Source organism: Ruditapes philippinarum, unplaced genomic scaffold (genome assembly GCF_026571515.1).
Source record: "Ruditapes philippinarum isolate M1 unplaced genomic scaffold, ASM2657151v2 ctg534_1_1_1_1, whole genome shotgun sequence".
NCBI classification, from domain to species: Eukaryota; Metazoa; Mollusca; class Bivalvia; order Venerida; family Veneridae; genus Ruditapes; species Ruditapes philippinarum.
In genome coordinates, this window is record NW_026860492.1 from 104,344 (window position 1) to 176,432 (window position 72,089).

Here is a 72,089-nt window from a genome sequence, read left to right on the forward strand (position 1 = left end):
AAAAAAACATTTTGATGGTATATTTAATGCCAGAGACTATATTCGTTCTTATATTCAATGACAACTTTTGTAATTTAAATGTGACGCATTATGGTAGTAGAACCACCGACGTTCCGTAAGCTAGCTGGATAGCTTCATTACATGAAATAATCCAAAGTCTCTGTCGGGATTCGAACCCATAGTGGTGAGGGGCTAGTGGTAGCTCTTTTTGTTGTCACAGACATGATACAGGAAAAGAACAGCAATAAGGCGAAATGTTTTTTTTTGATGAAAATTGATTATAAGGTTGATCAAATTCTTTTCGTCTTCTGCAATGTATAGTGATGGCAACAAACATTTCGTTGAATTTAATTGAACATGCGTTTTTAATGACATTTTTGTTACTTGCTATTCTTATTGACCCTACTTGAAACAGATAAAGTAAATTTTAATTCTAATTTTGACGACGAGTGTTTAAAGAATTTGCTAATGCACAACACAGCCAATTAATTTGTTTTGTCTCTAACGAAATGTTTGAACAACGAAAAACAGCCAAAAGAAAATGTGAATTAAAGCGTGATTGAACCATAAACAATAATTTTAAATGCAATTGCAAGTAAGTGTGCTATTGGAAATTTACAAAATGAAACGTAAAACATATCTCTACTTTAAAGATAAAGAAATTTCTTTTTTCTATAATCGCTTGGCTACTTTAGAAATATCAGAAAAATAATCACAAGAAAATAATAAAGTGATTCAACGTACGGAAAATGTTGCCCACTTTCTGGTAGTATAGTGCTGTATTTTTACTTTATAACTAGACAGATATGAATTTAACATTTTGTTTTAAAGACTAGCTTTCCACACAGCAAATTCTTTTCAACAAAATAAGATATTCCTTAATTTATAATGGCATTTATAAAAACGGTAACTAAAAACCAGTTAAAAAAAAAAATCAGCAGGTTAAAGGTTAATTACACATATAGAAGACATAAGGATAGAATAATCCTGTCATTAATCAAGGTCAAATGTTTCATCTTCATGTAAATGATGGTGTCATAGGCTCCCATTTATGTAATCATTACCATAAACATGGTTAACTCATTTCGTTAGTTTGTTAGATTCGGTTTTGAAAGAAAGTTTTACCCCAAGAAAAAGATGTAGGCATATTTAAAAGGCTGTTGATTGTTAAGATTTTGTAATAGAGTTAGAAGACAACAACAAAATAATGTTTAATCGTTCAAGAAATTATTTAATTGCAGAATATGCACGGAATGATTTTCATTCAGAATATCAAAAACATGTAAATAATTCAACTTAACCCATTACTTCATATACACGCCTTTTAACGCCTTTTTCACCCCCCCCCTTTTTGTTGTCTCAAATGGTGAAAAAATGCATTATTTAGGCCCTTAACACTTGTTTTTGTTTGAGAAATGTTGTTAAAAAAAGTGTCCACTTTTTCGGCGCGGCTCCCCAACCAAAAGATACATCAGGGGGTTGCCAGAAGGGGGATGTGCCCCCTTCTGTTTGGGGGTTTGAAGGGGGGCGGAGTCCCCCTCATAGCAAAGGAAATTTTGGACTTTTGAGAGGCTATAAATGACCCCAGATTGATCATAAGGTAACGTGTAACCAACGCTGAAAAGCATTTGACTCTATCTCAATCCATTGAGAAGTTGCAGCACTTGAAATCAATTATAATGGAAAAAATCAACGCAAAATAGTGATTTTTAGCAATTTTGAGATGTCCCCTCGTTGCCATGGTAACAGAAAATTTAAGCCTGAGCATGTTGTTGCAAGGGCAATGGTCCAGTCAACATTTGTGCCAAGTTTGCATAGTGTTGAAGCAGATTTTATAGTATTATAGCAATTTGAACTTGTAACGGGAGACTTTTCAATGAAAACAGCCATTTTTCACAAAATGCTCATGAAGTAATGGGTTAATGAAAAAAATCAAAAAATCTACAAAACAACAATTTTTCTTCAAATTTATATGACATGCCATGTTTAAACATGGAAAAACGCGATTTAGAGTAATTTCAAGTATTTTCATCATTTTCTGTTAACCCATTACTTCATATACACTCCTTTTAACGCCTTTTTCACCCCCCCCCCCTTTTTGTGGTCTCAAATGGTGAAAAAATGCATTATTTAGGCCCTTAACACTTGCTTTCGTTTGAGAAATGTTGTTTAAAAAGTGTCCACTTTTTCGGCGCGGCCCCCCAACCAAAAGATACATCAGGGGGTTGCCAGAAGGGGGATGTGCCCCCTTCTGTTTGGGGGGTTTGAAGGGGGGCGGAGTCCCCCTCATCGCAAAGAAAATTTTGGACTTTTGAGAGGCTATAAATGACCCCAGATTGATCATAAGGTAACGTGTAACCAACGCTGAAAAGCATTTGACTCTATCTCAATCCATTGAGAAGTTGCAGCACTTGAAATCAATTATAATGGAAAAAATCAACGCAAAATAGTGATTTTTAGCAATTTTGAGATGTCCCCTCGTTGCCATGGTAACAGAAAATTTAAGCCTGAGCATGTTGTTGCAAGGGCAATGGTCCAGTCAACATTTGTGCCAAGTTTGCATAGTGTTGAAGCAGATTTTATAGTATTATAGCAATTTGAACTTGTAACGGGAGACTTTTCAATGAAAACAGCCATTTTTCACAAAATGCTCATGAAGTAATGGGTTAAAGACAAAAACACATGGTTTTGTTAGTCTAATTTTTAAATTGTTCGTGTTTTATCAACATGGTCTGTTAGGTTTTTGCCATTTCATGGTATCTTTTGACAGTTCTACATTATATTCTTGATTTGTTAGGATAACAATTGCAAGACAGTTTCTTTTTGAATGCAGCAAAAAGATATGACAATTTATTTGAGCAAAAAAAAGAACCATGTTATAAAGTTTATTTATTACATTAAGTGAGTCTTATGATATACCTTAAGTTAAAAGTCTTAAAAAGGAAAATGGCTTATGCTTTCAGTTGACGTGGAGTAACATTTTACTTTCAAAAAAAACGTATAACACACTTTTAGGTAAGAAAAAATCTGAATTGATTCAATCACTATTTAAATTTCATCATATTTTATCACAGTTGTAAAAATGCATTTAAAGTAACAAGTAATGAGTCTGTCTACACATTGCTTTATCTTTATATATCCATAATATTTACAGAGTTGAACCAGACTTGTCTTCGATATAAGATAAAATTTACTTGTAACTTGCATGTTGCAGCTTCTCAGTTTCTATTTATTACTTTTAGTGGTGTCATTTGATATTCTGAAACTAGAACAACTTAAAAATAATAAAAACGGTTAATGCTTTCAGTTGACGTGAAGTAGTATCATTTTACTTGAAATACTATTCTATTACACATTTTTAGGTAAGAATAAATCTAAAATGATTCAATCACTATTTTAAATGTCATATTTTATCACAGTTGTTATAAATACATATAAAGAAGAATTATTTCAGTAACGAGTAATGTGTCTACACATTGCCTTATCTTTGTATATCAATAATATTTACAGAGTTAAATCAAACTTGTCTGAAGCTCTTTGTTTGTTCTCAATGTGTTTCCTTTATTGCAATGTCGATAAATGAAAACAAATTGCGATTTAAAAGGCCTGCTTGACTAATGTAAGAAATACATTAGTCTGGGAATTTTGTGAAATTCATTATTTTCGTATCGTTTAAAGTGCACATAAATCGGCAAAGATGGCATTTACATTGTAAAACCCATTTGCTACTGTTTATGATCCAACTTCCGTTTTTCTACGTCTGCAAAATAATTTGATTATAGTGTTATGATAACAATGTTATTATAGACAACACATATTTCAATCAAATAAACATCTAATTTGATATTCCGGGTTAGTTTTTTGTGTTATTTATCCATTCCATTAATGTATGATGTACCCACCAATCGCTTAAAGATACATTACGAAAATGCCATATTTGGCAGTTTTCAAAGGAAAAGGCCAAATTAATTTGACAGGAAATAGGGAATGCAGCATCCCAAATATAGTTTATACATTCACTTTTCAATTAAGACATATTCAGGAAGAATTTACTAAACTTCAATCAAATTCGACAATAAAAGTATTTTGCCTAAAGATGAGCACAGTCTATCTTAAGGTTTACATAAAATCCACTTATAATCACCTAGTATGTAGATGACTTTATTATAAACTAATCAGATGACAATGGTACATTTTTAGGTCCTTTCTGATACTTATCTCTCTTCTATAACATCACAATTTATTTCCCAAGGGAGTCTGACTAGAAAGAGAATTAAAAGATATAGAGGATATTTGTTTAGTTCAGTGTAAGATCGGAATATATTTCAACGAGTGAGCACCAAAAGGTATATTTCACGAGTGGCGCAGCCACGAGTGAAATATGAACTTTTGGTGTTCACAAGGTGAAATATATTTCGATCTTACACTAAACTAAACAAATTTTCTTTTTATTATATGCAAAGAAACGTTTTAAAAAGACATTAAACCTAATACTGAATGAAAAACGCGCCAAATAATAATACAACGTGACGTCATTTACGACGTCACGTCATTAAGTTGGTACCCAGTACTGTGCACGCTGGTATTTCACTGAAACAACGTAAGGGGCTTAAATTCAAAACAGTGAAATTATCAAAGTGGTAATTTCAATGTTTCAAACAGTGAAACTACCAGTTTTATTTCACTGATATATTTCTATAAACCACCGAAAAGCATGTAATAAAAGATTATCATAGAAAGGTAGCCATACAGTTTGTCATATAAATGAATATCGGTGCACTACATATTTTACGCAAACGATGAAGTGTAGTGTTATTATCATTGAGCACAAATGTGCATTGCAGGATTTTGCGACATTGATAAACAAATGTACACACGTCATTTTAGCGTGACATTGCGCGTAAGTTGTTATTTCAGAAGATCGCTGTTGTTGTTGTTTATTTTTCTTGCATATTGTTACTTCGTGCTTATAGGTTATCAAAACTTTGAAAATAAAATTTATTATGTTTTTCTTTGTGTTTATATATTACTTTGTTCGACTCACATTTAGTACAATGTAGAATCTAATTTATCTCTTGAATATAAACTTTGACTTAAGATGCAGAATCGGTGAATTGGAAAAAATGCAATGTTCAATCTCTTAAATTGTTTTTTTTTTTCACATGAAAGGACAGTTGACAGAATTCACACATTATATTAAATTACAAAAATGCCATTGCATAATGAGAGAATAAGTGAATACTGAAGCCGTAAACAATTAAAGATTTGTTCTTTTGTTCTTTTTGGTTGGGTTTACACAGAGTAGGTCATATGGCGACATTCCAGCTTTACTGGTAAAGGAAGACCTCAGGTGCCCCTTCATGCATTTCAGGCACCTTATAACCTATTGATCACGGACGCCTTGATATTGTATGTACAAATACCTTAAAGGTCATTGAAAATTACCTTTAAAATAGAGAAAAAATGTAAACTCTAAAGAACGCCCAAAAGAAAAAAAAGGAAATGTTGCAGACTGTTCATGGACAGCAGTGGTAATTACAAGCTACAGTCCACGCTTCCTTATCAATAAAAAGAATTCAACTATTACAATGTGTTGAAAATGTCTTATTACTGTAAAATCAAAATAATTATGATACTCAATCGGTAGTATAGTTATTACTTTTCATTTTTATAATGTACTTACTTAGTAATCTAATATGATTAAAGTTTAACACAAAAGTAAGAAAGTTGGAAGAGAAAAGTTTTGGCTAATAAACAAACACGATATATTTGTCTGAAATTGATACAGGAAAACAATCCAATTCTAAAATGATATACCACTTAAATGGAATAATTTCATTAATTCAGGAGATATTCTTCAAATTTTGCTGATGAATAACTTAAGATTTCTCCTAAAATGATTTATCTCATATCTGCAGTATTTTGCGTTAGCTGCACACCAATAAGCTTATTAGGATCTTACACCGACTACCCTGTCAATGGGGTGGCACACTTGGTTCAAGCAAGCGAAATGGTTGCAAACTTGAGAAAATAGCTTACTAAAATTTATAACGCCCGTAACGTATTTTATCCAGATAAGTGAGTTTGTATGTTATTTTGATGTTTTTAAATATGTCCATTCCTTAAGGCAATGTTTCCGATACACTCAGTTTTAGGTTTCAGTTTCCAAGCTTCTTATTTGACGAAGTTATTGAAGATACAAACTGGTCATGTACATGTTTTGACAAGTGACTGTTGTGATCGGTTTTCTTTTCATTTTTCTTTTTCTGTATTTAAGTTTATAAAAGACAAAATATATTTCTGTCAATACATAAAATTGTTTTAATGTACTTGTCCCAAATATAAAGTTCCAATACGCAACAATATTGTTCAAGCGCATTTTGGTTGCAAACTTGTACTTTAAACAATTTTGGTTGCAAACTTATTCCCATTATTTTTGAATCAAATATAAAACTGCAAAAAGGTTCAACAAAGGTAATGTTTATTTCCTTGACATTTTATACAATTGTGAATCTTAGCTGAAAGGATAAAATGTCTGACATTCAACAAGATTAAGATGTTCAATGCAATGCCCTCTTGTGTACATCTGACATTCCGCTAGAAGCATTTACAAGAAGTAAAAGATACAAAAAAATAACCTGTCCTATCTGATTGAACAAAACTTTTTGATTAAGTGGATGGTGAATAACAGATTCTTAAGGAAGTGATCTTTAAACAGCTTTCTTGTGATTAAAGACATTCTCACGGGTGTCTGGCGTGATGAAAAGTATTTACAGACTGATATACTTTAGTACCGTAACTTCACCACTTGCATGGTAAAATGTTGAATTCTACTCAAGCTGATGCAAAGGGTGTCAATGGTACCTCGCAATTATCACTACTCTTCTTTAGGAATTTCGTTGTTACTTCTTCTATTATATTAAAAAATCTTAATTGCACTGCAAATGACTTAACAAGATTAATACAATGGCCATTTAAGGGGTCTTATAGCTTTTTTAATTTGTCTTTTGACGTCTTATCTGTGGTATGCAGGCTTCATAACCTCAGATCCCCTTTCAAAATTCCATTTTATTTAGTTCCGCCCATTGTTTTCTCGTTTACGGCACAAGCATTCTTTTTTTGGTGGACCATACGCCGCTTTTCATGGAATGGCACTACTGTGTCACATTGAAGGTTCCATGATAACCGCCGTATGAACACATCTGCGGATGTTTCTAAATTCAAAATTTCACCATTTTCGTGTTAAATGTTGAATTCTGCTTAAGCCGGTGCTAGGGTGCGTGGACGGTAACTTGCACTTTCCAGTACCGTCCATGCACAGGCTCAATCAAACCGAGCCTGCAACATTTTCAATTTTGTTGTGTTGGACTTTCTTTAGGGATTCTGTTTTTCTCTATTTTATGGTTCATGTATGTAGGTTTTGACATAACTACAACGGTATATATCTTGATTGATAATTTTTAATATTTAAGATACATATTAAATTAACATTAAACGTAAGGTAAAACATGAAAATTACACAAGTGATATTCACCATGGGAACACAGACTGCTCTACTTCAAGGTCTAAACATTTGAGAAAATATAACTTTACAAAAAAAATTGCTGTATGGCTTTGCGTTAGTGGAGGATGTATTCTGTCAACGGCGGTCTCTGTTGTTGATCTTTGTATTTATATTTTATGTAATGGTAGCTAATTTATTTGATAGAAAATCCAGATTGCAAAGATTTAGATAAGTTAACATAAAAATATGTAATTTATATGATTTTTTGTCTTGTGGCATCTCTTTCTATTTTGTGGACATTTTAGAAGGCCAACTAAAAGTGCTCACATGTTATATACTATAATTTTTTCTGTAGACAATTCCTTTTAACGGCACAAATAACATATTTGCAGGTGCATGTAACAAAATAATCCCTAAATAATAGTTTGTTTTGAGTGTGAACTTTTTACATAAGTTTTGGCAATAACGTTGTTCCTACGAATAAACATCTGACGGCGTGGCCGAGTGGTTAACAAGTCGGTCTAGTAATATTAAGATTGCACGCCGCGTGGGTTCAGTCCCAGTCAGGGGCAAACCGTTGTTTTGTGAGCAAGAAACTTTACTCTCATTCCTTAGTATTGGTTAGTTTCAGGAACGGATTCGATAGTGTTTCAATAAGCTTATAGCTTCCAACACAATCAAACTAAAATAAATTAGTATATACTACTAAACATCTAAAGGAAGAAATATTATGTATATTGTTTATTCAATTTTGTAGATAATTATCTCATGATTCAATAATACTTGAACTAAAATGCTCCCAGTTTGTAAATGTATCAATAAAAAAAATTCAAATCATTGAAAATATACCTGTAAGATAAAGATAAAGGTGTGAATCTATTTATTACTAACCGCATGGATGTTATCCTTTAACATAACATTTGAAACATATATAATGAACGAGACATTGTGATTACGGAAGCCCGGCTGTCTATTGACAAAGAAAGTTCTTCAAAAATTGTTTGTAATTCTGAGTAAAATTTGCCTTTTTCTAAAATTCTAGGTAAGTAGTATATCATTTGAGAATTAAAACAATTTATGTTTTAGAACAATAAACACTCTGTTAATTAAACTGCTCTCAAGAGTTTATTTTCATATTTTAAACACGCTTCGAAGCTTAAATCTTTTTTTCATAAAACTGAGAAAAGTACTTAACTTTTCAACCCTTTCGAGACATGATCACAATTTATTTACATCTTTTTGTGATGAAAACTTTTCTTACGGGAGTCTGAGCAGAAAGCAAACAATTTAAAGACTGTCAATATATCAGGATTCATTGGACAATTGAAGAATTGCTTCATGATATTATCAATGATTTGAAGATTCAATTGAAACAATACAACTGGTGTACAATTATTGCATTATCGATACATAAACATGTATATGCTATTAAATAAGTTGTTTGCATTTTTCAGTTTATATCAGTTGTTCCTTTTTAAGCGAATTCTGCCCGATGAATATTATAATTAAAATAAAGACAGCATAGAATATCATTTTAACAAAAAGCATGAAAACGATGATTGATAGACTGTTCATATGTTAATATGACTAATATGTTTATATGCATTTCTGTAGCAAAAACATTGTATTCTAACATATTCATTTCAATCTATTATGTGTAAAACTATTTGCAAATTATAATTAGATATTTACATTTAAAGCTGTATGCAGATGAGCGAAAATAGTTCAAGTAAATCAAACTTAAGAAAAATGTACTAAAACTTTAAGAAAAGTAAAAAGATTCAAGTTTCGAGTATTAATGTTTAAGTATTATCGAATAATTACTTGTTTTTGCAGTATTTATAACGTGTCTAACACACTAAGGGCTTTTTTTTTGCATATTTTGTCCTTTTTTGTACTTTGTGTGGATTGTATAAGGGCCGTTTACAATGTGCAAATTACTTTCTTTGTATATTTTACTTTTATATACATTTTGTAAATTTCCATGACAACTAGCACGAACCTTGATGCATATTGATTTAAATAAACTATGACGATGGAAAAAGAATTGGTTGAACAATTATTAAGAGGAATAGTAGTGTATACATACGTTTCTTATGCAGACGAACCATATGCGTAAAGGGGGATTTACATTGAATAGTGCAAGGGTCTTTCCATTTCAGCTGTTGGAATTTTCCAACTGTTGTAATAACCCAAGCAATCGGTTAGCGCGTTCGGCTGTTTACCGAACGGTTGGTGGTTCAAGCCCACCCAGGGACGTTTAAGTTTATATTATTTACTTTTTTTTCGATTTAGTGTTTCCGGGCTAAAATAATTCTCCACCAAATAAACGGTTCAGATGAACCAATAATAAACGTGCACATAACTCACGTATTAGAAGAATACAACGAACTCAATTACAAAATATTTACACTTATTGGTCTAAAATCGGTAAATATGACACGTTTTTTGTTTAAAACTCTCTCAATGTTTAACCATAAAATACGAAAATAACGTGACTTTAAATATCTTAATTGTTAATGCTATAATATATATTACATTACACCAGTAATTGCTTTACACCTTTTAAAGTGAATATAATTTGAAAAGCGACAATCGCCATAAACGTGTATCAGCACCATTTTCATAACGCATTTTTGAAAGTAAGTTAAGTTCATTGAAACTGTCTGTCAGTTATTAAATTTCAAGTATTGTTTTGAAATGAGACCTTGAAGTAAGAACTTGATTTGATTGTTGAATATCCTAGAAAAGGAAATGATAAAAACTGAAACTGTTCTATTTAATTAAACGCCTATTTCTATATACATATTCAATGGCGTTGTACAAAATGATAATAAAGGATAATAACAGTATGTACATATAGATAAAAAAAAAACACATATGCATGGCAAATGAACTACAAAAAAATATGTTAAAGATATCAGCCGTGTAAAATATAAAGTATTAAAAACTTTAAAAAAAGAAAGAATAGTTATAAAAAATAACAATAAAAAATAATTTAAAAGAAAATAAAAATTAACGGTTATTTCAGTAAAATTTCAAACACATTTCCACATCTCTATCAGTTTACAGCCCAATCACAATCTTAAAACAATGCGTAAAAATCTCTAAAATAGTAGGTTTTGACATTTTTCTTGAACATGTCCAAAGTCGAAGACTGTCTTATATACAGAGGCAATTTATTCCAGAGAGTTGGACCAACGGTACTAAAACTTCTGTCGTTAAATGTTTTCCTTTTGTTAAAGGGGACAGCAAAACAATAATCCATATTATCAACAGATCTGAGATTTGGTCTTTTTACGACAGGCTTGTGTAACAGTTCTGTTAGATAAACCGGAGCATTGCCCATAAAACAGTTATACATTGTACATAGTATTTTAAAATTGATCCTAGCTTTAATTGGTAACCAATGCAGTTCCAACAAAGAGTCTTTGGAACTATCATATTTTCCGCGTTGCAAAACAAGTTTAGCGCACATATTCTGGATACGCTGTAATTTCTGTAACTCACTTTCTGAAATGCCAAACAATATAGCGTTGCAATAATCCAAATGTGAGATTACAAGCGACAATACTAGGATTTTTGTGGCGTCCTGAGTCAGATATTTGCGAATGCTCTTTATTCTCAAATAATTTAACATAGCAGTTCTACACTTGGTCTTAACATGTGTGTTGAGAATCTTAGGCCCTCGTCTAAGTAGGCACCTAAGTATCTTATGACACTGACATTTTGAATTTTATCACCGGCGATATCAATTTCTTTAATTGAACATTTACCAAGTTGGGCTTTACTACCAAACATAATGAATTCTGTCTTAGTGGTGTTCATTTTGAGTTAATTGGCATTCATCCAGTCATTGATGATTACAGCACTGTCTTCAAGTTGCTTTATAGCGTTAAGTTCATTGGTCACTGAAGTTGGTCGAAAGCGTTGACTAGCAATGTGGTCATCAGCAAAGCCGTACACAGATATGGATAACATGAAATGAAGAAAAGAAATCGCAATACAATGATGCAGCTACTTAAAGAAGGGTCCGTATATTTATAAAATTGATTTTTGTTGGAAAGCATCTGGAAACAATAACATTAAGGTATTTTTGTATTCTTACCTTTCTTTTTTAAACATGATAATTTAAATAAAGCAGAAGATTACAAATACCTTACACATAGCTTGTTTATTTTTAAATTGGTAGCTTCATGAAAATTACAGGATGGGGTATATTTTTCGAATAAATTATGACCAACAACTTCCGATTCTTGCAAATGGCCGACACGCAGTAGCATGACGGTAGAAAGTGACATTGGCCCCGACTCCAGGTAATATTCGTATAAGCAAACGACGTCATAAAGCGTTGTGTAAATGCCGCCATCAATTATTAGAACCAGTCGTTGATGGCTTTTAAAATATAGTCAAAAATAATAAATAACGTTATGTCAATTAAACATTTTGCGTAAATCCCTGTTACGTCAGACGACGCTTTTTTCTGTCAAAATACAGTGTAAAACTTCACATCTAATGACCACTAGAAAGGGAAACAAAACAAAATCGGTTTTCCACAGCTAAAAATGAAAGCCGTGTTATACCAACGCTTATTATATAAGGGCTTATTCGAAATGTAAATTTATCTAATGAAAAACTTTTTTGGTCATATGATAAAACAGTGCCAGTTTGAAGTCGACGGGACCGTGGTAAATATCAAATAAACTAGGTTCATAGACTTGGATATTCCCGTTAATTACCATACAATAATAGAATAATATTGAACAACTGGCATTAATTTTCTGGACATGTGCATGTCTGAAAAGCAATGAAAGCAAATTGCTAATTCTAACATGTGATAAACTTTTCTACTGTTAAATTATTCATTATAAGAAAATTAAGTGTGTGCTAAATGTTACATCTAGATTGATTTCAATTCAATTTATAGCTTCGTTTTTATGGTGGTGTAAAGTGACATAAGTTTCATTTTTTTCTACAGTTTACTAAGGTATGGGCCAGTTCACTAAGAACGTAAAATTTCTTTTTAATTTCTCGTTTAATTAAGCCGAAAGTTTTTGGTTTCTGTTTTTAAAATTTACTTGAAATATGAATCTTAGTTAAACTTTCTCTTGCTACTGGTATATTTATATGCATTATTTGTGATACAAGCTAGATGGACTTACCTTTTTATTACAAGTGTTATATTTTATCTATATCATTGCAGGTTTTATAATCATGCCATCTAGATATACAAATGCCTGAAAGAGTAGGTTAAAAAGCGTCAGGTGGCAAGTTTATAGACATAATAACTTCGAATTGATGTATTATATTTTCGTCGTCATTCACTGCTTCAACACAGGTCATGACTTATTAGTTTATTAAAATGAAGCTTTGCGTTAAATTTCATTGTAGTCTTCATCTTGTAAAGTTTTTCTTCTATCCGTATCATACCTTCTTTCAATTTCTATATCCGTTAAGATACATAAGAATGGGCATCGGTGGCAGAGTGGTTGAGGTCGTTGACTTCAAACCACTTGCCACTCACTGCTGTGGGTTCGAATGCCTATTATGTAAGTAAGCTATCCAACTAGCTTACGGAACGTCGGTGCCCGTTTGTGCCTGAAATAATTCATGGAATGGAATTCGAGATCTTTCTCCACCTGTAAAGCAACCCTAAATAAATAAATTTAAAAGAAAAACAATAAATAAAAACCCAATTATTACAAAACAGGTCAGGAAAGTTTTACTAATGATAACGTTTCTGACAGCATAAAATTACAATATTATAAATTATATCTCAGATATATATGTATCTTATGTATTGTGTTCTTCATAGTAAGCTTTTGAATTCGTTAATTTGTAAAGTTTTATGATTAAGGATTTAAGAGGAATGTTGTAAGAAGACGACAGATGTTAAACGATGACTAATTTAGTGGGATTTTTTCCTACATGTTGTCTCAACAGCTGTACAATGTAATGTATACTTATGCATTAGTATCTATTTTTCACTTCGGTATAAGTTACAATTACCTTTTTACTTGCATGTTTTAGCTTCTCGGCTTCTTAATAATGTATTTTGAAAATATTTATGTTTGCATTTCGACCTTGTTTTATATGAAAAGAAAGAGTTTAGTATGAAAAGAAAGAGTTTTGCATGTGATGCATTATTTTGTTAGATGCATTTTGCATAAATATACGATTAATTTTCCCGGAAACTAATTGTTTTACACGCATTAACTTTCACGTAATTTGAAAAATAATGGGTCGTATATTTCCCCGAAGTCGCTTATATCTGAAAGGTTACTGTGAACCGAATTTGCAATTTTCACTTATATTTTTGTAGTCATTGCTTGAGAGTGTTCTTATTCGAGAATATTTATGTAAAAGAAATCAGATGATTTTCATTGTAATTGTAATCAGATAAAATGTTAAGATATGTGCAAGTGCTACGAAATAAAATATGCCTGTTACAGAATAAGATATCTATATTTGTACAATGTTTCTTTAAACCTATTTATGTAAGAAGATTTGATTGGTAGTTATATAGATAATATGATCTTCATACTGTCAAATCAATTCTTTGTCAAAACTCTTTTCTTTGTATGCAGCAGTAATAAAATCCAAAATTCAGTATAACACAAGCAAAAATCAACATTTTATTTAAATGAACAACGATATAACAATTCATATACAAATTGAAAGACAACGTCTGTACAAATCCTTTCAAATAGATCAAGATGACCATTTTACCCTCAACAACAACATAAATAAGAAAGATGTTGCAAAGTCTATTTATTACTTTTAGTGGTGTCATATGCTATTCTGAAACTACATAAACTTAAAAAAAAATGGTTTATGCTTTCAGTTGATGTGCAGAAGTATCATTTTACTTGAAATACTACTGTATAACACACTTAGGTAAGAACAAATCTAAAATGATTCAATCACTATTTTAAATGTCATCATATTTTATCACAGTTGTGAAAAATGCATATAAAGATGAATAGTTACAGAAACGAGTAGTGTGTCTACACATTGCCTTATCTTTGTATATCCATTATATTTATTGAATCAGACTTAACTGAAGCACTTTGTTTGTTCTTAAATGTTTTTCCTTCATTGCAATGTCGATAAATGAAAACAAATTGCGATTTAAAAGGCCTGCTTGACTAATGTAAGAAATACATTAGTTTAGGAATTTTGTGAAAATCATTATTTTCTTATCGTATAAAGTGCACATAAATCGGCAAAGATGGCATATAAAACCCATTTGCTACTGTTTATGATCCAACTTCCGTTTTTCTACGTCTGCAAAATAATTTGGTTATAGTGTTATGAATAGACAACACATACTTCAGTCAAATAAACATGTTATGTGATATTCCGGGTTAGTTGTTTATGTTATTAATCGGTTCCATTAATATATCATGTATCCACGCACCACTTAACTTAAAGTTTCATATAAAAACCACTTATAATCACCTAGTATATAGATGACTTTATTATAAACTAATCAAATGACAATGGTGCATGTTTAGGTTCTTTCAGATAATTATCTCTCTTCTACAATATCGCGATTTATTTCCCAAGGGAGTCTGAAAAGATAGGGAATTAAAAGATAAGATTATGATAGAAAGATAGCTATACAGTTTGTTATATCAATGCATTTCGGTGAACTACATAGTTTACGCAAACGATGAAGTGTAGTGTTATTATCATTGAGCACAAATGTGCATTGAAGAATTTTGCGATATTAATAAACAAATGTGCACACGTCATTTTAGCGTGACATTGCGCGTAAGTTGTTATTTCAGAAGATCGCTGTTGTTGTTGTTGTTTTTTCTTGCATATTGTTACTTCGTGCTTATAGGTTATCAAAACTATGAAAATATATTATGTTTTTTATTTGTGTTTATATATTACTTTTTTCGACTTACATTTAGTACAATGTAGAAGCAATGATACATCTTCAAAGTTGTTTTTTTTTTCACATGAAAGGACAGTTGACAAAATTCACACATTATATGAAATTACAAAAATGCCATTGCATAATGAGAGAATAAGTAAATACTGACAAATAAAACTAACTGAAGCCGCAAACAATTAAAGACTTTTTTGGCCGGAAGCCGTCTGATTTCACCTTGACTTCCGCTAAAATTAACAGTAAAGAAATGAATATGGGCAGAATTTTCATTGGTCATTTTAACACTAATAGCCTGTTCGATTAATACTTTAGAAGAGCTTCTGTAGATGTCTGTTCGATTGCGCGATGGCAAGAAGTGTTGGAAAAAGATATAAGTCAGAATAAATATAAAAACACAATAATGATATTTTCTATATGTTTTTACAGCTTTTCAATAAATATATTAAATTAAATATAACAAATCGCCTTTTGATACTTTTGCGTTCGATTGGGTTTCTCTTCTAAGCTGTTCTAGTCATTATATTCTCTTCCCGAACCGGACATAAGACGATTGAAACGAACTTTGGACTAATTTACAGTTGCAAAGTTCTCCGTGGAATTAGTGTACAGTATCTACTAAATATTTGTTTTATCATAAATTCATATTCAAATCAAATTCCATTTTGATTAAAATCAAATAATGTAAGTAATATTGTTTTAATCTAAGATGTCAATTAATTGGAAAAAACATTGCGGGTAAAAATGAACTGAAATAAAACTATTGAGGACGAATAAAATGTTCTGTTTGCGTTTAGCATGGTTAGAAGTAGCTTATCCTATGCAAGTTAACAAGTTTGACTTCGGCCAGGTATCTTTTTAAAGATACTTCTTGTTCTTTTGTTCTTTTTGGTTTGGTTAACACAGAGTAGGTCATATGGCGACTTTCCAGCTTTACTAGTAAAGAAAGACCTCAGGTGCCCCTTCGTGCATTAATTTCAGGCACCTTATAACCTCTTGATCACGGGCGCCTTGATATTGTATGTACAAATACTTATAGGTCATTGAAAATTACCCTTAAAATAGAAAAAAAACTGTAATCTCTACAGAACACTCAAAAGAGAAAAATGAAAATGTTGCAGGTTGACTCAGTTTGATTAAGCTTGTTCATGGACAGCAGTGGGAATTACAAGCTACAGCCCACGCTTCCTTATCAATAAAAAGACATTCAACTATTAATGCATGCTGAAAATGTCTAATTGTTATAAGATCAAAAGAATTATAATAATTAATTGGTAGTATAAATAGTTATTACTTTTCATTTTTGTAATGTACTTACTTATTAATCTCGAATATGATTACAGTTAAACACAAAACGTAAGAAAGTTGGAACAGAAAAGGTTTTGAATAATATACAAACACACCCTATATTTGTCTGAAATTGATATAGGAAATCTATCTAATTTAAAAATAATATACCACTTAAATGGAATAATTTCATTAATTTAGGAGGACATTCTACAATTTTTGCCGATGAATAACTTAACGATTTCTGCTTAAATTTGCTTCGTCGTTTATTTGCAGTATTATGCGTTAGTTGCACGCCAATAAGCTTATAAGGGGTAGCGCGTGAAGTGTTTGCACACTTGGTTCAAGCATACGAAATGTTTGCAAACTTTTAAATATGCCCATTCCTTAAGGCCATGTTTATGACACACTCGGTTTTAGGTTTCAGTTTCCAAGCTTTTGATTTAACAAAGTTATTGAAGATACAAACTGGTCATGTAAATGTTTCGAGATATGACAAGTGACTTTTCTGATCGTTTCTCGTCCCATTTATTTATATTTGTATTTAAATTTACAAAATACAAAATATATTTCTGTCAATACTATAAAAATGTTTTAATGTATGTGTCCTAAATTAAGTTTCAATACGCAACAATATTGTTCAAGGGCATTTTGGTTGCAAACTTAACGCAACTTTGGTTGCAATTTTATTCCTATTATTTTTAAATCAAATATAAAACTGCAAAAAAGGTTCAACTAAAGTTATGTTTATTAATCACAGATATTTTGTTGGCAATTATATACAATTGTGAATCTTAGCGGAAAGAATAAAAATGTCAGACATTCAACAAGATTAAGATGGACAATGTAATATCCCCTTGTGTAAATCTGCTAGAATTCAAGAAGTAAAAAGTAAAAAAAAAAAAAATAACCTGTAAAATAAAATAAGTATCCAATGTAATTTATATGATTAATTTTGTCTTGTGACATTTATCAACTGCTCAGTTTATTTGAATTGTTTACTTTTAAACGAATTCTGCCTAATGAATATTATGGAAATAAAATCAGCATAGAATCTCATTCTAACAAAAGCATGAAAACAATGAAGGATAGACTGTTCATATGTTAATATGACTCATATGTTAATATGCATTTCTGTAGCAAAACATTGTATTCTGACATATTTATTTAAATTAATTATGTGTAAAACTATTTGCAATTTTTATCTTATTATTAGATATTTACATTTAAAGTTGTATGCAGATGAGCAAAAATAGTTCAAGTAAATCAAACTTGAGAAAATTGTATTAAAACTATAAGAAAAGTAAAAAGATTCAAGATTTGAGTATAAATGTACAGGTTATATTTAAAAATGACTTTTTGCAGTATTTATCACTATGTTACTACTACGTGATTAACACACTAAGGGCTTTTTTGCATATTTTGACCATTTTTGTACTTTGTGTGGATTGTATAAGGGCTGTTTACAATGTGTAAATTATTTTCTTTGTATATTTTACTTTTATAAACATTTTGTAAATTTCCATAACAATTAGCACGAACCTTGATGCATGCTGATTGACGATGCAAAAAGAATTGGTTGAACAAGAGGGAAAGTAGTATATACATGTTACGAACCATACACGTAAAGCTGTTGTTATTAACCATCAGTCTCTGTGGCGCAATCGGTTAGCGCGTTCGGCTGTTAACCGAAAGGTTGGTGGTTCAACCCCACCCAAGGACGCTTATGTTTTTTACCTTGGCTGAAATGATTCTCCATTAAATAAACGTAACCTCTTACAACGTGTTTGTTCTATAAAAATACAGTGTACAAAAGGTGTTTTGCTTCGCAAATAATGATCATTAAAAAGGGGAAGAATTGCAAAAGAGGTTAAATTCATTTCGGTTTCCTACAGCTGAAATTTAAGTCGTATAATTCCACCAGCTTATTATATAAGGGCTTTGATCTCGGTAAATATCACATAAACTAGGTTCATAGACCTGGACATTCCCCTTATCACCATACAATAATTGAATAATATTATACAACTGGTATTATTTTTTTGGAAATGTGTATGTAAGCAAATTGCTAATTCTAACATGTGATTAACTTTTCTATTGTTAAATTATTCATTTTAAGAAAATTAAGTGTGTGGATTCATTCTTATAGCTTCGTGTTGATATAAAAAATAATATGGTGTAAAGTGATATTGATATAAGTGTCAATTTATCTACAGTTTACTAAGCGTTAGATTTATTCTTAATTTCTCGGTTAATTTAGCCGAAAGTTTTTGGTTTCTGTTGTTGAAAATCACTTGAAAAACATGAATCTTAGTCAAACTTTCTCTTGCGACACATATATTTATATGCATTATTAGTGATAGTGCTACAAGTCACATGGACTTATCTTTTTTATTATAAGTGTCATATTTTATTATGTCATTGCAGGTTTTATAATCATCCCATCTAGATATGCAAATGCCTGAAACATTACCTTAAATAGAGTCAAGTGGCAAATTTAAAAACAAAATAACTTCGAATTGATGTATTATACTTTCGTCGTCATTCACTGCTTTCAACACCGGTGACAGGTTATGACTGATTAGTTTATTAAAATAAAGCTTTGCGTTAAATTTCATTGTAGTCTTCATCTTGTAAAGTTTTTCTTCTATCCGTATCATACCTTCTTTCTATTTCTATATCCGTTTAGATACATAAGAATGGGCATCGGTGGCAGAGTGGTTGAGGTCGTTGACTTCAAACCACTTGCCACTCACTGCTGTGGGTTCGAATGCCTATTATGTAAGTAAGCTATCCAACTAGCTTACGGAACGTCGGTGCCCGTTTGTGCCTGAAATAATTCATGGAATGGAATTCGAGATCTTTCTCCACCTGTAAAGCGACGTAAAATCCCCAACCCTAAATAAATAAATTTAAAAGAAAAACAATAAATAAAAACCCATACACTACAAAACAGGTGTCAGGAAAGTTTTACTAATGATAACGTTTCTGACAGCATAAAATTACAAAATAATATTATTGTGTATTATAAATTATATCTCAGATATGTATCTTATGTATTGTGTTCTTCATAGTAAGCTTTTGAATTCGTTAATTGGTAAAGTTTTATGATTAAGGATTTAAGAGGAATGTTGTAACATGACGACAGAAAAACGATGACTAATTATGACTAATTTAGTGGGATTTTTTCCTACATGTTGTCTAAACAGCTGTACAATGTAATGTATACTAATGAATTAGTATCTATTTTTCACTTCGGTATAAGATACAATTAACTTGTAACTTGCATGTTTTAGCTTCTCGGGTTCTTAATAATGTATTTTGAAAATATTTATGTTTGCATTTCGACCTTGTTTTATATGAAAAGAAAGAGTTTAGTATGAAAAGAAAGAGTTAAGTATGAAAAGAAAGAGTTTTGTATAAAAGAAAGAGTTTTGTATGTGATGCATTGTTAGACGCATTATGCATAAATATACGATTAATTTTCCCGGAAACTAATTGTTTTACAGCACCAACTTTCACATAATTTGAAAATAATGAGTCGTATATTTCCCCGGAAGTCGCTTAATTATTTCTGAAAGGTTAATGTGAACCGAATTTGCAATTTTCACTCATTTTTTTGTGGTCATTGCTTTAGACTCATTTTATTTCAGAATATTTATCTAAAAGAAATCAGATGATGTAATCTGATAAAATGTTAAGATATATGCAAGTGCTACGAAATGAATATGCCTGTTACAAAATAAGATAGCATTCTTATTAATGTTTCTTTAAACTTTTCTATGTAAAAAGATTTGATTGGTAGTTATATAGATATATAAACTACATACTCACAAAGCAATTCTTTGTCAAAACTCTTTTTCTGTATGCAGCATTAATAAAACCCAAAAGTCAATATAACACAAACAAAAACATATGAACAACGATATAACAATTCATATACAAATTTAAATACAACGTCTGTACAAATCGTTTCAAATAGATCAAGATGACCATTTTACCCTCACAATCAAAATAAATAAAAAAAGATGTTGCAAAGTCTATTTATTAGTTTTATTGGTGTCATATGCTATTCTGAAACTACATAAACTTAAAAAAAAAATAAAAATGGTTTATCCTTTCAGTTGATGTGGAGTATCATCTTACTTGAAATACTACTGTATAACACAATTTTAGGTAAGAACAAATCTAAAATGATTCAATCACTATTTTAAATGTCATCATATTTTATCACAGTTGTGAAAAATGCATATAAAGATGAATAGTTACAGAAACGAGTAGTGTGTCTACACATTGCCCTATCTTTGTATATCCATAATATCTACAAAGTTAAATCAGACTTGTCTGAATCACTTTGTTCTCAAATGTGTTTCCTTTACTTCAATGTCGATGAATGAAAATGAATTGCGATTTAAAAGGCCTGCTTGACTGATGTAAGAAATACATTAGTCTAGGAGTTTTGTGAAATTCATTATTTTCGTATTGTATAAAGTGCACATAAATCGGCAAAGATGGCATATAAAACCCATTTGCTACTGTACATGTTTATGATCCAACTTCCGTTTTTCTACGTCTGCAAAATAATTCGATTATATTGTCATGATAACAATGTTGTTATAGACAACACATATTTCAATCAAATAAACATCTAATGTGATATTCCGGGTTAGTTGTTTATGTTATTAATCGGTTCCATTTATATATCATGTATCCACGCACCACTTAACTTAAAGTTTCATATAAAAACCTTTTATAATCACCTAGTATATAGATGACTTTATTATAAACTAATCAAATGACAATGGTGCATGTTTAGGTTCTTTCAGATATTAAATTATCTCTCTTCTACAATATCGCGATTTATTTCCCAAGGGAGTCTGAAAAGATAGGGAATTAAAAGATAAGATTATGATAGAAAGATAGCTATACAGTTTGTTATATCAATGCATTTCGGTGAACTACATATTTTACGCAAACGATGAAGTGTAGTGTTATTATCATTGAGCACAAATGTGCATTGTAGAATTTTGCGATATTAATAAACAAATGTGCACACGTCATTTTAGCGTGACATTGCGCGTAAGTTGTTATTTCAGAAGATCGCTGTTGTTGTTGTTGTTTTTTCTTGCATATTGTTACTTCGTGCTTATAGGTTATCAAAACTATGAAAATATATTATGTTTTTTATTTGTGTTTATATATTACTTTTTTCGACTTACATTTAGTACAAGGTAGAAGCAATGATACATCTTCAAAGTTGTTGTTTTTTTTTCACATGAAAGGACAGTTGACAAAATTCACACATTATATGAAATTACAAAAATGCCATTGCATAATGAGAGAATAAGTAAATACTGACAAATAAAACTAACTGAAGCCGCAAACAATTAAAGACTTTTTTGGCCGGAAGCCGTCTGATTTCACCTTGACTTCCGCTAAAATTAACAGTAAAGAAATGAATATGGGCAGAATTTTCATTGGTCATTTTAACACTAATAGCCTGTTCGATTAATACTTTAGAAGAGCTTCTGTAGATGTCTGTTCGATTGCGCGATGGCAAGAAGTGTTGGAAAAAAGATATAAGTCAGAATAAATATAAAAACACAATAATGATATTTTCTATATTTTTTTACAGCTTTTCAATAAATATATCAAATTAAATATAACAAATCGCCTTTTGATACTTTTGCGTTCGATTGGGTTTCTCTTCTAAGCTGTTCTAGTCATTATATTCTCTTCCCGAACGGACAAAAGACGATTAAAACGAACTTTGGACTAATTTACAGTTGCAAAGTTCTCCGTGGAATTAGTGTACAGTATCTACTAAATATTTGTTTTATCATAAATTCATATTCAAATCAAATTCCATTTTGATTAAAATCAAATAATATAAGTAATATTGTTTTAATCTACTATGTCAATTAATTGGAAAAAAACATTGCGGGTAAAAATGAACTGAAATAAAACTATTGAGGACGAATAAAATGTTCTGTTTGCGTTAAGCATGGTTAGAAGTAGTTTATCCTATGCAAGTTAACAAGTTTGACTTCGGCCAGGTATCTCTTTAAAGATACTTTTTGTTTCTTTAGTTCTTTTTGGTTTGGTTAACACAGAGTAGGTCATATGGCGACTTTCCAGCTTTACTAGTAAAGAAAGACCTCAGGTGCCCCTTCGTGCATTTCAGGCACCTTATAACCTCTTGATCACGGGCGCCTTGATATTGTATGTACAAATTCTTGAATGTCATTGAAAATTACCCTTAAAATAGAAAAAAAACTGTAATCTCTACAGAACGCTCAAAAGAGAAAAATGAAAATGTTGCAGGTTGACTGAGTTTGATTAAGCTTGTTCATGGACAGCAGTGGGAATTACAAGCTACAGCCCACGCTTCCTTATCAATAAAAAGACATTCAACTATTAATAAATGCTGAAAATGTCTAATTATTATAAGATCAAAAGAATTATAATAATTAATTGGTAGTATAAATAGTGATTACTTTTCATTTTTGTAATGTACTAACTTATTAATCTCGAATATGATTAAAGTTAAACACAAAACGTAAGAAAGTTGGAACAGAAAAGGTTTTGAATAATATACAAACACACCCTATATTTGTCTGAAATTGATATAGGAAATCCATCTAATTTAAAAATAATATACCACTTAAATGGAATAATTTCATTAATTTAGAAGGACATTCTACAATTTTTGCCGATGAATAACTTGACGATTTCTGCTTAAATTTGCTTCGTCGTTTATTTGCAGTATTATGCGTTAGTTGCACGCCAATAAGCTTATAAGGGGTAGCGCGTGAAGTGTTTGCACACTTGGTTCAAGAATACGAAATGTTTGCAAAACTTTTAAATATGCCCATTCCTTAAGGCCATGTTTATGACACACTCGGTTTTAGGTTTCAGTTTCCAAGCTTTTGATTTAACAAAGTTATTGAAGATACAAACTGGTCATGTAAATGTTTCGAGATATGACAAGTGACTTTTCTGATCGTTTCTCGTCCCATTTATTTATATTTGTATTTAAATTTACAAAATACAAAATATATTTCTGTCAATACTATAAAAATGTTTTAATGTATGTGTCCTAAATTAAGTTTCAATACGCAACAATATTGTTCAAGGGCATTTTGGTTGCAAACTTAACGCAACTTTGGTTGCAATTTTATTCCTATTATTTTTAAATCAAATATAAAACTGCAAAAAAGGTTCAACTAAAGTTATGTTTATTAATCACAGATATTTTGTTGGCAATTATATACAATTGTTAATCTTAGCGGAAAGAATAAAAATGTCAGACATTCAACAAGATTAAGATGTACAATGTAATATATCCGCTTGTGTAAATCTGCTAGAATTCAAGAAGTAAAAAGTAAAAAAAATAACCTGTCCTATCTGATTGAACAAAACTTTTTGATTAAGTCAATGGTGAACATACAGATTCCTAAGGAAGCTTTGTAATTAAAGACATTCTCATAGGGGTCTGGTGTGATTAAAAGTATTTACAGACTGATATATTTTAGTACCGTAACTTCACCACTTGTTAGTAAAATGTTGAATTCTATTCAAGAAGATGCAATGGGTGTCAATAGAAACTCACAATTATCATCACGCTTTTTTAAGAATTTCGTTGTTACTTGTTTTATTGTAATTAAAAATCTTAATTGCACTGCAAATGACTTAACAAAATTGATATAATGGCCATTTAACGTGTCTTATGGTTCATGTATGTTGGTTTTGACATGGCTGCAGGGTGACATGACTACAACTGTATATATCTTGATTGATAATTTTTAATATTAAAGATACATAATTTAACATTGAACGTAAGGTAAAACTTGAAAATCACACAAGTCATATTCATCTTTGGAACACAGTCTTCTGTACTACAAGGTCTATACATTCAAATATATGTTATTTTTCAAAAAATGTGCTGTTGGGCTTTGCGTTAGTGGAGGAAGTATTCTGTGAACGACGGTTTCTCTTGTTGTTCTTTGTATTCATATTTGAAGTAATGATAAATCATTCATTTGATAGAAGATCCAGGTTGCGAAGATTAAAATAAGTATCCAATGTAATTTATATGATTAATTTTGTCTTGTGACATTGATCAACTGCTCAGTTTATTTGAATTGTTTACTTTTAAACGAATTCTGCCTAATGAATAATATGGAAATAAAATCAGCATAGAATCTCATTTTAACAAAGGCATGAAAACAATGAAGGATAGACTGTTCATATGTTAATATGACTCATATGTTAATATGCATTTCTGTAGCAAAACATTGTATTCTGACATATTTATTTAAATTAATTATGTGTAAAACGCTTATGTTTTTTACCTTGGCTGAAATGATTCTCCATTAAATAAACGTAACCTCTTACAACGTTTTTGTTCTATAAAAATACAGTGTACAAAAGGTGTTTTGCTTCGCAAATAATGATCATTAAAAAGGGGAAGAATTGCATAAGAGGTTAAATTCATTTCGGTTTCCTACAGCTGAAATTTAAGTCGTATAATTCCACCAGCTTATTATATAAGGGCTTTGATCTCGGTAAATATCACACAAACTAGGTTCATAGACCTGGACATTCCCCTTATCACCATACAATAATTGAATAATATTATACAACTGGTATTATTTTTTTGGAAATGTGTATGTAAGCAAATTGCTAATTCTAACATGTGATTAACTTTTCTATTGTTAAATTATTCATTTTAAGAAAATTAAGTGTGTGGATTCATTCTTATAGCTTCGTGTTGATATAAAAAATAATATGGTGCAAAGTGATATTGATATAAGTGCCAATTTATCTACAGTTTACCTAGCGTTAGATTTATTCTTAATTTCTCGGTTAATTAAGCCGAAAGTTTTTGGTTTCTGTTGTTGAAAATCACTTGAAAAACATGAATCTTAGTCAAACTTTCTCTTGCGACACATATATTTTTATGCATTATTAGTGATAGTGCTAAAAGTCACATGGACTTATCTTTTTATTATAAGTGTCATACTTTATTATGTCATTGCAGGTTTTATAATCATCCCATCTAGATATGCAAATGCCTGAAACATTACCTTAAATAGAGTCAAGTGGCAAATTTAAAAACAAAATAACTTCGAATTGATGTATTATACTTTCGTCGTCATTCACTGCTTTCAACACCAGTGACAGGTTATGACTGAGTAGTTTATTAAAATAAAGCTTTGCGTTAAATTTCATTGTAGTCTTCATCTTGTAAAGTTTTTCTTCTATCCGTATCATACCTTCTTTCTATTTCTATATCCGTTAAGATACATAAGAATGGGCATCGGTGGCAGAGTGGTTGAGGTCGTTGACTTCAAACCACTTGCCACTCATTGCTGTGGGTTCGAATGCCTATTATGTAAGTAAGCTATCAAAATAGCTTACGGAACGTCGGTGCCCGTTTGTGCCTGAAATAATTCATGGAATGGTATTTGAGGTCTTCCTCCACCAGTCAAGAGACGTAAAATCCCCCACAAATAAATATAAAAAAGCCTCACATTACAAAACAGGTCAGGAAAGTTATACTTATGATAATATTTCTGACAGCATAAAATTACAAAACAATATAGTGTATTATAAATTTCATTTCAGATATGTATCTAATATATCGTGTTCTTTATAGTAAGCTTTTGAATTCGTTTGTAATCCTTATAATATATAAGGAAGAGGAATGTTGTAACAAAAGTTTTGACGACAGATGTTTTACGGTGACTAATTATAACTTATTTAGTGGGAGTTTTTTCCAATGTGTTGTGCAGACACATATTGTCTAAACAATGTATTATAATCCATCAGTAATTTTTCCACTTCGATATAATTTACTTGTAATTTGCATGTTTTAGCTTCTCAGGTTTTTAAACATCGCAATTTAATGGACTTTGAAAAAAATACGTTTTCGACCATGTTAAACATGACAAAAAAATAGTTTCGTGTGAAAAGAAAGAGTTTCGTATGTTATGCGTTATTGTTTAAAGCGCATTATGCATAAATATACGAATAATTTTCCCGGAAACTATTTTTCACTCATTTTGAAAATTAGCAGTTCGTATATTTTCCCCGAATTCGCTTATCTCTGAATCAAAATTGCTGTGAATCAAAATTTTGTTTTTTTTCACATATTTTTGTTGCCATTGCTTTAGAGCCTTTTATTCCAGAATATTTATTTTAAATGGGTCAGATGTTTTTCTTTGTTAGATATGCAAGGTCTACAAAATAAATATGCCTGTTATAGATATAGCTATATTTGCATAATGTTTCTTTAATCTTATTTATGTAAAATATTTTGAATGGTAGTTATATAGATATATAAACTACATATTCACCAAACAATGCCTTGTCCAAACTCCTTTTTGTATGCAACAGTCATATTAAAACACAAAAGTCAATGTAACACAAACAAAATTCAACATTTTATTTAAATGAACAACGTTATAACAATGTATATACAAATTGAAAGACAACGTTTACACAGATCCTTACAAATAATTCAAGATAACCATTTACCCTCACCATCAACAGTTTACTCAACAAAAGATCATATACGATTTCCAGCAAAATTACATGCTTCGAAATTTTTCAAATATCACTAAATTTGGAAATACAAATAAGCGTCAAAAATCGCTCAAAAATGTTAAAGCATTTTGGTACATAAATTCTTTATGCATTACGAAATAAATACAGTTTATTGCATTTAAATTCCAGTAGTTATTTCTAGAACACTGTGTCCTTTACATTAAGGAGTAAAGACTCCGCGAAATTATCGAGCCATATCCAATGTACATCCAAATATGGCGCGTTGGAGAAAAAGGTCGAAATTTTATTTGTATTAATGTAAAGAAAGTGTTTCTGTTCGAGCACCATACCCAATTGAGGCAGGTCTATAACTTTTATAATCTATACAAAGCGTGGTATGGCCGTTCGTGATATCAAAATTGAGACAGTGTTACGGCTGGTCGTAAAAATCAAATTTGAGACATTATTACGGCTCGTATAGGGTATCAAAATCAATATAGTGTTATGGTTCGTACGATATGTCAAATTCGACATCGCTGTGCTCATCCGATGAACGGTCGGAAGAGTGTACTGAACTATCTGTCAAGAAGCTCGTTTCTAAATCAAGAAGGCTTTCAATGGATTGAATATCTTGAGCTTCACAATGGTCTTGTTCATTGTCATTCTCTTGGTCAATAACGTCTGCTTCACTATGATTATTACTGTTCGAACATTTGTTATTTGAGGTATCATTCCGTACATCACCGTTAATAATTTTGTCCTGCATTTGATATGCATTCCGAAAAGTCTGAAACTTATTATTTTTGGATGGACTTTGCTCAAGATTAGAATGCTTTAACCTCAACATGGGTAAGTTGCCACCCTTATAGACGTCAGGATTGGAGGAAGAGTGCCGGAGAGAGCGACATTTACAGTTTTTTTCCAACTCTTGTAGTGAACACACAGGCAAATGTTTAAGTGATCTTGCGCTTGGTATCGACTGATGTTGGCTAAATACTGATCGACATAATTTTGGCGACATATCTTGGGCTATACAGCTAGAGCATTCATGCAACGAGCCCCCTCCGTTACAAATACTGTTCATCGTCACCGGATACGTGTACATTTCACCAACGTTACTTGATTTTAAACCCCTTGACGACAAATGAGAAGATTTTTGTGAGGACTTTTGTTCTTTTGGCTGCAATAACTTTCGTTTTAGCACAGAAATTTCTTTCTTTCGTTTATCCAACTCTTTTTGCAGTGAGTCATTCTGAAAAAAGTAAACAGTTTACTTTTACAACATTCAGATTTGTAGATTTCTTTTTCAGTTATCTGAAATATATTTGTTTGATTTTATTGCGCTCGGCAGGTACAGGCTCAATCAAACCGAGCCTGCAACATTTTACAATTTTGTCATGTTGGACTTTCTTAAGGATTCTGTTTTTCACAATTTTATTAGAAAACTAAAATCTTCGAAAATGTGCAAACTTACTTTTTGTTGAAGACTTTGGACTAAATCTCTAGTTGTCTGAAAATCAAAATAATATTTCATTAATAAATAAAATTTTTACTTTGATCATGAACACATTTTTTGCGCAATATTTTAACAGTTCAAAATCAAAATGAAAAAGAGGAAAGTATCATCTTTAAAAACAAATTAACAACTTTACAAGATTTGATAAATATCTAGCCTATAAATCACAACAGTAAAATCAATGACAAAGCAAACTCATTTCAATCTCTATGAAGGCCAGTATCTTAGATATGCTGTAACAATTAAATATTATAAAACGCAACTTTTTTCCAACTAGTGTAAAACTATCCCGATTTTTACAAAAACACATTTTTTATTAAAGATAATTACAAAAACGTACTTGACTATCGAATTGCCTCAGCTCTCCTATAACCTCTTTTAATTCGTTCATCTCAGAATCTGTAAAAAAAAATAAAGTATTTATGAACATTTTAAATTGCTGAACTATATTCCAGCCCAAAAATTACAGATTTAATTTACCTGAAGGTTATCAAAACACTTTAAAATAAGTTAATAGAAGTTCCACACGACATTGAACAATATGTGTTCCTTAACACAAAACTATTCATCAATAAACGATCAAATAGTAAGATATTTTTTATATAAAAAGCAATTAAAAAGTAAATAGTTTTAAAGTATCTAATTTTCCATGAGTACCAGTAAAAAAATCCGTAAAGTTATAATATAGAATAATAAGAATAATAGATATATTACGTCTTGAAGATAGAAGCTTCCTAAAGTTGGATGACCGGATAACTTTGAGGAGAAGATCTTTCTTTTTACCCGGCCGTTGATCATCCGACGACATGTCAACGGAATGCGGGGAAGATTCGTCAGGTGTACTTGCACGACGCATCTCCTTATTCTTCTCTATTCTGAGGAGAGAAAAATCTTACACAAGTTATGTTCTAGTTTTGAGTCTGGTAAATATCGACTAATTTATTATTATCATTATTATCATCATTATTATTATTATTATTATTATTATTATTTGTGATTCTCAAGTGATCTTGACGGCCACAGCCGAACAAAAGATTAAAAGTGTCGAGATTATCTATGCATACGGGATGGTTTACTTGTCGAAGACGATTGACTGAACTATTGTAGGAACATCATTTTCAGAAAATCAGTATATTGATGTATTGATATCTAAAAAAGAAAAGTGTCATTCTTTTGCATCACCTGAACTCTTTATTGCAATAATAAAACGTCATTTATTCACCTTTCTTTGGCTTGTTGTTCGAGAATACTCTTTGCATTTGGATATTCAACTAAAGCCTGAAATTGCAACATATCAAAGCATTATTCGTTTATTTACAGACAAAAATGTTTCTGGTTTAATACCCTAAAACATTTAATATGCATGTACTATAAAATTTATGCAAACAAACAGAAAGCGGCATATTTGTAATATTTAACAAATAAGGAAATCAATCCAGTAGTTTATTCAGGGGTATACATAACAATGCAATGTCAGACGTGTTGAAATTAAACCTAATCACCAGAGCGAGTGCACCAGTAATCAAATACAAAAGCTACAAGGCGGGCATATATCGCATTTCATAATGCTCCGCCTGTAATGTTTTAGTGACATCATTTGCCAGATGGCATCATAATTTACATCTTTTTTTTTCTAACTGATTTAATCCTGTAAATTGCGTTATTCATGCGACATATTTTCCGGAATTTACTCTAAATAAAGTCAAAATGGTGTCACTTAAGAAGTATATAATTATAGACACCACGTGATTAAGCATTACATCATACCGACATGAGATCCTTTCTGGACAAACGTAACAGTTCTGAATACCCGACAGCTTTAACATCCGCGGTGCGTCTGCAACATCATCAAATACAATGCTTAATTGTTAATATCTTCATAAATCATAAATAAAAATATTATAAACCGTTTAAATGAGACAATTTGATTATTAAAAACATCTTTCTGGAGTTTATTATAAAAATCATGTAAATTCGACATTAAAGATTGTTTGATAAGTATTTATTTAGACATCTATTTAATACAATCGATTTCTATTTCCATCTGTACCAGGAATTAAAAGGTATTCCTTTTTATGCATTAAATGCAATGCGTTGGAAACTCGTTATCTTTTATCTTATAAAAGCGTTTCTTAAAATATCTATCAAAGTTATTAAAGAGCGCACATAAGTGTTATTTAAATATATACAACCACGATGTTTGATCATGATGCTTTTGTATGGAGGGTGATTTATGCCAAAATTACATCTTGCTTTCTTAAGATACATCGTGCTTTCTAACTTGTACATCGTGCTTTATAACTTGTACATTATGCATTCTGACATATACATCTTGCATTCTGACTTTTACATGTTGCTTTCTTACATGCACATTATGCTTTCTGCCGTGTGCGACTTGCATGTCGTTATTTAACGATCAATTATTATTCATTTGTTGATCTGGTAAATTAATTCAATAAATTAACCTGCAACTGTTTGTAATTGGGTCTATTTACTCAGCTTGAATGACGAATGTCATAAGGTAGAATGCGCATAGCCGAAAGCCGAATGCAGCAAGCATAATACAACGCGACATCTGGTGTAATAATATGTGACACCCAAATTATGCTAACAGGTGACGCTACAGTTATATTCTCGGTAAAGTCCGTATTGCGGTTCGGAATCAGTTTACCAAGTTACGTCCCTTTGTTTTAAAATTTCCATTTGCACTCATGGAAACGATTTAACCAATTTTTATATTTATTAATGAAACTCTGTAGGTCAAATTATATTTCCAGCTGACAATGACAAGTTGCACATTTCCAAATCAATGGTTTTAGAAATATTTTTTTTCATCAACAAAATAATTATAAAATAGAACAGTTGTTCAACATTGTTCAAAGTGCTTGGGCCATAAAAAACTTCTTATTAAAATATTTCATCCTCTTGAAAAGTTCTTAAATTTTGACATGGCTTATTTCCAATACCTGTGACCATCCACAACATTTTTAATGTGTTTTTATTAATTAGGACATTTTCTTGCCTATTTTCAAACTAATTTTGTACACACGTTAGATTTTTTAAATTCAACTTGTCAAAAAAATGTCTTTTTTTCCCACTAAGTTGCTTTATGAATACGGCCCAGGTTCTTGTTCACAGTGTCAGCTTAAAACTGAAGGAACTGCTGCCAAAATCAGCTGATTCTGAGAAAAAAAATTAAAATAAAATGTCAAAACTGTCTAGTCTGTCAGACTTAAGACAGTTTTGCCTTTTTTTTCTTTTGCAGCGGCACTGGCTACCTCTCTTCATTTGAATTTTTATATCACAGGTACCTTCTCATTTTTTAACACATACGTACCCACGAGGCACGACATATGCTTTTATTTGCGTTAATCGTTAAGTATGTAATATTTACATAAAAGTAAGAAATATTACATACCTATTTAACGATTAACGCAAATGTAATAAAAGCATATGTTGTGTCATGAGGGTACGCTGCAAAACCGAAAGTTGGGTGTTTTTATGAATTTTACATTTATTTTTGACAATATACTGCCATTTGTCCGAAGATGATATGCAAATGAACATATTAAATATGTATGATGCATATATAATCAAGCCCACGGTTCATTGCAGCCCGAAAAGTATGTTGAGGTGACATGTCGATTTTTGTAGCTTATTGCGAAGTTGCAGTACATGACAAACGGGCACATGACAAATCAGCACATAAATAAAACATTCTAGTGTTCCGTGGTATATATCTTTTGTACGTGTCAAACCCCTTTCCTTATAACATTGAAATTTTACTGGATTGTTATCCATCGCTGGCTTATTTTTAGCAGAGAATGACCAGTGCATGTGTAAAGAGGGTACCGTCAGAGCAGATTTCGCAAAGAGGGTACCGATATAGATATGCACCGTGGTGTAGCTTTAGTAAGAATGATTTCATAATATTAATTGATGAGTACATAAAAATACAATGTACAAAAATGGTCCCTAGAAATGGTTATAAAATGAATATTGCATGTTTGGCTGAAGATGCCTTATTAGTAGTTTTCTATAATTAAAGCGTTCATGATATTGGAAATGTATAGCAGATCTTACTCATTCAAAACAAAAAAGTTTTATACCTTAAGGCAATAGTATTTGCAATACAAACACCACTGAGAATGTAGAAAAAAATGTTTATTAATATCTTCTATGACAAACAATTCATTTGATTTTATAACCATTTCTTGGAACGTTTTTGTACATTTTGTTTTTAATTTACTCATCAATTAATATTATGAAATCATTTGTCCTAAATCTAAATCGTTTTGTATATTTTTTCCATGAGTGCAAATGGAAATTTTAAAACAAAGGGACGTAACTTGGTAAACTGAATCCGAACCGCAATACGGACTTTACCGAGAATATAACTGTAGCGCCACCTGTTAGCATAATTTGGGTGTCACATATTATTACACCAGATGTCGCGTTGTATTATGCTTGCTGCATTCGGCTTTCGGCTATGCGCATTCTACCTTATGACATTCGTCATTCAAGCTGAGTAAATAGACCCAAATACAAACAGTTGCAGGTTAATTTATTGAATTAATATACCAGATCAACAAATGAATAATAATTGATCGTTAAATAACGACATGCAAGTCGCACACGGCAGAAAGCATAATGTGCATGTAAGAAAGCAACATGTAAAAGTCAGAATGCAAGATGTATATGTCAGAAATAAATGTACAAGTTAGAAAGCACGATGTACAAGTTAGAAAGCACGATGTAACGTAAGAAAGAAAGATGTAATTTTGGCATAAATCACCCTCCATACTTTTGCGTCATGACCTATTTAATGTGTTACATTAACAGCCCTTAAGAAATGATTTCGTATAAGGGTCTAAAATTATATTATAAAATTTTATTTGATGCGACATTTTTGTTAAAACAAATCTTTGCCATCCATTGTTGAATCACCATACATAGCCTGGTTATTGTCCAATATATAACAAACATTTTAACAAAACAAACTGTAACGCATCATGTTTATTAACTTTTAAAATAAATGAATTCCAGCTAAATAATTGTAATTATCTGCGACATACTAACCTATTTTGCCCGTCGTCAAGTTTCAGCAAACTTATTTCACCAAAGTAATTTCCTGGCGATAATGGTGCAACGACTGTTCGGTGGCCATTTTGTTGATTGGGTACTAATATCTGAAAAGTACAAAAGCAAAACATATTTTAGCATTTGTATGAAATTACTCAATAACAATTCGAAATAAAGACAAAATATACTATGTAATGCTTATACATAAGTAAAACTTGCGTATAGAAGCCCTTTAGTTTTTAATAGCTAAATAAATGTAAGTTCGAAATGTAGAGATAAAAGTCATTACCTCAACTTTGCCATGATTAACTATAAACATTTCCTTTCCAACTTCTCCTGTCCTACAAATGAAATCACCTGGAGAGTAAACTTGAGGCCTTAGTTTGAGAACAAGCTCACGTAAAAGACCCTCTTCGCATTCTTCGAAAATCTTTACCTTAAATAAGATTATTACACATTACATTCGTATGTGATATGTATAGTGGTGAAAACTAATTACTACTTTTGAACCAAGCATTGCTACTGTCATACCTTTGAATTAAATATAACAACATTAATGCTGAAGCTGTAGATTAAACCTTTTCATAAAATCATAACTATTTTCTTAGTCTTTAAACTGGTATTTCAACTTTACAAACAGATTCAAGCACTATAACTATTTTTATGATAAATACCTTTTTTAATGTATCAAGGTGGACATTTATAGCGATTTCAGTCCGAAGTCTGTCAGGTAAGAGTTGCAGAAGAGAAGGCTCGTCAATTGATTGTGTTCTGTAATAAATAATTTTAGATATGTATATTATTTTGCATTTGCTTAAGATTATTGCTTAATAAACATTTAAAGAATAAAATATTTCATTTCTAATTATCAACTAAATATATTCAACGAAAGTAAATCTTTGTTAAAATTAATGTTATGGTAATAAATATGGAAACTTTTATAGATATTGTTTGTTTAAATAATCATATGCATATACAAATATCATAGATAAATGAATGTAGAAGTTATGTCTTTTACATGCTTTAAAATACAAGCATACATTTCTACATGGAATAGGTGACAAGTGAAAAAGAAATTATCATCTAGGAGAATTAATATAAATTTACCGTTTCCACGTGTATTCTGCCCATCTTTTTACCCTATTTTGTAACTTGTCATCTACATGTCTGTGTTGAAGATATGATTTTATCTGATCCATTCTGAAATTAATGATAAAATTGTCATGATTGCAGAAAATTATATGTTTCTTTTGTCTTAAATTTGATTTTAGTATATGACTGTTGACATATATTAAACATAACAGAAGAAATTACCAAACAATATCCATCAAACACTATTTGCTATTAGATATGTATCTATTTCTCATTATCAATTATCATAAATCATTGACGTGAAGAAAATTGGTTTTGAGTGAGATGCTAACGTTCATAGTTCCTTTTAAATAAACAAAATTTCCGTTTGTAGAAAAAAGTGCTCCAAACCTTGACTGAAATTCTGTTCTTGCGGCGTTCATGTTACTTATGACGTCACCAACATTACCAACAACGGCAGCGAACACGAAAACACCAATAAGAAAAGTCAAACCAGTAAATACAAATTCCTGTAAAGAATGATAACGAACGTAAGCATGATTAATTATAAGCATTTAAGCCCCTACTTCGCTGAAAATCTTACATGTCACCAAAACGACTCATCGTTTTATGAAACATTTCTAAAAGGTAAATACCCTGTAGTTGCAGACCATGATAAGACGACACGGATCTGCACTGGTCGCATAGGTTGTTTAAGTCACTAACAGCATGGCAAGTGTCAACATCAACAATTAAATAAAATTATTATTTTTTTATCTCCAACATCAAGATTTATTTTTTCAAAAATACATGTAGGTTTAAACTGTCAGTTATCAAGCAAATCTAAGATACTAAATGTGATATTTTGGTCGCTGTTTCAAAACATTATGGATATTTGAACCACTTGATAGTCTTCTTGATGTTAAAAGGAGCATAAAATTTGACGGAAACTTAAGAAGTTTGTAGAATAAAATAAACTTACAAGATCTGTTTCAGGTGGGGGTCGCTCACCTATTGTTGTCAGGGTCATCAGCGACCAATACATTACACGAATATACTTCCTAAAATAAGATTACAATCATAGGAATATCAAAGTTTTGTCGACATTAAATGAAATTACGTATTCCATTTCATTTGGTTCAATATGTCTAAAAGGCATTAAGCTTTTGTAAACATAAACGTAATAAACATGTTTTCAAATAGAGTTTACAAAAGTTTATGATTTGATTTAAATCAAACTTCATTAGTTCTTTAAAAAATAAAATTGCTCCATGTTTTCCGCAAATTAAATAAAGATGTACCTCAATACTTACATTTCCAAAAGAAACTTACACGGTGTAACAATCTTGATATATGTTTCCAAATTAAATTCTAGGCTCCACACGTAAAAGCCTGTAAACTAGTATCCAACAAGAATGAAGTTCTCATGCTAAATAACAATTTAACTAATATTTAGCGATTTTTGATATGTGAGTCCATAAGAATAAATGATAAAATATCACCTACAAGTGTATTTGTGTAATTAGTATTGTGAATTATACATACCTAATGAATGAACTATACTCTTGTCCACTAGGGTACACCCAGCTGTTTGAACCAAGGCCTTCATACTCAGACAGTACGTAATATACACAGCCGATCCAATGGATAACAACCCAAAGGTTCAATGTTAGTTTGAAAGCTCTGATCAGATTTGGATTCCTCGTACGACTGAAACATGAATTAAAAAATCACTTATAAATTATTTTGATTGGTTTGGTTTTACGGTGCCCCAACACAATTAAGGTCACATGGCACCTAAACAGAAAAGGTGGAGATTTAAGCTAACCTTATGTGATACAAACTTAAAGCAACATCAGGTGTCGAAACCACCTCATCTACTGGAACTAACAGATGCAAAGACTCCATTTCTTTCGAACCCATTTAGTCGCCTCTTACGCAGGGATAAACGGAGGTTGCAGTTATGATGCCTCAACACTGAAAGGCAACACCCCACCCACAAGGAAGGCTTATACATTGTATCATAATCAACTCAATTGGGGTATCTTATTTGTCTTTTTAATTGATTATGACAGATAATTCAAAATGTAGAACCATAATGTATTTTGTAAAATAATGAACCTCTTTTTTCTTTATTGAAATATCTTTTAAACTTACCCTAACCATTAATATGGGTTGATCATTGTTGCCAAGAACATACTACATCATTTCATTTGCCTACCACATAAGTTATTAAGAATGTATAGTAAATGTGCTTTATTTTGTTCCCGAAACAAAATTATGATATGATAAATAAATCCACTAACCGGAAATATAGAAAAATGAATCGATGTATAAAAGACTGCCGAAACCTGCAAACAAATTAAAGCAAACTTATTATCTTTTTAAAATGTGAATGTAAAGTATTTTATCGCGCAAACTTAACTAATAAAACACAAATTCAAAAACGAAGCAATATATAAATGATCAAGAACATAAACCTAAATAAACATGTGAAACAGAACGTCATTTGAGAAATATATAGAAAAATATGACATATCTAAAACAGCTCAAGCTCAATCAAAACGTGCACTAAACATTACTGGAGAAAGCAAAAACGAGGTCATGATATACATACCCGATATTATCTTGTAAACAGTACCAAAAGGAAGTATCGCAAATACCGCAAGTTTAAACTTGTTGCTTTCTTTATATTGTTCCATTATTTTCATTGGATCCAATACCTGTTAAAAATTCAAATATACATTATTCCTGAAATGTTTTTAGAATGCTTTATATCTTGATTACGATTGTTCATACGTCTGTTGGAAAAGCTCACGTAAAAAGTCGATCTTATGATGAAATCATAAATATATTGTCGTTATAATGTCTAGGCTTTATCCCTAATGACCACAAATTGGCTTTAAAGCTGTCTAAGATTATACTCATAACTATGAATTATTTGTCTTAAGATGGCTTTTGCTATTCATATAACCGCATTATTAATATCGGTTAATAGTACATTGTGAAATGTGAATGACCAAACGTTAAAAATGACGGTAACGAAACTTTGGACTTTTAATGGCATATGGTATTAAATGCGTGTAAGATTATTTAAGAAAATATTTCAGAAATAAATGCTTTCTTACCAGACACCCATCTTCGTAATAAGAGATACGAAGGTGAACGAATATGTCAAGAATGTATATAATATCTCCAATAGTGTCCAACAAATAAAATACAGAATCTTCCATTGCCTGAAGGTAAAAGTTCATTGCATATTACTAGTATCGTGATAAAATAATGGCAAAATTATTGATGTTAAAACTGTTGATTTTGGTTACAAAAATATATCTATATGATACAAGAAATTTTATATTATACGATATAAAGAGAAAACAAGTATAAACCAGGTGGACAAGAAGGAGGAAAATGTTCCTGAATGATTCGTAAAAGCTCAAACTAATAACACCAGTACATGCGTTTTGGTTTCTAATTACAATTCGTTATAAAAAGCCAAATAATCATGAACACTTCCGGATTAAATTATGACTTATAGTCAGTACTAACCGGGTCCCTCATTTCTTGGAAAGCTAGTCGTAGGACTATGACAGCAATATTGTAGATAACGGCGATGGTAACAATACCCTGGAAAATATATCATTCATAACAAATAAGAAATTTTTCTTATAAACTCTTAAAAGACAATTAATTGATACTGATATGGAAACCAATAAAAATTACATTATTACACTTCATAAAATTTAAGTACTGAATCTACAGCATTTGAACATGATATCTCCAAATATATCAATTAAGAGTCCAAAAATCTATATAAAATATTTATTGTACTAGAAGTAATGGGGATGTGAAAAAAGAGGCAATTATCAATTGTTGAATACATTACTGATTCCTTTGAACTGGACTAGCATATCACCCAATATAGGTCAAACAACTGTGTGCTCTCGTCCAATATTATTAGTTTTGTAATCACATAATATCTTAATTTTGGAGAGAAATAAAAACAACCCCTGAGAGTAATGAAAATACAAAAAAAAGTTGAAAATAACAGACTCGGATTTAATGACTTTGATCATGAGACAAAATTTGCAACATCTATCAGTTTCCGCCCTCTCTCTCTCTAACACAGACATAAACAATATATTTTGTTCTAAACACTTAAAGTATTGGATTCATTGATGCAGCGGGTCTAGAAAAATGTATCAAAAGTTATTATTTACCAGCCAGTAGTAGGTTATGTTTCCGTCAGGATCTAGAATAATGTCAGACAATGAGAGATCCTCTAGTCTAGAACCCTGAAATGATACAAAAATATCTGATTTCATAACACAATTTAATGATTTCATTTATAGTAGCTTTGAAAAGAAAAGTTAAAGCTGATGATACAGTTGTATTTTGAATGATTTGAAATTCCATGCCATTAAAGTTTATTTCAGCATATAAATTACATTTATAAGCCCGCTAAGCTCAAGAATGATATTATATTATTTCTCAAAAACTGATAATTTTTGGTCTCCTGTTTTATTTTCCAAAAAGGTACTCATGTGGATGAACCATCTATTATTTCTTTCGCTCTTTTGGCAGTTGCTATAGTTAAAGAGATTCATTATATTGTTTTGAGATCCAAATATTACTTTGTTTACATTTTGCAACCTTTATGACACATTATTTCACACCGAACGCTACCTTCTTCAGTTGAATAAAAATAGAAATGTTCCTAATCTATTGATAACAAATTATTAATCTTTGACGTTTCTAAAGAAGACGGAAAATATTTATTTCTGAGGCTTAATTTGCCTTTAAATTGTTATTAATTTTCGCAATTGTATTCTTTCGCCTCACTTTCTTGTGCAAATTTATATTAAAAGTTGTTCAACGTTCGGAAATACAGCATTCATGTACATGTACCTGCAACACATCATTATTCCTGGAAAACATATCTCTGAAGTATAAATCATATAAAAGATAATAATAGTGTCATTTTAAATGACGTATATTTGCGTGTGTCTGACATCGAGTATGGGAGAGAAATGACACTTATTCTGTGAATGGCATGCGAATATTGATTGTAATAAAACAAAATATTCCAAGCTATTTGTATCAGTTTCGGTATTTTATTTTCTAAACAAAAGACCACACGAAATGTGCATGATGTTTGTATGATATGGAGAATATTTTTAACTTATTCTTACGATATTTCATAATTTTGTTATATTTTTTTCATTATATAACTTGCATGTACGTGACATGTATTTTAATATAATATTTACACTGTGTTTGTCGCATTTATCAGAAAATAAAATTATAATTATCACCAGAAATCTAATTTAGAGCATTCACCTACAATTATGGTAATTAAATGCTAAGTAAATGTTAGCATTGCAATAATTTGTGCTAGAAATAGAAATGTGACAGGCGACATAGTCTGGCTATTATATCATATTATTTATAGCTTCGATAAACGTATCTTATCATGGTTTTGTCATTGCCATAAGAATTACTTTAGTGTCGGTGGAGAAAAAAAAGTATCGTTCACCGTGTGTATCGGTTTGGGAATGAGGTTTATTTATTCTTTAAAATTTTTGAAATTTTTAAATTTTATGATCGAATAATCTCTATATCAATTTACATATTCACGCATATTATTTGGGGATGTGAGTCTTGTCATTGAGTTCAACAGACTCTCAGCCAACATCAACGAGTTGAAGAATGATACTATTTTTTCCTTTCCATTATAGTTCCAAAATTCTTTAAAAAATAGAACATATCATAACATGTAACATAGGCTATGTTTTCTTATTATATCTTGATTGTATATTAATAAGGAAAATACTAAACCGATATTTTCTTCAATCCAATTTCATTCGGAAACTGAAATATTTTATATTGTTCATCTTACCAATTTTGCATTTACCAGCACACTTTTGATATAATAAGACTGTTTATATTTTTATTTCAAAATCAGTAACTTTTCTTGTAAATTGTTATAATTGATAAATGTTATCTATGTTCTGTAAAATGATTTACTTTACTTTATGTTGGTAGCTAACCGAAAATAGTGATGGGAAGCAATAATCAATAAAGTCACTGAAATCAAATTCAGTCAAAATTTATTATAACATCTAAGTTTGAATTTACACTCATTGTTAAGTACTGGTTAGTTCAAAGAACGGATTCGAAAGTGTTTCAATAAGCTTATAGCTTACAACACAATCAAACTAGATTAAAACTAAACAACGTTAAACAATTTGGACTGTCTTCCAAGAACAGAACTAACAGACTAACTTTGACGATAGTTTCAGTGAAAAAGAGTGTAACATATTATGATTGTATATTAATATATTACCCCTGTAATGATTATATGCGTTGAAGTAGTCCCAAAGGTTTCACAGGATGGTCATTTTGTAATACAATATAAATGAACCGAGAACTTGAACCAGATTAGGAACAAAGGCTTTACTAAAATTGTTTCTTGTTTATTGGTGAATTTCCTTTTTTTATATGATTATGCTTAACATGATATCGTTATAACGTAATGAAAGAGTATCGGCTGATGTTTATTTAGCATACAATAAATATATATTTAGAAGATGAACAAAAAACACCAGCAATAATCCTTCTTAAATTATTTCACTTTGTTAAACATATAAGCGTTTCTGAAATTTGATATGTCCCTTCGGAAGAATATTGCGTCTTTTAGAACTAAAAATATCTCATAAAGAGAAAATGAGCTCATTTTCTAAGAAAGCAATAGGATATATGATCGTTTCTTTACTACAAATTTTATTCAATTTTCTAAACTAATAGTTCAATTTTACAGCATTATACAGGGTAATAAGCATCATCAGAACAGACCATATTTTCTGTTTAGCATTTTTTGTTCTGATAAGATTTAAAGAAGGCCGACTTAAAAGCATTTAAAGAAAGAAATGTGTTTTTTTTTCTCTTCATAAGAATAAAGAAAATGTTTAGCATTTATTCAAATTTCGTGTTTTTATAATGGCGAAGCAGGCTGTTATTTGTGGAATGATGACGAATATGGAATATGGCATGAAAACATGCAATAATAGGAAACATACAAAACATATTTCCCTTCATGCATTATTCAGGAACCTGTCTGACTGGAAACAGATGTTCCTGCAAAATCATTGACAGCATGCGTGTCTTGCTAAATTAGTCTGAAAATAACAGGCGAGAATCTTTATGACACTTGAAAATAATTATGATTTTTCTAACTAATACCACTTCCATTTTTCACATAGAAGACAAAGAATTTATCCTTATTTTAAGTTAGATGCTTTAAACTTCTTTTGTCATTCATTACTTCTTACTCTAAACATATTCAATTATTATCTTGACTTTGAAGTTTCTTTGTGTTAAATGACATCTAAATGTCATTATTGTTCAATGAGTAACATTTTCATGTAGACAATTGTCACAAAAACGTGAATATATCCGTACAAATTGAAACATACGCTGAAACTTTTCCTAGCTAAAAAGTCAACAGTTTCTCTATTAAACTATCGATCACAACTTCGTAATTCGTTATTTTGGCCCTGTAAATGACAACCGTGAAGTGTAAATTATTAGTCTGAAATCACTTTCTGTCTTTAAGGATTGTATTTCTTCAGTCCGTAATCGAAAACTGTCATTCATATCCATTCATTTCTAACTTCGGAAAATGTTTTTATCAGACATTCATCTAGTGAATATAGCATGACGGATAATTTCCACATAAATAACGTCTATTCTAACAGCAAAATAAAGATATTCCTTATAGACTTCAATATGAAATAAATAAGGATTGCTTTTGCAAGATGTACAGAAACATTACAGAAACATTGGTTGAACATTAAAAATGATTTTGTATAACATACTGTTTTTGAGAAGCTAACTTTATAATAGATCAATTTATTATGAGCGTTGCATGAATAAGAGAACTGTATATAATCAAAGTATATAACACCGGTAATGATAGAGTACATGTGGATTATGTAAATGAAACATGACTGTGAACAATGTTTAAGGACAGTCTTAGTTAATTAGCTAAGGTCGGCTACACTTAATCCTAACAAATCAATGAGAGAGACGAAGTCTGAACTTATATCCAGATTCTTTAACAACATTAGTGGTCACATAAATGGAGCAAATTTGTACATTGACGATACATATCTAGATAATTCAAAACCGCAAAGAAAAATGTTTTGTTGTGACTTTTTTCGGTATTATAAAAACAAATACATATACACTATTACTTGTTAGTTTAAACGAATTTGTTTTAGTTCGATTGTGTTGGAAGCTATAAGTTTCGTGAATTCGTTCTAGGAACTAACAAGTACTAAGCGATGAGTGTAAAGTTTCTTGCTCAAGAAAACAACAGCTTGCCCTTAACGAAGCTTGAAAACCATGCGGCCAGCAATTCTTAGATTACTTTTCCAACGTGTAACCACTCGGCCATGCCGCCATACCCATTAATTGTTAATTGATGTAAATTTTTATTACGTTTTCAAATAAAAAAAATCCGATATATAAGTACCATGAATATTGAAATATTATCAGATTATTGAAATGACAGAAGATTTACGTTAATTATTTGTAGCATTTTGCTCGTTTGACATGGAATGAAGTTTTTTTTACAAATATGATTATTTAGAATTATAAAGGTTCGTTCTTGTTTCGTAACAATTATTGCACACTTATGGTTCATTACGAATAAAGCAAAATACAGCTTTCTGTTGAAGACAGAAAAAGCGAAAAAGCGAAAACCTTTCTGAACCCCCAATAACAATGCAATAAGGACACTAAGGTCAATAATTCCTGTGGGTGTCTGACTCTGATTCATTGTGATTCATTGTGATACATAATTCACGACTAAATAATAAAGCAAGCAGGTTACATGAAAAGCTCAATATAAAATTGTAGTTTCATCAATTGATAGTCAAATGTAGTTGTAAAGATAACACATTTATATATTAAGATTAATACTATCCTTATAGTGCGCGACATTTATTTTTGACAGGTTAATTTAATACTTTCTCATAAATATTTCTTTCAAACAGAGACATTTAATGAAATCTATTAAATTTTCAATGAATATGTCTAATTTGAAAAAAGAATGAATAAACTATTAGTGGGAATCTGCGGTCCCTATTACGGATAAAGTAAAGTTTTTTTAATGACACTATACCTTCATATTGCGGCCACCTTTAATGAATATTAAACATGACTAATTTGTGTCATGTCAAAATTTTTTTATTTAACATTTTCAAAAAAAACTGTGTAGCATTTATCAATATTTTCTTATATCAAATGTGAGCACAGTATATCTTTATCAGAGATGTCATTTGGTATAAGACTAAATCTGTAATAATTATTATCAAAAACAAATGGTGATTCCAATCAGCTGTCTGTCTGACTGCCTACTCGTTGTCCGCATATCTTCAAGAAATAGATGAGCTATTAGCTAGCAAACAGTATCCTTATAAAAGAATGGTTGTACAAATAAAACGGAATCTTCAAATTATATGTAATAGTTAAAGCGGCGGGATGATTGACATAACAAAGTATTGTAATTATCTGGTGTCAATAGATAAATTACAATATAATCATATCTCGAAATTATAATACGTGCGTGCACGAGTGTATTAAAATTAATTCAAAATTTAATTAAAGTGTTTTAACTAGAATTATAAACTTTGATAGTTATGTGGTTTTAACAATAACTGGTAATTTGCTGTGTATTTTACAAATAATTTGCTTTGTTGTCACTAAAATAGGTACCGCATTTATAACTGCGTAAAATAGTTACTTAATATGACATAATCATATTGCAGGTATATATATTTACTAATTTCGAAAAGTTTTACTTGTAAAAGTACATCAAAATACATTTTAGTATAGATTGTGAGATATAGAAAACCATTTGAAGCAAAGAAGAATTACTGAAAGGTTAAACATGAACTTAATTCATATAATGTTTATAGACAGTAAAAAGAAAAACTGGTACTTACCCGAGATTGATTAGAACGCCGGATTCCCATTTCCCATTCGGGTGGATCTTCTTCAGTTTCTATATTATCTTCCACGTGACCAAAACCAGAAGGTCCGTCGTCATCCTCATCCTTATCTTCGCCGTCGGCATCAGCATTGTCTTCTGGTGCTCTACGTTCAAAGTTGTCGGTGTTTCTAACAGATAATGAAATATAAATGATATATATTAAATTTTATAAATTCAACTGAAATATCTTTAATACAGGCGTATATTCAATGCTGAAATTATAATCACTTATTACAAACTTACAAATTTCCACAAAAATGAGCAAGAGACACGTCATGCTTTTCATCCATATCGTTGGAGAAAAGGAAAAATGAAAGCTTTGTTACCCTTCATTTTTATATATATCAATAGAAAAACACTATGAGGCACCATCTGGTCCTGACAACATATGAAAGGGGTATTTGTTATTGACAAGATTTGCGTGTTAAAAACATGCTTAATGCTTGTCTGGAAACAACAATCGATCAAATTCATTTGTTGGGCTTATAAATTGTTTCCATATATACAGTTACTTACAATATAAGTCATTGTTTAAACCCGGTACTTAATTAAGTGCATGATAAGCTTTCAATCATTGTATTATCTAAGAACAGCGCGTTTTGAAGTGATATAAGTGTACATATTTAAATCATCTCTTTTCATCGCATCAAATCAAAAGTAACTTTCGACAGCTTTGAATATCATGTTGTTTAATTGTGCTTTTATTTATTAAAAGGCAGTAAGATACAATTGAAAGATGCAATATATAATATTAGGAATGCTTTCGTTCATGTTTGTTTAAATGTTAACATTTTATAGCTTAAAATGTTGCAATTATTAAGAAATTCATAGTTATTACTAGTCCGATAACAATATCTATCAGAAGATTATGTGCTAAATTAAAACTGTTTCATACTACAATTATCACAAATTATCATATGAATTATAGCGAATATTTTCTATCAAATGTCAAATTACCATCAATTATGTAATGAATGACATTGCTATATTATAGAGGACCTGATATGCATTAGGTTTTTACCCTTTTCTTGTTTTTATGTGATGTAAAATAAATAGAATTTCAAGAAAATTATGACGAGAAAGGAAGGGTACTCAAACAGGAAGACGATTCGAGATCATGAAAACAATGAAAGAGGTCATATTACAGTCTCTGTTTGATGGAGGAAATGAAAGAAGTGTGTATCATAAAAATCTGGAAAAAGTGTGACCCCTCGGAATCATTAATCACAACAAAATTACATGAAAAATTGCATACTCAGTTTGATTGAGTCTGCACATGAGGGATAATGAAAAAGTGCAACATCCCTCAAGCCCCTTAGCACCGGCTTGAGTGGGACTCAATTTTCAGCACTAAAAAGAAGTGGAATCAATGGTCACGAAGGACAAGAAAAATATAACAATACTGAAGTGGAGTACGGGCCAACTTATTACAACTACCACAAAGCATTTGAAACCATTTGTTGAGAAGTATAAAGTTCTGGAAAAGTGTGATTCCCACAACAAAATTACGTGAAAATAAGCCCTATTACTGGCTGTAGCGGTATTCAAACCTCAATATTAAAAGGACCAAGAAAAACATAACAATATTGCGATGACGTAAATATTAGTTCTCATGAATCAACAATGACGTTTATATCTTCTGAATTGTGAACTTTGAATTTATTTGACTTTTCATCGATGTAATTCCTTGTAGTCGAACATAAGTTTTTTATCGTTTTGAAATAATTTCGAAAGTAACCGTCAATACAAAAAAAGAAAATGAAAGGTCATGACATCTTGTCCTTAAAGGAATTGAAACTTCGTAAATGTTCAGCATTTCATGTACATAAAAATATTTTAGCCAAAGAATAAAAATAACATATAAAGCATGTAGCGTTTGTCATAGCCATGGGTTTCCGTTATGTTTCTATGACATTTGTGCGGAAATGACGTGTATATTCTTTGCAAAATTGCAATTTAGCTTTTCTAATAATCGTACAAAAGAAAATAAGATGAAGACTAGACAATGCATATTAAAGTTGTCCGAAAACATATATCTCCCGTGTATCCCAAATTTAACATAATCTAGAGTATCCTTTCAATAATAACAAATGTATGCATCATCCGACGAAGCAATGAAATAGGTATTTCCTAACTAGGTATGCATAGTAAATGCATAATTTAGTGACATTATTACGTAAATTAGCCTCATGAGTATTTTTATTAGTATCAGGTAATTTGTTTCCCTATTATAAACAAGCAAATCATGTCCTCAAACTGAGAACATTTGTATTCTGAGTTCATGAAATGACCTAGTTTTTTTAGGGAGAAAATTTACTGTAATAGATAGCGCACGTTCTAATGCCATAGAAATAAGCTATATGCGTCTGTTTGTCTCAGGTGGCAACCAATAATTTCTAATAATAAAAATTAAAAAAAATACAAGTTGATGTTTAAAAAGGAAATGTAATAAATAAAGCATATGTAATAAATTTCTGCACTGAAATAAGAAGTATTCCTTAATGTTATTCATATTAATTTCCCTTCAACACACTTATGTTTATCTTATAAACTTTTCTAACTTTTCTTTATATTTACTGACATTTTCTTTTTATTTTATAATCCGAACACAAGTTTTATATCTAAAACAAAACAAATAAAAATAAACACTTCGAGTGTCTTCTGATTTTGATTGAATTCATAAAGTGCGGATTATTCACAATCAAATAAAGGTCAATATCTATACAAAATACAATTCTTTTTTTAACATTCTGAAATGGAAAAAAAACATTAAAAGTGAAAAAGATAAAAAAAATTATGAACAATGAAAAACAAACCTCTTTCGCTCATTATATTTTCTAGACAGAAAGAATTTAATCCTTGACATTTTAATCCATTTAGTATATTGTCAAACTTTCTTTCTTACAAGTTTTTTGTATCTATTATTTTACAGTCCATTCTACTCCCGAAAGAAGGCAATCAAAGAAGAGCATCAACAGACACGAGATGAGCATCTTCTATAAATCAATACCAATTCACTCATCTGGTTCTAAATAAAAGAAATGTCTCTACTAAATTCTTAATAATGCAAATAAGTCTTGATTCAGACAAAGTTATAAATGAAAAACAACAAAATGCTTTTACATGTCCAACAAATGATTCAAATCACTAAAATCAAAGTAAAAATACATGTAAATTATACATGTTGCTGCATTTATCAGTAGGCGCTTTGTCTCCCTAGCATTATGTGGGATAAACAGGAGCTTTGTAGTGTAATTAATATTGCTAACTTTTGGACAGCCTTTTGGTATTTCAATTATCTGGAAAAAAAATGAATTTATGAAATCCTAAGTAAACATATTTAACATGAGTTACAATATCATTTGCTTAAATCTATATGATAAGAGTTTCTAATTACATTTATTCAAAGATATTCAATTTGCCGGTGCTAGGTGGGAGGGGATAGGGGCGATGCACATATCCAGTATCACTCATGAAGAGATTTAGTCAAAACGAGAGTTCGTGTAATTTAGCTAGTTTGACTTTTTCCAAAGGATTTCCCGTTTTCAGATTTTTAATAGAAAAAAAAAACATTCTGACAAAGTACATTTTACTTTCTGGGAATTATTACAAACTAACTTCAAGGAAACGGCTTGAAAATTTCCCAAGGACAGGAAGAAGCGCTGTGTCACATTCATAACAGACAATCACAGTCCCATGTGATATGTTAAATGTGGCTAAAACCAATAACCAGAACTTTTACCTCTTCACAGCCACATATTACCAACATTATAGGAAACTAATGTGATATCATAAATATTGCTTTTGGCAATCAACACTATCGCACAGTCACAAAACTGGACAAAACAGAATATTTTTTTCTATTTGATTTGTACAAAGTCAACCATCATTACTATTTAAAAATTATTTTTATATATAAATCTACATGTCAGTGAAATATATTATATAAGTTATTAGAAGTTATGTGTTATTAGATTTCGTTATAGTTTTAATAAGGATGAACATACATGTACTTTATCAGTTATTTTAGTAATATTCTAGCGTTGCTACAGACAACATGTGCTTTAATTATGAATCTAGCTATATTTTGTCTGAAAATATCAGACAACAAAATGACAATTTTTACAATCAAAATTTAGTTAAAATGGAACTTGTTTCCTAAGCCCACATCTGAATCATTTCATTATAATTGTCATCTATATTGAACATTTCTCAACATCATATATATTATACTGTTTATTTACTTTTAACAAACTCTAAAAATTCCCGCTATATAAAATATTTTGTAAAATGTCTTCTTCTATTTTTCACTATTTAACCTTTGAAGTGATTTGACGCGTCAACTGTCTTCGTCCTCAGAGAGGTTTTTGAAGATAGACTATATATATTAAACAATTATTGACTAGTGAACCATTGAATATGATGTGATATTCACCGGCAGATGACATATTGACCGAGGCGATAGCCGAGGTCAATATGACTTTCTGCCGGTGAATATCACATCATATTCAATGGTTCACTAGTCAATAATTGTTTTATTATATGAATAGGCTAAGAAATAAAAAAAAAATCACAAAAGTACAATTTTATATACATGTACAAATTTTGCTTCGTTGAAGCGCGGGGAAAAAAGACGCACGTGTTAGGCGTGCAACGACTACGCGAACGCTGCGCATACAAAAATAATTCAAGTTTATACTCATCATTGCGGTGTTACCTTTAAGTATAATAGAAAAGTATTGATATTTCAATCGAGAAATATGCCACACAGAACAAAAAGCAACAATTATTTTTTAATCAACACGCGTAATTAACAGTCTACGGTGTAGGATCATTGAATATGAGTCTCAATCTATTTTTAGACTGGGAAAATCCAATTCAGCCAGTGAATATGATACTACACCCAGTAAATATGATTTTATAAAAAGTTCTGTTGACTACTGTTTGGACCAATGAGATTGCAGCTATATTTAGATCATATAATAAAATAGAATATACCACGAGATTACAATTGCCACTTATAAGTGTTATCTTAAGAAAGTAAATGAAAGAGATTCTACTTATGAATGGTCAATGTAAAACCACTTAAGAACTTAAAAAAATATATGTTCATGATACATGTACTTTTAAATTAACGTTGTGTTGTCATCATTTCACATATTTAAAAAAGTATGAAAATGTCAACAAAATTTCGATTTCTGCTTAGAGTAAAATAAATAATATAAATGTTTTACATGTAATATAAATAGATGATTTTAGCAAATTGAATAAAAGTTTATTTATGTACATAAAACACGGGAAAAATCGGTTAAATAACGAAAATGATAAGCAAAACGTTGTATGTAATGGGCACAATACGAATCAGGAACCCCGCGGGCAACAGAATTTGCTGATAATTGTGTGTTAGCGTCCAAGTGTTAAGTGGTTCTTTCAAGTAATTCAAGTACTCGTTTTCACTTAATTACACAATTATTTCTTGTCGTCAACTTTCATTTGATCAAACTCATCCATCCTTAAGAAAGAATGAAGTAAAACGTCTGCCAAAATTAAAATATTTGCGTTTCATATAAAATTGGTATTAATGTATTTGTCAATATACCGAATATAATTTGCGTGTAACAATATTTTCGCAAAAAAGTTCCTTAACACCATCATTGTCTATTCAGAAAAAATGATATGTGTGACCGGGAGAAACTGTTCTTATCTATCTTTAAAAAATACAATTTTAATCGTTCATGTTTATTATAGTATTATTAATATTTTACGATGCTCCTTGCAGTACATGTGTATATAATTATTCATAGTGTAGTAAGAATTTAGCAAAATTACCAGAATACATACTATATACAAAACGGGAGGTTTGGCTTGCAAAAGGAATTTCGGTTAAAGTTGAGAGCTAGGGATATAATTCTAAAACACAAGGAATAGTAATATTAAAGTCCTTAGGAATTTCGTAGCCTCTAACATATTTTAGACACGTTTTATCAAAATAATTGATTAATTGTTAAATGAATTTACTGGAAAGAAATGATAAAACATATCATGGAGGGAACTATTATAAGACATATTTCCTAAATTTCATTTAACATGCTTTATCAAAGGTCGCAGTTGATTACACGTTCAAAAGATTAAAGTAGCTATAAAAGAATGTATTCTTAAAATTGACAACTTAAAATCAATTTTGCTACAAAAATAAAAGACATAAAGTGCCACTTGTATAACATTTTCGATAAATCTGGAACGCGTTGTCAGACATTAGTCTTCTTCTTGCAGATGCTCAATAAAGACATAATAACCACCTGTCAAACACAGCACACGTTTCGTTCTTATAAAAACATTTTTCATAATGAAACTACGAGCCAGTATACTCCAAGATTCTACCATTCACATACAAATATGTTAAATTTCAAATCAAAAAGTCTACGGATTCCACATAATCATACAATTTAGTGCATATATACATTAAGAATAATAACTATTCAAATAACTTATAATTGTATTTTGTTGTTCTAGAATTTTTATTTTTTCATTCCATTTGATAAACTTAAAGCGAGGAAGAGTATTCGCAATTTTATAAAAATTAAACTTTACAAAGGACAAACGTCAATTATGAAATTCTAGACAGAAATTGATTACTAAGTTATTGTTTCAGTAATTCAACTTAGGACGGTAATTACAATTTGTTATTTTATATTTTTAACGGAGAAAATACGAAAGCAACTGATGTATATCAAATTTTATATAATAACCTTTTAAACTTTCAATACACAATTTAAAAAATACATTAAAAGCCTTTTAGCATTTTTACGGCTAATATAACCCTTTGAAAATTGCTATGGCGGACCCGAATACTTAAGTTTTAACAATTGTAACATTTTTCGTATTTACAATGGCTTGAGTTTACAAGTACTTGATAAAATGTAAAAATTATCCTAAATGTTGCTGATGTTTGCTCTGATAAAAATAACAACCGTCAGATCACTGAATAACCCAAGTGGAAGTTTATGCATCGTCATTGTATTAAACACGTGGTAGGACAGCAGTGGGTCTCCGTCTAGGCGACCACGTCTTGTTTTTATTTCAATTAACAATCTTACACGTCTACATATATTCTAAAGTAACCATTTTAATGATATATTATATACTTAAATATGCATGTAGCAAGAGAGTAGAGCGGGTATTCATACCTAAAAGAAGAAACTAAATTGCACTTGATTTAATTTAAGTCTTAAATAACAACAAGAAATGTAACATCTAAATGAACAAAAAAAACCTTCTCGAATTCTTTGTATTCAAATAAAACAAATTTTGCAAAATAAATAAATAAGTTTGCAAAAAAGAAACCAAACAGAAAGTATCCAAGAAATGGATGTACAATAAATAATATGATATTATGTAAATCATGGTTACCTTACAAGAGCTGTAAATATTGTTTGATGCGCATTAAAAAAAACACACAATTGTGTATACAATAAGATATGCAGCTAAAGAATACAAATGAACGACTTTAAAACAAAATTATAAATAATATCAAGTGTAAACGCATTTTAAATTGAAATCATTATATTAAATGCTATATACTTCTATTCTGAATGATGTTATATAAAACTAATGTTTTGTACTTACACACTTCCTTTACGTTTTAAACATGAGTTGAGTAGAGAAAGAGCAGGCATTTCTTGTTGTTATAACACTCAACGCTGATTATATAAATATTCCAACCTTTTATCATTTAGCATAACATCATATTATTAAAATATAACTCCATTAAGTGGCGAAAAAATAACAAAACATCATCGGCAGCAAAGGTTATAAATCATTTAGAAACATCTGTTTCCCCGCACTGGTCATTGATTTAGCGCAAATGGTATAACATTAATCACATATGATTGTAATTCAATTTCACATATCAGTACTCCAATTATATCTGCACTAGTACGTCTGCTCATATTGACAAAATGATTACATGTTACTGTAATGCCCTTACACATCATATACCGATCTATTTGTTGCCATATTTGTGTATACTATTGATCATTTCCTACGCCTGTAAAATAACAGCACTAAATGCTTTGCCAAAGATAAACTAAAAACAATGCTTCAAGCCAAAACTACCTTTTAAATTGTAATCTAAAACAGAAATTATGTGAAATTTACTGTCTCCGATATATCATGCTTAAAGAGCTTACACCCACTGGTTACAAACTATAACAACGACAGTGTAGGAGGTTTTAAAAGCTTTGTCATAAAATTGTATGATAAAATACATATCACGAATGTAAAAGCACACAAGTTATAATGTATATGTTTGATTAATGACAAAATATATATGACCAGCTATAACAGAGTGTTCGTCAATTTGTACAGCACAAAAATCTAGGAAAAGGGCTATAAAACTAACTATTTAAAACCAATGCCGTCCACATTTGACCAAAATGATGTTTGAAATCTAAACAAACCCTATGGCTTTGATATATTAAAACAGATATGTCGCCGCCAATTTGATTAATGGTGTGCGTGTCTATAGGACTAAAACAAACAAGCAACCAGATTGATCGTATAGCAGTTTGTAGAGCAATACATCTTGAAACATGTTGCGTACACTGTGAAATTATTACCATACTTTAATGGTATTATAAGAAAAATCTATTACAATTAATAAATCTTATTCAGTTGACAAATACAAAGGTTCAAGAGGGAAAATGAAGTAAAGCTTTGGTAGAGAAAACGAATCAAAGCTGAAAGATGGTAAAAACGAGAAAATAATGGAACATATAATCGGGGTACACTATTTTGTCTCAATAACATTTTGTCAAATTTTCATATCGTAAAAAATATTGGTAGAGGCTTCACTTATGTTGGTATCCTCGTGCAAAAAGCGTGTGTTTAAATATCATTTAAACTGAAAATGCCGCCGGCACTTTCGAGTACAGCATAACATGCGATCATTCGTCATGTAGATTACGTAGAATTTAACCTTTAAACCTATTGGAATGATTAATTTTGAAACATCTGCTTGTAAATGTTCTTTTAAGTTGGACACTTTCTTGAACACAATGATTCGATTCAAGTGTTTCAAAAATGGTGGTGAATATGAATGGCTGTGGTCTTCAAACTTTTTACCTATACTCATCTGATAGACCTTTGTCACTAGTATAGAGCCAGGTTATATAAGAAGACCCTTTGTTATGTATGCTTTTCTTTGTGTTGGTGCCTACCGCTTAAATTATCAAAATTTCTTTAATGTTACAATAAAGGATAATGTAAATGGACTTTGTTTGATACGTAAACGGCAACATTTTGTAAACATGTTAATAAAATAATGCTACATTGATTATCCTACATCAATTTCAAAATCCTTCGAAACATTCTGTCAAATGGATTAAATATGTATACAGAGAGGGGAATATTGCATTCGTTTCTAACATTTTTGGACATCTCCTTGCTTTTTTGAATATATACAATACGAGTTTCAACATATTAAAATTTTCGAACCAACAAGATGAGACAATTTCTTTATTCTATCAATAGATATAGCCTCTTACCAGGTTAAAACGAAATATCTTAATTTGACAATGACAGCAATTATAATTAGTTTGAACATTTCTTTTTCAAAATAACTACTGGTGATACAAATATAAAGCAACAATTATGTTTATAACTTAAACAATAAAATACTTTTATCTATTTTATAATAAAATGCTTATTGTCATTTCGTAGTAAATGACCATCAAGCCGCATTTCATGTGTGAAAGCAATGTTTCATATGATCAACCTTTTGGCGAAAGTTATAAATTGATGTATTTTAGGAAAAATATGTTTTGATGCTGCCCGGCATTTTGCTATAATGGCCCATTGTTTATTATGGCCTATGGCTTGTATGCCGGGTCCGCAATGAAATACGGCGTCGAAATATCGCCGCTTAACCTACCTGTCGCCCTTAACAATTTCTAATAAATGTATAAAACAGTGTGGTCGTTCTGCTTATTTCCATGAAAAATTTGAAAATGTATTTGGTTAACTATATGGTTAAGTGAACTAAGAATGTAATTGTCCCTTCAAATCTACGTACATTAACAAAAGTTGTTCCAATTATAACAATGGGGTCAAAATTTGGGAATCATATGCTTTTCCATAAATGTTTATAGTAAAAACTTATAAAATTTTCTCGACTGAAGGTACAAGGCATAAGAGCTTAGATATTTGGTATATAACATTATCTATAGTTCATCTACCAAAGGTTTTCCAAATTTGCCACTAGTGTCAAAATTGGGCCCGCCCCGGGGGTCATACGTTTTCGTTAGGTTGCAAAAAGTGCAAAATCAATCATTATTCAAATATAACATGTAAATTATTATCTTTTTACCTTTCTTAAACTATAAGTAGATTGTCTGATTTTTTAAAAATATTTTTGCTCATCTGGAGACATGCAGCTTGAACAAACTTGTCAATTAAAATTATTAAATAAACCTGATAGATCATAATGAAATTGTGAAAGAGATGATTTATTGCTGTTAAACTGCTGTTTGAGAAAAAGATGAGGAGTTTTTTCTTCGTGTATGCCTAATCACATACATAATTGTTCAATCAACTATTTGCAAATACTCTTGGATTAATACAACTATCAGCTGATGGTTCTGGATTTTATCTGTTTCACATTGGTTTATAGTTATATTAATGAATCTGGAGATGTGCATGACACATTCTTAAGCGTTGATTTTCTAATTATTCCTGTATTCAGATCTACCGTTCATCTAAAGCATTTTGACGATGCAATAAGCATTAGCTGTAGCTTGCACTTACATCTGGCTCAATTAAACTGAGCCTGCGGCAATTTTTTCGTTCTTTAATGAATCCATTTTCTCTACTTTATTGATTTCTTTGAACTAGTTCATTTAAAACAATGTGCAAGTGACTCAAATATGTATTCCTTATTTACATTATGTATGTACTTTGCATACACTTATTGTGCAAAATGAATTAGTATTATGGCGACTGAAATTTCAAAACGGCCATAATAACATCTAAAGATCCTCAATTTATTACTTTTTTATAGTACCATCGGTATTGATACGCAGATTGATTTGTCAGTCGTTTAATAATTGATTACAGTTCCTCCTCTTTGTCAGCATTTCTAGAGTTGCACACATGGACGTCGTCATATTGAAAAAGGCTAAACAATCCTTATTATTTAACATATAAATCTATTTCGTAAATCTTTCGGTAAACTTAGATGATTTAAACGAAGGGAATGTGTTCAGCTGTTTCTTAAAATTTTATTTCCATAAATGCGTTGTTGTTGACGATGACAACAATGCAAGTAAACAGTAGTACAATTTGTTCTGTACAATCATTCGTTTGTAGATTATTTTAGTACGTCTGAAATAAAATGATATTTTGATCTAAATCAATTAAATCCCTTAATATAACAATGATGAGATAATTAAGCCATATTTACAACTGTTAACATCAGTTTACCAAATGCAGAAATATTTCCATATTTAGTAAATAACTGTGATAATTTTGTGCCGACTGACTTTATGAATCAACTCAACTCAATCAAACCGAGTCTGCATTTTTTATAATACTGTGGCTTTCAATGCTTCCGAGGGATCACCACATTTACAGACTTTTATAAATGGGTGGCGCACACAAATGATGAAATCATGATTCAATATATATTCTAACACGTTTCATACTTACCACCTTTAGAACAGAGAGATCAGTTGAGTGTGTGTATTATTGCTCGATTTATGCACGGCATAAAAATAGGAATGCTTGCTTGATATTTTAAAATTGATAACCCACATAATCCTTCCTATTATAGGTTTTCAATTTTAGCTTTTATATTAAACAATATTTATTTGATATATTTCTATTTAAATAATTAGGTACATGAAATAAATTTTAAGGATTGAGTAGGAATAGTAAAAAAGCTTTTTGAAAACTCTATATCTCTCCGTTATTTTCAAATACATCAAGAACTAATGATCATATCTTTGTTTGTCTTATGAACTCTTACCAAAAAGATTAAAGGTAATAGATGTAAGTTTCTATATTGATTTTAATGCCAAATATATTAAGCCGAAACGATCAACAATGCAAATCATTGTACTTCACTTATAAATTTACAAAGTTCACAGCCCCCGACATTATCCTCCCAAACGACAAGGTACCAAGAAGGGTACTGAACTAATATGTTGAATATTTCACAATACATTCATATCTTAATATGTTTGAACAAAAAAGGTTAAATATGTGTAAAAAGACATATACATGTAATATCATGTGTAAAACTAGTTTAAAAACCTCGAAGTCTATTGACTTTCAATGATACACGGCATAAACTTATGACGTCAGATTGACAAATTTATTCATATCTTCTTCCTTTAACGGATATATCTTTCGATAATCGCGTGAATTTATGCATTGATATTAAGTTTATTTATTCAAAATAGAGATGCCATTTAGTGATACGAAAACATAACCATTCTTGAAATTTACAGGCTTACTTTGATTGAGAATGATCGTTCAATGCCCCATGCACCGTCTTTTGTATCTTTATTGTACTTACAGAAATAACGTGAACTTTTAAGGGACCCACTGACGTTTTCTGACATGGTCTGATTAGAATTATCTTTTTGGATCTATTGATGTAGGAATATACCAATAATTCGTGTGAAATTTTTCAGACCATTTGCTCCCTTCGTATATCCAGAATAATAATTTTATTGTGCAAAATGACCTACAAGTGAAAAACATTTAAGCGCTTTGAACTAAAATCGGGCTACTGATCGCACTAAATATCGATTTTCCATTTTTCTGGTATATTTCTCTATTACCGTTTTAAGACTTTTCTTTTAGACTCCCCAGTTTATCTATGTAAACTTCTTCAATCTTATGTTTTTTTGGATTTTGGACCTTAGTGTAGCTCCTTACATGAATTACATTTCTATATATAATGCATTTTGAAAAAAATACACCTTTTAGAGTCAGTTCAAATGAGGTTATAGTTATCAGGTGAATCTTTCATGGGTAGCCTAAACAATTAAACAAAAGTCTTCAAACAAAGTCACTGCATGATATTTCTAACCGTTTTCATATTAATACAATAAAAGTAATGTTGTAAACAACACACAATTTTGTGTCATGACTACTACAAAATGATGAGAAAAACTCATTAAATTATAACCTAGATATTATTCGATTCTTTCTAATAGGCGATCATGATAAGTGATACATAAAACCCCAATTATCAGCGAGAACAAAAGAATGTGACAAATTCATATCAAATGTGATACCGCATATTTTCTATGATAATTGGTTTCCAAAATCAAAATACCAGACAACAGACAAAAAGTAATTGGTCAAAAATAAAGATAGTTTTCAGATTCTTGTATTCGTATGCTTTAGCATCAGAGACAACTATTAATTTGATAGAATAAAAACAAAGCTATGACTAATTAATAAATTACTCCCCAACTCCAACCCAACCCCCACCCCAAAAAAGTATCATATTGAGATAATCTAAATTTGAAATTGAAATTAAAACTTGAATTGGTAGACAATGTATTTTTAACTTTTAAACCTACGTTCAACATAAGCTAAGAATAAATTGTGGTAATAAAATAAATACATGTATTTGGTATTTTATAAAAGATGTAAATGACCACGGTACATTCCTATAAAATGTTGCTTTTTGTACAAAAGTCATTCTAAACAACACAGAAAATAAGGAATCCCTTAAGAACGTTTAAAATAACAAAACTGAAATGTTAAAGACTCGGTTTGATTAGGGACGTTCATGACCGGTACTGGAATACAGAAGCTACCTCCACGCCTCATAGCACCGGTTTACTTGTCAAAAAATCTTAAAATTAAATGTAATTAACTACAAATACTAGTAACAAAAATGTGATACATTTTACATTTTGCATAAATCTGTATAATAAACCATTGATCATTTATTTTTGTAAGTTTTGAATAAAATACAAAAACCATGAAATGTCACGTTAAATGTTCTTCAACAACTAGAATTATATCAAAAGTCAAATGCCCTTACAGGCATCCTTAAGTCTTAGATCTATGGTATACTATAGAAATCACTGACATTTCTGCGTTTACAAACAATTATCCTCGTCTGGTAAAATGTGACACCCGTTTACTTTAAAAATAAACAAATCACTGACACAATTTCATTCACTATGATTATAACATGAATGCTGAATGTAATTTCCTTATTGATCTGTGGTGGAATTAGCAAGTTTAATCATATCAACCTCTGATATAATTTCACATATCACTTCCCTTGATATATGTCATTACGACTAATCCGTTAATCGATCTTTCAATAATCTTTTGATGGTATCCATTCTCAATAATGCTAGTATAGCGTTTATTTTACATGTTATCATATAACATTGCTTGATAACACGATTTCCCTAATATGTTTCCTATTTCATATAAATCCAGTTTCAAACTGTTGTTAAATTTAAACAAGAGCGATCAATGATCACATGATTGTGTCGCCTAATGATAACAAATTGCTCGTTCCTGCTACTGTGTAGCAGGAGACATAAAAATCATTCACAGGCCAAAACACCTTTTTATTCAAGGGTCATAACTCAGCCAAAAATCATTCAAGCAAAAATCAGCGTCACATACGCAAATACTTGATCCTGTAGAATTTCAATAAATTGCATAAGTGGTATGAGAGAAGTCCGGGCAAAACTTTAAAAATGAAAATCATTAAAGGGACATGACTCTAACAAAAATTATTGCACTGGAAAACGCCTACGATATGCACAACAAGACTTGGACCTGATAATTCCTGTGAAGTATGGATTAAATGCCACCAGTAGTTTCTGAAGAGTACTGCGGACAAGTTTTGTGACGAACGGACATACGGACGGAGAAGTGATTCCTATATGTCCCCGCTTCATAACCAATAAAACAAATACATGTGTAAACCAATTAAATATTAGTATGAAAATGTATTTTTATCAATGTGCAAAAGAAAATTGTCATAGCATTTATTTCCGTATGTTTTTAGGAAAATTTACATGGGTAAGGTAATCAATCATATGATGTTGAAACTACTTTCGAGCATTAAATTACTGAATTGGTGTAAGAAATATACAGAGAGTCACAAAAGTGTTAAATAAACAGAATCTACTTCATTTATATTATAACATAAATAGATCAATATTTGACACAATGTAAATTGTACATATCCCCCACTTGTGCACTTCTTCTAAGAAGTTTTAACCTGCTTACAAATTATGCCTATCTGTTTGCATCATTTTACTCACAAAAAATGAATAAAAATATCGAACAGAAAATCTCATTGGATCTCGTATCATAATACATAAATATCTGTTTAGTTTATAAGTACATAATTAACTGCCGTTCTAAAATAGATCCGATTTTTATATTAAACTGAACATAAGATAAATATTGAGAGTCATCAATGATCTTAGCTATATACTAGTATTCCGAAAACGTCGATACATGTAAGACAAAATGACGATTTCCTTCAAAAGTATTAGTTCGGTAAACGGCAGGATAATTTAGATATCTCATGTAAAGTTACTGTGTTAGCAAATGTTGTTTACAGTGTATTTGAGGTATAATACATTTTCATAATATATAAAACATATATTAAAATTAAATTATTTAGTTATATAAAAGAATAGGATAACTGAAATTTAAACAGGCTGAGATATTGTACAGAGGGTTAACTTTAGTGCAAGCTGTTCTAAGATGTCTCTAAACGTAATGAAATGATAGAAACAGTTTTTCTCGATGTAATTCATTACTGGAAAACAATCTTAGAATGAGAATAAAAGATTAATGGGAAAGATCTTAAACGCGTATCTATCGTAATTACAAAAGCCTTACATAGTAACCAAAGACTTACCAAATGGTCAAAGATATTGCTTAGAATGTGTAAGCTGTAAGCACTTTTGAAATTGCGTTGTATGTGGGAATCAATTATCTTAATACTAAAAGTTTTTTGTGATTATTAAAATGAAGATTTCATTCAGTTGTTTACTTTAAAATTGAATTCAACTATAGAATTAAAAAAAAATATCAAAGACCGAACAGCGGGATATAATAAGTTATACAAATGTACATTCATATTCCCATGTGTGACTCTAAGAATAAACGTATTTTATTACAGTTGTCTAGAATGACAAACACTTACAACGTATGCTTACTATATTTTATTTTATTGCGATTTTATAGCAATAGTAACAAGGTACTAAACAATTTACATAAGCAGAATTGAATTTGTTGTTGCATATTTAATGAGATGTTCAATTAAAAAATAAAATGTTTTAGTAAACAAACTCCATCTTTAATTTGTGATTAAATATCTTATTTTGGCTATTGAAGTTTATGTTTATATAAAGCAAAAAAAGAATCATAAATAATTCTGATATTACCATTTATATACTAATTATGACAACTCTAGTTGAATTTTTACACATCAAAACTCATCAAGGTTGCATTTGTACTAGTTTGCCATTGGTTCGTATGCTTATTCTACAAATGCCGATCAAAAGTAAGATACCTTTCCAAAATTGATTCAAACAAAAACGTCTGCTAGGTGATTGAACGATAAGAAATAATATGCAACATGTAGATGGACTTTGCATAGACCATACGTCAAGTCTAAAAAGGGACTGATTAAGTGCCATATAATTTTAAACAAAAATTATTTAGGAGAATTTTGCTTATAATGATTACTAAAAATCACCCCTCGTTTCGTCTTTTAAATATCAAGTAGGCAGCAACCAGGAAAAATAATAGATCAAAAAAATGACCAGACGACAATTGCCCGGAAATTAGTGTCTGCTGATTTGCATTGCACTGGTAAATGTCTAGACTGGATATATAAAGAGGATGCTGAGTAGGGAAATAACCAATTATGTTGTCAGTACTATTCCAAAAATATAAATAGTTATCTTATCATTTATGACATATCCAATATTAAAACAACTTTAAAAGTATTGTTGTTGTTGTTGTTTGTGTTTCTGTTAGGTTTTATGTCGCAACAAAACAGAAATGGTCGTTTGGCGACTTTCCAGGTGCGCCTCTGTGCATCAATTCATACACGAACGGGAAAGTGAGTCGAGAGAATCCTAAGTTACTGACGGGATTCGAACCCACAGTGGTTAGGAGCGAGTGGTTTGAAGTCGCGACCTTAATCACTCGGCCACGGACGCCCCAATAATAGTTGAGAAATGTTGACGTTTAATCGTATTTAGCAAAGTTATAAAAATATGTTTATAATTTAATATGTTAGACAAAACATATATAACAAAATATTCTGTCGACCCTCATTGAAATGTTTAAAATATGCTACCATATACTTGAAATATACGAAGACAAAAGTGACAGTCGTGTAGCTGTCTTAACATTAAATCTTAATGTTAAGGAAACAAATCATGAAGTGTTGATTAATGCTTTAATACATTCTGTGCAATTAATCTCACATTTAAGTCTCGATTTCATCCTGAAAGATTCATCAATTTCCGATTCAATTATGATAAAATCAAGCTTTTGATTAAATCCCATGGAACAGAAACAATGATTCAAAGAATGAAATAACAAAGTTAATGACTAAATTAGTGGAGTTGTTTAGAACATTTATAAGGGTTATAAGATAATGATATGAGCGCTCCCCTTCATGTAAATCGCTTTTTGTATTGATGACAAAACACATTAAATCAGCATGATTCTAGTTGTGTGTTATTGTTTTATGAAAACTTAGATACTGTTACAATTGGTAAAACTGTTGTGAAAATAGGAATTAAGTAAATCAACAGTAAGTCAACAATCTGTTGAAATTGAGTTATTAATACTGTAAAAATCACTTCTTAGACCAAAATAAGTCATTGCATTTTTTAAAGATATGATTGAATATTACTAAGTCAATCATTCTGACAGAACTTTAATACAGTGATATGGTATTGTAGGCTTTTCACAGGATTGTGCTAAGGAACAGGGGCAAGGGACCATGGACGTGTGTGTTTGTAGGAGAGGGTTTTACCCCTTTAATGTTTGACATTATTATTCATACATGTATGTTATAAAATGACGATATGTAAATGTATATATATATGTACTTTTGAAAACACTAATACAGACAGAATTTCCCACACAAAATCATCATGTTGTAGACAGTTCTATCTAAAAACAGCTAAGATCATATCTGTAAAATAATATAATATAAATGAATCATACAGAGACGTATGTTGTTCATGTTGTTTTGAATCAAATCATATTCTTTATATCTCCCATATGACACATTCTGTATAAGATTCCTTTTGCTTTATTTCAGAGATATATACATAACATAAAGCCGCAACGTGCCTGTGAGAAGATTGAATCGCGTAAAAATATAAGCGTCCTTTATGCATTTACATCAGTCTATGTCTAACTCTAAGTAAAATAGTTTAATTTTTTAATCTCAAAATTGCACCGTTATTAAGAAACTAAATGTATTGATATCATAACTTTTATATTCCACTAAATAAGAAGGACAAAACATGTTACATGGCACATTTCACTGTCTGAAGAATTTATTATTCAACATTATAAATAAACTTTTCAATATTAGGCACGTTTTCATTTGACACTAAAGTAAAATAAAGCTATATATAACTTCTTCCTGCTAAATATAGGGAAAAAACTTATAAGTATTTAAATGATGAATTGATGATCATTAGAACTTAATCCAATCAAAAGTATTGAAAGTACATTGTAACATCAGTAATATAAGTATAGTTACAATATCTTGTTTGAATGAACGTAAATCAAACACTTTCAAAATATCATGAAGTAACAAACAAAATTTGATTCTGTTAAAATACAAACTTCAATCAAATTGAAATCAGGCAACATGTGTAGGTATTGCAAGAATTGTTTATTTACATTTATAGATAAATGTATATACATTTTTTTGTAATTAACAACGTTTTATATTGATGTTTTCATGTCATTTATTATTATGGTAATACATGTATTTTTGTTATTATCTTTACTGAAAATTCATTTAATCGGGAATTTAACGCTAGAAAGTTACTTCCCATTAGACATGGATAGAATCAGAACGCTTTGATTTTTTTTTCTGGTGTTTTTAGCATTGCAAGATTGGGCTAGAAAATCACATCAATAACACATTACAAGTTACTTCTTGCTTAAATACAGAACACAAAAATTAAAAAGAGAGAAGATCCATAAAAGCTTCAACGTGAATTACATCATTTCTCAATTAGTTTCACAAAGGTTCAGCGATAAAACAATGATAAAAAAAGAACCATTTAGTCTTTATAGAAGAAAACAGAGGTCTAGTTTAAAATTTACATATATCTTAAATGAAATAAAACTAGAATAAAAATGTAACAACGAAATAGAGTATATAATAGAAGTGTGTATGGTGTAAAACAGCTCTACTAGAATGTCTGAAATATATGATATTTTTGCGCATTTGAACTGGAACTGTGCATTATTATTCTACAAAAACGCACTTAAAATTGATATGCATTTCTTAATCATTCGAAATTCAAATTGTATTGTACATCAACTTAAACTCAGTGGTAAAAAGTAATAATGGTATAAACGGATAGAATGATTAAGATGACTTGTCCTGTGTTTCTTTTATATGAATGATAAAGGTAGCTCATTAAAGCCTCTATTTTTATTCATAGTGACCAACGTAAAATACAAATAGGCGACAAAGCGATCAAAAATCATTGTATTTCACTCATAAATTTACAAAGTTCACAGCCCCCGACTTTACCATCTGCACCGGCAATGTGTCAAGTATAGAACCGAACCAATGTGTTTAATGGTGAATTTTTTTACAACACATTCATATCTTAATAAGTTTGAACAAAATAGGTTAAATATGTGTTAAAAGACATATAATATCATGTGTAAAATTAGTTTAAACACCTCGAAAGCATAAGCCATTTTATGTTACACGGCATAAACTTGTGACGTCAGATTGACAAATTTATTCATATCTATTTCCTTTAACGGATATATCTTTCCATAACCAAAAGAGGTGCCATTTAGTGATACGAAAACATAACCATTCTTGAAATTTGATTGCTTGCTTTGATTGAGAATGATCGTTCAATGCCCCATGCACCGCCTTTTGTATCTTTATTGTACTTACAGAAGTAACATGAACTTAAAAGGGGCCCACTGACGTTTTCTGACATGGTCTGATTAGAATTATCTTTTTGGATCTATTGATGTAGGAATATACCAATAATTCGTGTGAAATTTTTCAGACCATTTGCTCACTTCGTATATCCAGAATAAAAATTTTATTGTGCAAAAAAAGTGAAAAGCATTTAAGTGCTTTTAACTAAAATCAGGCTATTGATCGCACTTAATATCGATTTTTTCCCCATTTTTTCTGTTATATTTTTCTATTACCGTTTTAAGACTTTTCTTTAAGACTCGCCAGTTTATCTATGTAAAATTTTTCAATCTTATGTTTTTAGGATTTTGGACCTTAGTGTAGCTCCTTACATAAATTACATTACATTTCTATATTTAAAGGGATACTCAGGCAAATATATGAAAAAATATTAAATTTACCATATTTACTTAACTTATGCTAAAATGAAGTTTAAAAAGTGATTAAAAGTCCCTGCATGTTTTTTGTCTGTATAAATACTTTATAATGTGAGTTTAAACCCTAAATAAGTCTACATATTTTGAACGAAATGACGACGCAGAAAGAACTAATGAGCAGTTTTAAAACAAGTCATTTGACAATTACAATCCCTAGAATTTAACAAAACAAATATTGTAGATATTGTAAGATTAAAACAAGCCTAAGTCGCTCATTTGACAGGTTCTTTTACGTTTTTATAGTTCACGGTGATAACTATGGTGAAATCTAAATGCTGTAACTTGACCCGCGTGGGTCAGGTTAGGAAACCAACATTTTTTTCTTTATATGGAAAAAAATTTTGTTCCAAGGACTGCTTAGTCTATTCATTTCGATGACATTTATAGAATATTGGATAGAAAATTAAAATCTAAAATATGAAAATTTTGACTGTGTCTCCCTTTAATGCATTTTTTAAAAATACATCTTTTAGAGTCAGTTCGAATGAGGTTATAGTTATCAGTTAAATCTTTTATGGGTAGCCTAAAAAACTAACAAAAGTCTTCAAACAAAGTTTTCATATTAATATGTAATAAAAAATATGTTATAAACAACGCACTATTCTGCGTCATGACTACTACAAAATGATAAGAAAAACTCGTTAAATTAAAACCTAGATATCTAATAGGCGATCAAGATAAGTGATACATAAAACCCCAATTATCGGCGGGAACAAAAGAATGTGACAAATTCATATGAAATGTGATTCCGCATATTTTCCAGGATAATTGGTTTCCAAAATCAAAATACCATTATGTTCTCACACAGACAACAGACAAAAAGTAATTGGTCAGAAAAAAGATAGTTTTCAGATTCTTATATTTGTATGCATTAGCATCAGAGACAAGTATTAATTTGATAGAATAAAAACAAAGCTATGACTAATTATTAAATTACTTCCCCTGAAAAAAGTATCATATTGAGATAATCTAAATTGAAATTGAAATCAAAACTTGAATTGTTATACTATGTATATTTTACCTTTAAACCTAAGGTGAATATTAGCTAAGAATAAATTGTGGTAATAAAAAATAATATTTCGTCTAGAGTGTTTCATGAAAGATGTAAATGACCACAGTACATTCCTATAATCTGTTGTTTTTTGTACAAAATTTATTCTAAACAAGACAGAGAATAAGGAACCCCTAAAGAACGTTTAAAATAGCAAATCTTAAATTTTAAAGACTCGGTTTGATTGAGGACGTTCATGACCGGTACTGGAATACGGAAGCTACCGTCCACGCCTCCTAGCACCGGTTTACTTGTCAGAAAATCTTTAAATTAAATGTAATTAACCACAAATACTAGTAACAAAAATGTGATATCATTTTACATTTTGCATAAATCTGTATAAATAAACCCTTGACCATTGATTTTTGTTTTTGAATACACTAATTTCTATATGAGTATATTCAGCGATTAATACAAAAACTATAAAATGTCACTTTAAATGTTCTTAAACAACTAGAATTATCCCAAAAGTCAAATGTACTTACAGGCATCCTTTAGTCTTAGATCTAGAGTATAGTAAAGAAATTACTGGCATTTCTGCGTTTACAAACAATTATCCTCGTCTGATAACATGTAAATCCCGTCTGGCAACATGTGAATCCCGTTCACTTTAATAATAAACAAATCACTGACACAATTTCATTCACTATGATTATAACTTGATTGCTGAATGTGATTTTCTTATTGATCTGTCCCGGAATTAGCAAGTTTAATCATATCAACCTCTGATATAATTTCACATATCACTTCCCTTGATATATGTTGGTCAATACGACTTATCCGTTAATCGATCTTTTATTAATCCATGACGGTATTCATTCTCAATAATGCTTGTATAGCGTAAATTTTATATGTAATCATATTACATTGTTTGATAACACGATTTCCCTAATATGTTTCCTATTTCATATAAATCCAGTTTCAAACTGTTGTTAAATTAAAACAAGAGCGATCAATGATCACATGATTGTGTCGCCTAATGATAACCAATTGCACGTTCCTCTACTTTGTAGCAAGAGACACACAATTTATTTACAGGCCAAAACACCTTTTTATTCAAGGGCCATAACTCAGCCACAATTATTCAAGCAAAAATCCGTGTCATTTACGCAAGTACTTGAGAAACTGATCAATCCAGTAAAGTTTCATTAAATTGCATTTTTGGTATAAGAGGAGTAGTCCGGACAAAAATTTAAAAATAAAAGCCATTAAAGGTCAATATCTCTGACAAAAATCGTTAAACCGAAAATGCCGACATTATGCACAACTAGACACGGTACCGATCATTCCTGTAAAGATTGGATGAAAATGCACCAGTAGTTTCTGGGGAGTAGTCCGGACAAGTTTTAAGACGGACAGACGGACGGAGAAATGAACATAAAAATAACCAATAAAATAAATACATGTGTAATCCAAATAAAGACTAGTATGAAAATGTACCATTTAACAATGTGCCATAGCATTTCTTTCCATATGTTTTTAGTACCAACGTTTGGGAAAGTTTATATGGTTAGGGTAATCATATGTTGAAACTACTTTCAAACATTACATTAAAATCATGTAATCTGAATTGCTTTAAGAAATATACAGAGAACAAAAGGTTCAGTCACAAAAGTGTTAATTATAGAAAATTATCATTTATATTATAAAAATTGAAATAAAAAACTCAAATTGATCAGTTCTTAGAAGGTAGGACATTATTAACTTGCTTACAAATTCATGTCAAACGTTATGCATTATTTTACACAAAAAAATAATGATTGCAAATATCTAACAGAAAATCTCATTAGATCTCATATTATAATACTTATATATTTGTTTAGTTTTTAGAACATATTTACTGTCGTACTCAAATGAATCCGATTTTTATATTAAACTGAACACAAGATAAATGTTGTTAGCCATCAATGATCTAAGCTATAGACTAGTATTCCGAAAACATCGATACATGTAAGACAAAATGACGATTTCCTTTAAAAGTATTAGTTCGGTAAACGTTAGGATAATTTAGATATCTCATGTAAAGTTACTGTGTTAGCAAATGTTGTTTACAGTGTATTTGAGGAATAATACATTTTCATAATATATATAAAACATATATTAAAATTAAATTATTTAGATATCTCAAAGAATAGGGTAACTGAAATTTAAACAGGCTGAGATATTGTACAGAGGGTTAACTTTAGTGCAAGCTGTTCTAAGATATCTCTATACTTTATAAAATGATAGAAACAGTTTTTCTCGATGTAATTCATTACTGGAAAACAATCTTAGAATGAGAATAAAAGATTAATGGGAAAGATCTTATACACGTATCTATCGTAATTACAAAAGCCTCACATAGTAACCAAAGACTTACCAAATGGTCAAAGATATTGCTTAGAATGTGTAAGCTGTAAGAACTTTTGAAATTGCGTTGTATGTGGGAATCAATCTTAATACTAAAAGATTTTTTTGTGATTATTAAAATGAAAGATTTCATTCAGTTGTTCACTTTAAAATAGAATTCAACTATAGAATTAAAAAAAATTATCAAAGACCGAACAGTGGATAATAATAAAGTTTTAAAAATGTACTTTCATATTCCCATGTGTGACTCTAAGAATAAACGTATTTTTTTACAGTTGTCTAGAATGACAAACACTTACAACGTATGCTTACTATATTTTATTTTATTGCGATTTTATAGCAATAGTATCAAGGTACTAAACAATTTACATAAGCAGAATTAAATTTGTTGTTGCATATTTAATGAGATGTTCAATTAAAAAATAAAATGTTTTAGTAAACAAACTTGTGATTGAATATCTTATTTTGGCTTTTGAAGTTTATGTTTATATAAAGCAAAAAAAAGAATCATAAATAATTCTGATATTACCATTTATATACTAATTATGACAACTCTAGTTGACTTTTTACACATCAAAACTCATCAAGGTTGCATTTGTACTAGTTTGCCAATGGTTCGTATAGTTTTTCTACAAATGCCGATCAAAAGTAAGATACCTTTCCAAAATTGATTCAAAGGAAAACGTCTGCTAGGTGATTGAACGATAAGAATTAATATGCAACATGTAGATGAACTTTGCATATGTCATACGTCAAGTCTAAAAAGGGACTGATCAAGTGCCATATAATTTTAAACAATAATTATTTAGGAGTATTTTGCTAATAATGATTACTGAAAATCACTCCTCGTTTCGTCTTTTAAATATCAAGTAGGCAGCAACCAGGAAAAAATAATAGATCGAAAAATGACCAGACGACAATTGCCCGGAAATTAGTGTCTGCTGATTGCATTGCACTGGTAAATGTCTAGACTGGATATATAAAGAGGATGCTGAGTAGGGAAATAACCAATTATGTTGTCAGTACTATTCCAAAAATATAAATAGTTATCTTATCATTTATGACATATGTTATATGAACACAACTTTAAAAGTGTTGTTGTTGATTGTGTTTCTGTTAGGTTTTATGTCGCAACAAAACAGTAAAGGTCATTTGGTGACTTTCCAGGTGCGCCTCTGGGCATAAATTCAGGTACGAAAGGGAACGTGAGTCGACAGAATCCTAGTCACTGACGGGATTCAAACCCACAGTGGTGAGAACCGAGTGATTTGAAGTCAACGGCCTTAACCACTCGGCCTCGGACGCCCAAACAATGATAGCTGAGAAATGTTGACGTTTCATCGTAATTAGCAAAGTTATAAAAATAAGTATATAATTTGATATGTTAGACATAATATATACTACAAAATATTATATCGACCCTCATTGAAATGTTTAAAATAAACATATCATATATTCGAAATATACGAAGACAAAAGTGACAGTCGTGTAGCTGTCTTAACATTTAACCTTAATGTTAAGGAAACACATCATGAAGTGTTGATTCATGCTTTAATACATTCTGTGCAATTAATCTAACATTTAAGTCTGGATTTCATCCAAAAAGATTCATCAATTTCCGATTCAATTATGATAAAATCAAGCTGCTGATTAAATCCCATGGAACAGAAACAATGATTCAATGAATGATATAACGAAGTTAATGGCTAAATTAGTGGAGTTGTTTAGAACATTTATAAGGGTTAGAAAACAATGATATGAGCACTCCCCTTGATATAAATCGCTTTTTGTATTGATGATAAAGTTTATTAAAGCAGCATGACACTAATTTTGTGTTATTGTTTTATGAAAATTTAGATACTGTTTGAATTGGTAAAACTGTAGTGAAAAATAGGAATTAAGTAAATGACAAATAGAGTGTGAAGACAATCCGTGGAAATTTAGGTATAAATACTGTAAAAAAACACATCTTAGACCAAAAGTAATCATTGCACTTTTGTGTAGATATGATTGAATATTACTCATTCTAACAGAACTTTAAAAGGATAGAGAAAATAAGAATCCACAAAGAACGTACAGTGATACGGTATTGTAGGCTTTTCAAAGCACAGGGGCAAGGGACCCTGGACGTGGGTGTTTGTGGAAGAGGGTTTTACCCCTTCATAGTTTGACATTATTATTCATACATGTATGTTATAAAATGACGACATATGAATGTATATATTTGTACTTTCGAAAACAATAATATAGACAGAATTTCCCACACAAAATCATCATGTTGTAGATAGTTCTATCTAAAAACAGCTAAGATCATATCTGTAAAATAATATAATATAAATGAATCATACAGAGACGTATGTTGTTCATGTTGTTTCGTATCAAATCATATACTTTATATCTCCCATATGACACATTTTGTATAAGATTCTTTTTGCTTTATTTCAGAGATATATACATAATAAAGAACGGCAACGTGCCTGTGTAAAGATTGCATGTTAAAATATAATCGTCCTTTATGTATTTACACAAGTCTATGTCTAACTCTATGTAAAATACTTTTATTTTTTAAAACTTAAAATAGCACCATGATTAAGAAACGAAATGTACTGGTATCATATTTTTTATATTCCTATAAATAAGAAGAACAAAACATTTCACTGTCAGAAGAATTTATCATACGACACTAATAAGTAATATAACTTCTTCAAATTAAATATAGGAAGGAATATGATAAAGATATGATAAAATTGGTGATCATTGGTACACAATTCAATCAAATAATATTGAAAGTGCATTTGTGATTTCGGGTAAATGTAAGTAAAGTTACAATATCTTGTTTGAATGCGGAACATGAACGTCAATCAAACACTTTCACAAGATCAGAACTTATTTCTGTTAAAAGCTGCAAATTCAAGTACAAACTCAAATCAAATTAAAATGAGGCAACATGTGCATGTATTGCAAGAATTGTTTATCTATATTAATAGATACATGGTTATAATTAACAACGTCCGATATTGTTGTTTTCATGTCATTTATCATCGTGGTAATACATGTATTTTT

The 72,089-nt window shown here is 30.3% G+C and overlaps 1 protein-coding gene and 1 non-coding gene across 2 annotated transcripts; one reads left to right on the plus strand and one right to left on the minus strand.

Annotated features, from left to right (window-relative positions):
- The first annotated feature begins 18,340 nt into the window (after positions 1–18,340).
- Positions 18,341–18,414, plus strand: Trnan-guu (transfer RNA asparagine (anticodon GUU)). Its single transcript has one exon. It is a non-coding gene; the product is annotated as a tRNA-Asn (tRNA).
- An 8,703-nt stretch (positions 18,415–27,117) lies between these two features.
- On the minus strand, positions 27,118–53,043 carry LOC132760283 (cyclic nucleotide-gated channel rod photoreceptor subunit alpha-like). Its single transcript, XM_060752242.1, has 20 exons — positions 52,595–53,043; positions 44,922–45,096; positions 39,132–39,206; positions 38,461–38,538; positions 38,040–38,147; positions 37,529–37,634; positions 37,214–37,262; positions 36,457–36,621; positions 35,894–35,972; positions 35,323–35,441; positions 34,948–35,040; positions 34,515–34,611; positions 34,130–34,276; positions 33,838–33,947; positions 30,526–30,595; positions 29,981–30,036; positions 29,473–29,633; positions 29,099–29,157; positions 28,717–28,752; positions 27,118–28,494 (listed from the first exon to the last, which is right to left on the minus strand). Exons 1-20 carry the CDS (start codon positions 52,642–52,644, stop codon positions 27,745–27,747), a joined length of 2,583 nt encoding a protein of 860 aa, XP_060608225.1. The 5' UTR covers positions 52,645–53,043; the 3' UTR covers positions 27,118–27,744.
- Positions 53,044–72,089: the final 19,046 nt, after the last annotated feature.

What these genes read in the sequence shown, in the direction of transcription:
- LOC132760283 (XM_060752242.1), bottom strand. Translation starts at nt 52,644, where the DNA reads ATGCCTGCTCTTTCTCTACTCAACTCATGTTTAAAACGTAAAGGAAGT. An exon ending in TTAAAACGTAAAGGAAGTGT is followed by an intron (nt 45,097 to 52,594) that starts GTAAGTACAAAA and finishes ATTATCTGTTAG; the next exon opens with AAACACCGACAACTTTGAAC. An exon ending in ACCTTGATACATTAAAAAAG is followed by an intron (nt 34,277 to 34,514) that starts GTATTTATCATA and finishes ATCTTATTTAAG; the next exon opens with GTAAAGATTTTCGAAGAATG.